Here is a 72089-nt window from a genome sequence, read left to right as displayed (position 1 = left end):
AACTAACTCACACACTTTTTTTCCTGGTTCTCCACTCTGACAACACTGTTCCCGCCCCTGCTTCTTTGCAACACAAACTAGGAAGAAAACACTATGGGGCCGATTTATTACGGCCCAAATGGGGCTGTATACCCCGGTTTCTGTTGCTCCTTAACTCGTCTGCCGCCTCTGAGGCTGCGGACAACAATCTGCCCGATCTCATACGATCATGTTGATTGACACTCCCTGCTAGCAGCCGTGGATCTGCAGGGGGCGGCATTGCACAAGCAGTTCACCAGAACTGCTTGCGCAATGATAAATGCCAACAGCGTATGCTACAGGGCATCATGTCCGCCAGACACTTGATAAATCGGTCCCTATATATTATAACATAAGAGCAAACACCAAAGTTGCAATACCTTGCTTCAAAATGCAAAGCAGCTCTTTCTAGCAGCTACTGGGTTTATCATAAACCTACCCTAACCTGGGCAATTTAGAGTGTCAATAAAATGACAGAGGCTGAAAATCTATAAGTGACATTTTAGATTGCAACGTTGCAGCTTTAACATCATGATGGTAGTGCATACCTCCCAACATTTCAAAATAAAATTCAAAAGAGGGACAGCAAGATGGGCAAGAGCAGGAATGGGGCTTAAAAAAAAAAAAACATAAGACCAAATTAATATAAATAAAATTCTAAATAAAATCATATCTTTTAATACTCTTAGGCAGCAAATCAAACACAAGCTCAAACAACTGGTATAGCTAGGTGAGCTCTGTATTTAATTAGCCTTTGCAGAGACAGTGCTAAATATTTTTATATTAATTGCACATTTAATAATAGATTTTTTAAAACTGCTCTCTGCATTCCCCATTAATATTCTTGATTTTGGCCTTTAAAGTCAGCAACATTGCACAGTAACACACTACATAGCATATACTTACACATGCAGATACACACACACACACACACACACACTACATATCATACACTTATAAATGCAGATATACACAAACACAGACTACATAGCATACACTTTACATGCAGATATACACACACACTACATAGCATATACGTATACATACAGATACACACTTATACATACAGATACACACACTACATAGCTTACATTTATACATGCAGACACACACATACACACACTACATAGCATACACTTATACATGCAGATACACATACACACTTATACATACAGACACACAAACACTACACAGCTTACACTTATACATGCAGATACACACACACACTACATAGCTTACACTTATACATGCAGATACACACACACACTACATAGCTTACACTTATACATGCAGATACACACACACACACACACTACATAGCATACACTTATACATGCAGATACACACACTACATAGCATACACTTATACATGCAGATATACACACACACACTACATAGCATTCACTTGTACATGCAGATACACACACACACTTATAGATACAGATAGACACACACACTACATCATATATGGGTATCTGTAATTCATTCTATGGGGTCCTGGAGTTGGCAAGCACATTAGCTGGCAGTCTGAGGCTGCCACTGTTCGTTACCCTGGTGTTAGCACTGCTCATTGTATAAAACTGAAGGCATGCTAGTATTATCACCAGGGGTTAGACGTCATCACTACCAGAGGTAGGTTAGAGGTCACCATTACCTGAGGTCAGAGGGTATACAGCCTTCTTACTCCTGCTTAACCCACACACCATTCCTTTTCCACAGGGAATCTAACAGGTATTTAACCTTGGGAGAGAAAAGCCAGCTGCTTCTGAGTATGGGCCCAATAGGATTAAAACATTTATTTATTTATTTTAATGCATGGGGCAATGTGGGAGAGATGACTCGCAACCTGGGACAGACCCCTAAAAAATCGGGACAGTTGTGGGGTTGAGCTATGTGTTCAGCATTATATGCTTAATTGATGAATCCTGGATCTGATTAGCAACACTTTTTTTTTTACAAAAAATATTTTTTTTTGTTCTGAAGGAATAAGAGATATAACATAAGCCATATTTAATGAATGAAAAGGGGCATGCAAGCCAGCGGCTACAATTGGAAAAATAACTTTTACTTTCAAATGAGTTGTTAGAGAACCATACAAGATGATATTCCCATGATATTCTTTGTTGAATATATACATTGCTAAATCTCTGGATGGATAACATTCTTGCAAAACTGCTGCCATATAGGGCTTCAGAAATAGTAAAATACAAACACTTATATATATGGCAGTCATCAATAGTTGTGCTTTATTTAGCAATACTTGTGTAAGTAGTTGGAGGATATACAAATTACACAACATATGGCATTAGAAATGTTTATTGCATTATTATATTGTATTAATGTATAATTATTCAATATTATTTTTTTTTAGCCACTCCATTCTATATCAATAGCTTCCTTTTTAAGGTCATTTCCAATCTTTGCAATTTTATTTTCCAGTATTAAAAAAACTGGAACGTAATTATTTTGTTATCAAAGTGATCACAATCTTTCCGAGTCAAACAAAGCCGAGATGGTTATCACACAAGATTTGAAATCAGCCTTAAAGGGATATAAACCCCAAACATTTTATTTTGTGATTCAGACAGATCATACAATTTAAAAAAAAAGATTCCACTTTACTTCTATTATCAAATTTGCTTTGTTCCCATGATATTCTTTGTTGGAGAGATACATTGGTAGGTGTCTGGAGCACTACATGGCAGGAAACAGTGCTGCATTCTAGTGCTTTTGCAAACGGATAACATTCTTGCAAAGCTCCTGCCACATAGCGCTCCAGAAGTCGGCAGACTCCTAAGCTTACGTCCCTAATATTCAACAAAAGATACGAAGAGAACAAAGAACAATTGATAATAGAAGTAAATTAGAAACTTGTTTAGAATGGCATGCTCTATTTGAATAGAAAAGAAACATTTGGGGTTTCCTTTCCCTTTAAGGCACTGTGGCTGAGCTCTGTAGCAACCCAAGGGTTGCAGGTTCGATCCCCAGCGAGGTCCATTCAGCCTTTCATCTTTCTGAGGTCGATAAAATGAGCAGCGCCTTGAGACCCTTACGGGTGATTAGCCGCGCTTTACAAGTACCCAATACATACATTTAAATTCTGCTGCCAGTATATATTGCAATATTTTATTATTATTTGACAGTAATTTTATGGTTGGAGTTGACTAAGACTATATTGCTGTGACAATATTTAGGGACAATATCACTAGACCTTGATGACCAACAATGTTGCTCATAACCCAGTTTGATACAGGTAAGTGGCAATATTGTTATTAGGTTTAGGGCTATATGGTTAAGATTAAAGGTAGGGTTAGTACTTGAGTTAGGGTTGCAGTTAGCAAAAGGTTTAAACTCCTGTATGCCAGAAAGGGTAACAACTCATTCACCTAAATTACAAATTATGCGCTAAACCTGGTGCGTAAATAACGCTAAAAATTTTGCGGTACCGCACTTTTCATAGTTACAAGTTACACAAAAACCTTCTTGCGTTGTGCGATATGGTGCGTTAAGCTCCATACTGCACAAAAAAAAAGTGCTGACTTGACGTGCTCCTGCACGTTTTCCCCTATAGACATCAATGAAGAAAAAGTGTTAGAAAAAAACTAACACCTGTGATATTGGAATGGTGATCACTATAACGCAATCCTCATTGATGTCTATGGGGACAAGAAGGGTTAATATAGGTAAGTTACTTTGTATTTAGATTTAAATAGGTATTATTAGTTAATAATTGTAACTTTTATTTAGTTATATTTTAATTATGTTAAAGTTAGGGGGTGTTAGGTTTAGGGTTAGGGGATTTTAGGTTTAGGGGTTAATAAAGGTAAGTTGCTTATTATTTAGATTTAAATAGGTATTATTAGTTAATAATTGTAACTTTAATTTAGTTATATTTTGATTATGTTAAAGTTAGGGGGTGTTAGGTTTAGGGTTAGGGTTAGGTTTAAAGTTAGGGGTGTTAGGGTAAGGTTTAGGGTTAGGGTTAGGTTTAAAGTTAGGAGGTGTTAGGTTTAGGGGTTAATATAGGTAAGTTACTTTGTATTTAGATTTAAATAGGTATTATTAGTTAATTATTGTAACTTTAATTTAGTTATATTTTAATTATGTTAAAGTTATGGGGTGTTAGGTTTAGGGTTAGGGGGTGTTAGGTTTAGGGGTTAAAATAGGTAAGTTACTTTGTATTTAGATTTAAATAGGTATTATTAGTTAATAATTGCAACTTTAATTTAGTTATATTTTAATTATGTTAAAGTTAGGGGGTGTTGGGTTTAGGGTTAGGTTTAAAGTTAGGGGTGTTAGGTTTAGAGTTAGGGTAAGGGTTAAGTTTAGAGTTAGGGTTAGGTTTAAACTTAGGGGGTATTAGGTTTAGGGGTTAATATAGGTTAGTTACTTTGTATTTAGATTGAAATAGGTATTATTAGTTAATAATTGTAACTTTAATTTAGTTATATTTTAATTATGTTAAAGTTAGGGGGTGTTAGATTTAGAGTTAGGTTTAGGGTTAGGGGGTGTTAGGTTCAGGGGTTAATATAGTTTAATTTAGGTTGTTGCGATGTGGGGGCTGGCGGTTTAGGGGTTAATAGGTTTAGTTAGTATTGGCAATGTTTGTGAACTGTGGTTTAGGGATTAATAGCTTTAGTTAGTGTCGGCGATGTTTTGGAATGGCGGTTTAGGGGTTAATAGGTTTAGTAAGTGTTGGTGATGTGGGGGGGGTGCGATTTAGTGGTTAATAGATTTAGTTCATGTCGGCAATGTTTCAGAACGGCAGTTTTGGGGTTAATATGTTTAGTTTGTGTCGGAGATTATTCAGAATGGCAGTTTAGGAGTTAATAGGTTTAGTTAGTGTCAGCGATGTGGGGGTGCGGTTTAGGGGTTAATAGGTTTAGTTTGTGTCGGCGATGTGGGGGCAGTTTAGGGGTTAATAGGTTTAGTTTGTGTTGGCGATGTTTCGGGACGGCGGTTTAGGGGTTAATAGGTTTAGTTAGTTTCAGCGCTGTCGGGGAACGTGGTTTAGGGGTTATACATTTAATATAGACTTAGAGTTAGTGTTGGGGATCTGTAGTTTAGGAAGGAACAATGAAAAATTCTGAGTATGAATATGAATCCAAAAATTCGGAAGCATCTCCTGAAAGCTACCGCCCCATATCACTGCTTCCACTAACATTAAAACTCCTTGAAAAACTAGTTTACAATCGCCTAACCCACTTCCTGTCCTCCAACTCCTTGCCACTCCTCTATACTCATCTTACTTGACCTCTCAGCTGCCTTCGACACAGTTGACCACCCCTTCCTCCTACAGACCCTTAGCTCTTTTTGCCTCTGTGACACTGCTCTTTCCTGGATTCACTGTTATCTTTCTCACAAGTCTTTTTCTGTGTCATTTGCCGGCGACTCCTCCTTTCCAATGCCTCTGTCTGTTGGAGTACCTCAAGGATCTGTTCTGGGTCCTCTACTCTTCTCCATTTATACTTCTTCGCTGGGTAAACTTATCAACAGTTATGGCTTCAAATATCACCTCTATGCTGATGACACCCAGATCTACCTCTCCACCCCTGCTCTCTCTCCCTCTGTCCTTTCTCATGTCAGCGACTGCTTATCTGGTATTTCTTCCTGGATGGCCTCTCACCACCTAAAGATTAACATGTCCAAGACTGAGCTCCTTCTTATCCCCCCCTCAAGCTCTATGCCGACTTGTGACTTCTCTATCCCTGTTGACGGCATCACCATTTCCCCATCACCCAAAGTCCGCTGCCTCAGAGTTACACTTGACTCAAATCTATCCTTCGCCCCCATATCCAAACACTTTCTACATCCTGCCGCAACCATCTACTCAATATTTCCTAGATTCGACATTTTCTGTGCCCTAACACCACAAAGCAAATAATCCACTCCCTTGTTATTTCCCGACTTGACTACTGTAATAACTTCTTACTGGCCTTCCTCTTTCCCGCCTCTCCCCCTTCAATCCATCCTAAATGCCTCTGCCAGGCTGATCCACCTTCCCCATTGCTCTGTATCTGCTGCACCTCTCTTCGAGTCCCTTCATTGGCTCCCCATTCACAGCAGAATTAAATTCGAAATTCTCACTCTTGCATACAAAGCACTCACCAACACCGCTCCCCTCTACCTATCCTCTCTAATCAACAAGTATACTCCAGCCCACTCACTAAGATCCAACAATGACCTGCTCCTTGCTTCTGCAACTATCACCTCCTCTCATGCTAGACTGCAGGACTTCTGTCGTGCAGCACCTACCCTCTGGAACACTCTCCCTCGTGCTGTCAGGCTTTGCCCTAATCTTTCATCCTTTAAATGCTCTCTGAAGACTTTTCTGTTCAGAGAAGCCTACCACCCAACTCAATATTAATTCTCTAACAACATTTCCCTCATCTAACTCTGCATTAACATCTTTCTCAATCTTGCAGTCCTCACCTCCTGTTTCTCAACCTCCTACCCTTCTAGATTGTAAGTTCCCATGGTAATAGGGCCCTCATTTCCTCCTGTATGTGTTTGTAAATTTTGTCCTGTCTCTTAGAAGTTTTATATTATTGTTTTATTTAAATTAACTGTATCCATGGACAGCGTTGTGGAATATGATGGCGCTTCATAAATAAAGTATAATACTAAAAATAAAATAATAAACATATTTATTAATTTTCTGAGTTTTTCAGGAATTTTTCGGGATGTGCCAATTCGGCAATTCGGATGCATCCGAATCGCCGAATCGGCCAAAGTTCGTCCGAATTCCGAATTTGTCCGAAACGAAACACACATGTCTAGTAATTATTTTGTTATCAAAGTGATAACAATCTTCCCTAGTCAAACATAGCCACAATTGTTAATACACAAGATTTGAAATCTATTTTCTCATAAAGGCCTTCGGAACTGCTGATACAAAGTGGAAACAGCTTATCTCATCTTCTAAAACAAAATTTTAACAGTTCTCACCCTGCAAATAGTAAAACTCTCTCTTACTGTTCAGTGTACAGAACTGCACTTTGCTGCATTTCTATAACTGTAAGGTGATATTTTTTTTAATAAACAAAACTGAATGATAATAATGTAATAATAAACCCTGTTCCTAAGGACAAGAATACTGGACTTTACAAAATGTGAGTATAAAATAAAAACAAAGATAATGAGAGAGTGATTGCTAAATAACATTTCTTAATGTTGCACACGGGATTCCAATTTTCTTGTTTTCCCTGCAGATTTCTTTAGCTCTACCTGATATCACAAATCTGTCTAATTAATTTAAATACATATGTAAATGTTTGTCCCGCGCACTACTGAGAGACCATACATCAGTGATAAATATAGGTTTAATGAATCTAGACCATATATTGTATATAAATCTAAAATGGTGTCTGAGACCGTTACAGTGGGTATTGGACATGTACAGGATAATATAATTATTTCAAATCATCTTGAAATACTATCAAACAAGTAGAATAGTCCAGTTTTGCATTTTATCATCACTCTTATGTCTTGAATTTTATGTTTTCAATTTTGCCAAAATAAATTGCTCAACCCGTAATTGGAATGGTTGTGATCTCTAAAGTCATTGCTCTTCATACATCATACGTGTTTGGAATGTGATGACACAGATCAGAAGCTGAAAAACTGAAGATATACAGTATCGGTAAAATTGGAATCAACTGCATAATTTGAAAATTAATCTATGTTGCACACACTATAAAATAAGGAAATGTGGTTAAACAGTATAAAAAATATAAAAATTAAATGTTTCGCTGATTTCTCAGGGTGTTGTTTTATGAGCTTCCCAGAAGCAAAGTATATGTCAAATTTATTCAGTTATGTTGATGACTACATAATGCATTTGAAAAGAGATTTGATTGGAGGTTTCTTGACAACCTTAAATATCAATTCCCTGGCATCTGCAATAAACAATTTAAAATAATTAACAGTTTTTGTGTTTGCCGAACAGCTAAGATTTTTATAATTTTTATTAAAAGAGAAAAAAACGCACATGCTTGACCTGCTATTAATATAGTGGCCTTTTCTATTGTTAAACAATGTTTACAAACTCTTATTTTTTTTAAATGGCAGGATATGCTATAAAACAGCATATGGGGCCGATTTATCATGGCCCAAATGGGGCCGTATACCCCTGTTTCCGCACAGGCCTTCAGGCTTGCCGGAAACTGCAGTTAGGAAGAAGCGGTCTTAAGACCGCTACTCCTTAACTCGTACACCTCCTCTGAGGCGGAGGACATCAATCCGCACAATCGAATACGATCGGGTTGATTGACACCCCCTGCTAGCAGCCAATCTGCAGAGCCACAAATTTTCCAACCAAGCATAAAAATAGGGTCACAAAGGTATGTGGTATCATTACGCTGGGTCTAGGGGGAAAAAACTTAACTATGGATTTGATCACAATCCTTTCGAAAAACTTGTCATTTATCTATAAAAATTCCCAGAGACTTTAATGGTGACTTTCTGTTCTCTAAAGAATTGTGATTGACCTCTATGGGGTAGATTTATTATACCCCGGGTGGACATGATTTACTATAGCAAATCATGTCCACCCTGCATCGCTGAATGCCAACATTTAACATTGCACAAGCAGTTCTGGTGAACTGCTTGAGCAATGCAGCCCCCTGCAGAATCGCAGCCAATCGGCCACTAGCAGGGGGTGTCAATAAATCCGTTCATATACAATCAGGCGTATTGCTGTCCGTTGCCTCAGAGCTGGCGAATGAGTTAAGGAGCAACAGTCTTAAGACTGCTGCTTCTTAACTCCTGTTTCCAGCGAGTCTGAAGGCTCACACAGAAACAGCTGCATTAGGAAGATTATGGGGCATAATAAATCGGCTCCTCTGTATTTAATCCTCATAAAGGCTTAAACACCTAGATAAAGTCAGCCTCAATACTGACCTGACTATGATCAGTGATTGGTTTTTACCCTCATATGGTGTCCCTAATTGGCTCAGAGGCCATGTTTTATCTCTAGACACTAGTTTATTGCTTTTCCAAAGCTGCCTTTAACTATCTGTTCAAAGGGACATGAAACATATTTTTTTCTTTCTTTCAGGATTCAAATAGAGCATACAATTTTAAATAACTTTCCAATGTACTTCTATAATCAAATCTGCTTTAATCCCTGAATGAATAGAAATGCACTGCTGAGAGCTAGCTGAGCACATCTTAGAAACATAGAAACATAGATATTGACGGCAGATAAGAGCCATAGGCCCAGTAAATCTTGTCAGCCGATCACAAAAGACAAATATATGCAGGCACCAATCACCAGCTAGCACCTACTAATGCAGGGTGTTTACATTTGTTTCAACAATGGATACCAAGAGAACAAGGAACATTTGAAAATAAAAGTGTCCTAAAATAAACTGCTCTATTTTAAACATGCAAGTTAAATATTGACTTTTCTATCCTTTTACCTCCTATGTGTGGGTTAAACACATAACTGTAAGCAAACTGTAGTGCAATAATAAAATGCTATGGCAGATTTACGTCCCTCTAAACAAGATAAAAAGAGGTTAAAAGCAAACTAATCCGGTAAACAATGTCCCAAAGAATACTGTGAGTGAGCACTGACTGTACAAAACCCATTTTATCTATTTTTTCCACATATCTATCAAAATAAATGTGTCTGGAAAATAATCATTTTATACATATATATATTATCCTTCACTGTGAATAATGTGAGAAAGAGCAAGAGGGAATTAAACGGCACAGTAGTTTTGCACTGTATATAATGCTCTATATAAACTCTTACATGGTAGAATATAGTTCTGTTTTATCTCAGCACTGTTTAAAGGTATCAGTGTCAATGAGTAAGAAATATCTGTCCTGGTCTGTCACCTGTAGCAAGATGAATCTGTAAAACTCTGTATTATTGGTCTACACAGTGTTGCTGATGAACAGCATGTTGTTTGCTGTCACGTACAAAAGCGCCTATTAGGGATAATAAATCTGTACAATAGAGGAAGATCTGCTGAATAAATTAGTGTCATGTTGTTTACAGAGAAAAACGTTTTATCTTTATATTTAAAGGGATATTCCGGTCAAAATTTAAATGCACATAGGTGAATTACATATTTGAATAGAAACATATTTGCAATATACATGTATTAGCAAAAATGCTTCTAGTAAAACTTATCACTGTTTTAGTGTCAACATTTTTTATTCTCAGTGCACCATCATTTTAAATACTGCAGCTTCTTAGAGAGCCAGTGGGGCTTGTATAATGTCAGGAATTAACAAACGGAGTCATTACCGGATAATACAAGCACCTTAGGCTCTCTGAGCAAGTGCTGTGTTTCAAATGCTGGTGCCCGGTGCATACTTAAAAGGTATACTAAACCCAATTTTTTTTCTTTAAAGGGACATGAAACCCAAAATGTTTCTTTCATGATTCAGATAGAGGATACAATTTTAAGCTACTTTCTAATTAATTCCTATTATCAATTTTTCTTAGTTTTTTTGCTATCTTTATTAAAAAAGTTGAATGTAAAGCTTAGGAGCCAGTCCATTTTTGGTTCAGACCTGGGTTATGCTGCTAGTTGGTGGCTTAAATGTAGCCACCAATAAGCAAGTGCTATCCAGTGTTCAGAACCTAAAATGGACCGGTTCCTAAGCTTTACATTCCTGTTTTTTAAATAAAGATAGCAAGAGAACGGAGAAAAATTGATAATAAGAGTAAATTAGAAGCTTGCTTAAAAATAAAATTGCATGCTCTATAAAAATTTTGGGGTTAGTATCCCTTTCAATACATTTTTAGAACAGCTATAGCTTTTTTTGGAAATAATTTTTGCTATTACATGTATATTACAAACATGCTTCTATTTAAGACTGAAATGCATTTATGTGGTTTCCAAATTTGGCTGGACAGTCCCTTTAATTATAAATATGTAGCAAGACAGATAATTAAATAGAAAGTTGCACACTTTTACAAAAGCAATTTCCTCATATTCAACATGATAACATATGAGTACGTACTGGTGGGTATATAACTTCATGTCACTTGGCATAGGGAGGGAACCTTCAAGGTGTTCTGGTTCATAAATAGCTGAGTAAAAACTTGGTTGGAGAGAAATAAAAAAAGAGAATGATGACTGGTTCAATTGGACATGAAACCCAAAATGTGATTCAGATAGAACATGTAATTTTAAACAACTTTCCAATTTACTTCTATTATCTAATTTTCTATTTTTGCCTTTTATCCTTTGTTGAAAAAGCATACATTGGTAGGCTCAAGAGCAGCAGTGAGCTACTCGGAGCAAACTACTGATTGATTGATTGATTGATTGATGCGCATTTGCCTCTTGTAATTGGTTAACCCATTTTTTTCAGCTAGCTCCTTGTAGTGCATTGCTGTTCCTTCAACAAAGGATAACAAGAGAATGAAATACATTTTTAGAAAAGAAGTAGACTGTAAAGTTGTTTACATTTTATGTTCTATCTAAATCTTGAAAGTAAAAAATATATAATTTATACTTGATACCTAATAAATAAATTTATTTTATGGTGGTGAGTACACAAGTCATTACTCCTGGGAATTCCACTCCTGACCACTAGGAGGAGGCAAAGTTTCCTGTAACTCCAAGAGCCCTTAAAACCCCATTCCACCATTATAGAAACTAGTCTGACAAATAGCCAAACAATAATAAGAAAAAAGATAGGAAAAGATAAGAGCAAGAAAAAAAGGAGCAGATAAAAAAAGAGGTGCATACTTGAACTGCCGTCAGAAAAAAAAGCAATTCAAAATAATCAAAAACCTATAAAAAAAATTGTGGGGGTCTCGTGGACTCTCACCAACATGAAAGAAATTAATTTATCAGGTAAGCATTTTCTTTCATAAAGGTAGTAAGAGGAAACAAGACATTACCCCTGGAAAAGTGTTACCCAATGTGGAGTCTAGGAGTATTGATGGCGGGACACGCAAAACATTGCACAATATCTTAACTTTATATGTATATATACAGTCATGGCCAAACATATTGGCACCGCTGTATTACTGTCAGATAATGCACCACTTCGCCCAGAATTATTTTGCAATTACAAATGTTTAGGCATTCTCATGTTTATTTATTTACACCTAGATTACGAGTTTTGCGTTAGAGGCTATGCGGTGCTAACAAGCAGTTTATACTCACCGCTCACTTACAGACAGCGCTGGTATTACGGGTTTTTACAAACTCGGCGTTAACAGACAAAAAGTGAGCGTTGAGCAAAATTTTGCTCCACATCTCACTCCAATACCAGCGCTGCTTACGTTAGTGGTGAGCTGGTTGTGCGTGCTCGTGCACGATTTCCCCATAGGAATCAACGGGGAGAGCCGGCTGAAAAAAAGTCTAACACCTACAAAAAAGCAGCGTTTGCTCCTAATGCAGACCCATTGATTCCTATGGGAAATAAAATGTATGTCTACACCTAACAACCTAACATGAACCCCAAGTCTAAACACCCCTAATCTTACACTTATTAACCCCTAATCTGCCGCCCCCGACATCGCTGACACCTACATTATACTTATTAACCCCTAATCTGCCGCCCCCGACATCACCGACACCTACATTATACTTATTGACCCCTAATCTGCCGCCCCCGACATCGCCGACACCAACATTATAACTATTAACCCCTAATCTGCTGCCCCCAACATCGCCAACACCTACATAATATTTATTAACCCATAATCTGCCGCCCCAACGTCGCCACCACTATTCTAAATGCATTAACCCCTAAACCTAAGTATAACCCTAACCCCCCCTAACTTAAATATAATTAAAAGAAATCTAAATAAAAATTACTATCATTAACTAAATTATTCCTATTTAAAACTAAATACTTACCTATAAAATAAACCCTAAGCTAGCTACAATATAACTAATAGTTACATTGTATCTAGCATAGGGTTTATTTTTATTTTACAGGCAAGTTTTTGTATTTATTTTAACTAGGTAGAATAGTTACTAAATAGTTATTAACTATTTAATAATTTACCTAGTTAAAATAAAGACACATTGACCTGTAAAATAAAACCTAACCAAGTTACACTAACACCTAACACTACACTATAATTAAATTATTTCCCTAAATTAAATACAATTAAATACAATTAAATTAAATTATCTAAAGTACAAACCCCCCCCCACTAAATTACAGAAAATAATAAACAAATTACAAGATTTTTAAACTAATTACACCTAATCTAATCCCCCTAAAAAATTAAAAAAAAAAACCCCAAAATAAAAAAAGTCCTACCCTACACTAAATTACAAATAGCCCTTAAAAGTGCCTTTTGCGGGGCATTGCCCCAAAGTAATCAGCTCTTTTACCTGTAAAAAAAATTACAAATCCCCCCCCCAACATTAAAACCCACCACCCACACAACCAACCCTACTCTAAAACCCACCCAATACCCCCTTAAAAAAACCTAACACTAACCCTTTGAAGATCACCTTAATGGGAGAAGTCTTCATCCAACCGAGTTGAAGTCCTCAACTAAGCCAGGAGAAGTCTTCATCCAAGCCAGGCGAACAGGTCCTCCAGATGGGCAGAAGTCTTCATCCAGACGGCATCTTCATCCATCCGGCACGGAGCGGGTCCATCTTCAAGACATCCGACGCGGAGCAACCTCTTCATCCGGAGTCTTCTTACTGAATGAAGGTTCCTTTAAATGACATCATCCAAGATGGCGTCCCTTCAATTCCAATTGGCTGATAGCATTCTATCAGCCAATCGGAATTACTGAATGAAGGTTCCTTTAAATGACATTATCCAAGATGGCGTCCCTTCAATTTCAATTGGCTGATAGAATGCAATCAGCCAATAGGATTGAGCTGGCATTCTATTGGCTGATTGGAACAGCCAATAAAATGCAAGCTCAATCCTATTGGCTGATTGGATCAGCCAATAGGATTTTTTCTACCTTAATTCCGATTGGCTGATAGAATTCTATCAGCCAATCGAAATTGAAGGGACGCCATCTTGGATGACGTCATTTAAAAGAACCTTCTTTCAGTGTTAGCCGTCGGATGAAGAGGATGCTCCGCATTGGATGTCTTGAAGATGGGCCCGCACCACGCCGGATGGATGAAGATAGAAGATGCCATCTGGATGAAGATTTCTGCCCGTCTGGAGGACCACTTCGCCCAGCTTGGATAAAGACTTCTCCCGGCTTCGTTGAGGACTTCGACCCGGTTGGATGAAGACTTCTCCTGGTAAGGTGATCTTCAAGGGGTTAGTGTTAGGTTTTTTTAAGGGGGTATTGGGTGGGTTTTAGAGTAGGGTTGGTTGTGTGGGTGGTGGGTTTTAATGTTGGGGGGGATTTGTAATTTTTTTACAGGTAAAAGAGCTGATTACTTAGGGGTAATGCCCCGCAAAAGGCCATTTTAAGGGCTATTTATAATTTCGTGTAGGGTAGGGCTTTTTTTATTTTGGGGGGGCTTTTTTATTTTGTTAGGGGGATTAGATTAGGTGTAATTAGTTTAAAATCTTGTAATTTGTTTATTATTTTCTGTAATTTAGTGGGGGTTTTTGTACTTTAGCTAATTTAATTGTATTTAATTGTATTTAATTTAGGGAAATAATTTAATTATAGTGTAGTGTTAGGTATTAATGTAACTTGGTTAGGTTTTATTTTACAGGTCAATTTGTCTTTATTTTAGCTAGGTAGTTTATTAAATAGTTAATAACTATTTAGTAACTATTCTACCTAGTTAAAATAAATACAAACTTGCCTGTAAAATAAAAATAAACCCTAAGCTAGATACAATGTAACTATTATTTATATTGTAGCTAGCTTAGGGTTTATTTTATAGGTAAGTATTTAGTTTTAAATAGGAATAATTTAGTTAATGATAGTAATTTTTATTTAGATTTCTTTTAATTATATTTAAGTTAGGGGGGGTTAGGGTTAAACTTAGATTTAGGGGTTAATAACTTTAGTATAGTGGCGGCGACGTTGGGGGCGGCTGATTAGGGGTTAATAAATGTAGGTAGGTGTCGGCGATGTTGGGGACGACAGATTGGGGTTAATATTTAACTAATGTTTGCGAGGCAGAAGTGCGGCGGATTAGGGGTTAATATATTTATTATAGTGGTGGCGATGTCTGGTTCGGCAGATTAGGGGTTAAAATGTTTCTTTCGGTGTTTGCGATGTGGGAGGGCCTCAGTTTAGGGGATAATAGGTCGTTTATGGGTGTTAGTGTACTTTTTAGCACTTTAGTTAAGAGTTTTATTCTACGGCTTTGTAGTGTAAAACTCTTAACTACTGACTTTAAAATGCGGTACCAGTCTTGATAGGAGAGGGTCTACCGCTCACTTTTTGGCAGACTCATAATACCTGCGCTATGCAAGTCCAATTGAAAAAAGAGGATATGCAATTTACGTAAGTGGATTTGCGGTATTGCCAAGTCTGGCCAAAAAAGTGAACGGTACACCTCGTAATACCAGCGGGCGTTAAAACACAGCGTTAGGACCGGCCAATGCTGCTTTTTAAGCCTAACGCAAAACTAGTAATCTAGGTGTTTGTTTGTATTGGTATGACACAAAAACGCAGAGAACAAAAAGCCAAATCTGACATATTCCATGCAAAACTCCAAAAATGGACTGGACAAAATTATTGTCACCTTCTCAAAATTGTAAGAAATTATTGCATTCCAAGCTTGTGATGCTCCTGTAATTTCTAATTAAACTCACCTGTATCAATTAACAGGTGCTGACAATATAGAAATCACACCGGTAACCTGTTAAAATGGTGAAAAATGTACTCAACCTTTCTGTTGTGTGTCTCTTTGCGCCACACTGATCATGGAGAAGAGAAAGAGCAGCAAAGAATTGTCTGAGGATTTGATAAAACAAAAATTGTGGAAAGCATGGTCAATGTCATGGTTACAAGTCCATCTCCAGGGATCTTTATGTCCCTGTGTTCACTGTGCGCAACATTGTCAAGAAGTTTACAGCCCATGGCACTGTAGCTAATGTCCCTGGATGTGGACGAAAGAGAAAAATTAATCAAAGATTGCAACGAAGGAAGGATTGTTTGAATGATGTATAAAGAAGCTTGATCAACTTCCAGACAAATTCAAGCTGACCTTCAGGCAGAGGGTACAAGTGTGTCAGCTCGCACTATACTTCACCATCTGAATAAAAAGGGACGCTATGGTAGGAGACCCAGGAGGACCCAGGAGGACCCAGGAGGACCCCACTGCTGACACAGAAACATAAAAAAGCCAGATTGGAGTTTGCCAAAATTTACCTGAGGAAGCCAAAATCCTTTTGGGAGAATCTGCTGTGAACAGACAAAACAAAATTACAGCTTTTTGTTAAAGCCCATCATTTTACTGTTTTCAGAAAAAGAAATGAGGCTTTTAAAGTAAAGAATACAGTCCCTATAGTCAAACATGGTGGAGGTTCACTGATGTTTTGGGGTTTCTTTGCTGCTTTAGGCACTGGATGTCTTGACTTTGTGCATGGCATTTTAAAATCTGAATACTACCAAATAATTCTGTGATGCAATGTAGGGCCCAGTGTCAGAAAGTTTGGTCTCCGTCAGAGGTGATGGGTCTTACAGCTGAACAATGACACAAGTTAAAAAGCACCCAGAAATTGTTTAAGACAAAGCACTGGAGAGTACTGAACTGGCCAACAATGAGCCCAGATCTCAATATTATAGAGCACCTGTGGAGAGATCTCAAAACAGAAGTTTGGAAAAGGAACCCTTGTAATCTGAGAAACCTGGAGCAGTTATCAAAAGATGAGTGGTCCAAATTTCCAGTAGAGAGATGTAAGAAATGCATTGGTGGTTACAGGAAGTGATTGATTTCAGTTATTTTTTCCAAGGAGTGTGCTACCAAATATTAAATTGAGGGTGCCATTTTTGAAAATTTGCATGGAATGTGTCAGATTTGGCTTTATTTTCTCCACTTTTTTGTGTCATACCAATACAAACAAAATAAATAAACATGAGAATGCCTAAACAGTAATTGCAACAATTTTCTGGGCAAAGTGGTGCATTATCTGACAGAAATGCAGCTGTGCCAATATTTTTGGTCATGACTATAAATAAATAAATATATATATATATATATATATATTATTTATTTTTCTCTCTATCTTTTTCATACTTTTTGTAATATATGCTGCAAAAACATGATAAATACACAACAATATTTAATGTCCAGAAACAACTGCCTGAAGGACTTTCCAACTAAAAGCTGCTTCAGAAGAACTAAAAACATAAAAATTGTAGACTTTAGTAAAGATATTTAAGGAAAACCTGGTAGCTGCTTTTCAAATTTAATCAAGAGATGCCTCATTCTTAAAAGCCCAGGAAGTAGCAGCTGACCTAGTAGAATGGACAGTAATATGTTTAAAAGGAGACTATCCCACCTCCATGTAAGCCTTATGAATCAAAAGGTTCAACCAGGAGGATAACAAAATGGCTGTATCCTTCTGACCCTTCCTGGAACTGTAAAAATTAACAAAAAACTAGAGGATTGCATAAAATCCTTAGTAGCCTGCAAATAGAACTTTAAAGCTCTGACAGCATCCAAATTATGGAGAAGAAAGAACAACAATCTCACAGTTAGGCCTCTATTTATCAAGCTGTCAACCACAAATACGCTGGAATTCCGCAGCGTATTTGTGGTGAGCCTGATTCGCCATAGTTATCAAGCCCTACAGACCGGCAAAAGTAGAATATAGTGACGTAACATACGATCCGGCAGACTCAGTCCGGCACAGATCGATGCTTACGTCACTCCAGATGTGCCGAATGCAAGTTTTGGTAGTTATCAAAAAACTAGCAGGTACGCTCGCCACTATTCTGGCCCAGCGTACCTGGTTTTCAATCCGCCGCCTGCCATAGGAATCAATGGGATTCTGACAGCAGCGAAAGCTCATGTTCGCTGCTGCCCGATATCCCATTGATTTCTATGGGAAATGTCTACACCTAACTCCCTAACATGTACCCCGAGTCTAAACACCCCTAATCTGCCACCCCTACACCGCCGCCACACACATTATACTTAGTAACCCCTAAACTGGCGCTCCTGGACCCCACCGCAACTAAATAAAATGTTTAACCCCTAAACCGCCACTCCCAGACCCCGCCGCCACCTACATTATAATTATTAACCCCTAAACCGCCGCTCCTGGACCCCACCGCAACTAAATAAAATGTTTAACCCCTAAACCGCCGCTCCCGGACCCCACCGCCACCTACATTATATTTATTAATCCCTAATCTGCCCCCCCTACACCGCCGCCACTATAATAAACATATTAACCCCTAAACCTAAGTCTAAACCTAACCCTAACACCCCCTAACTTAAATATAATTTAAATAAATATAAATAAATATTCCTATCATTAACTAAATTATTCCTATTTAAAACTAAATACTTACCTGTAAAATAAACCCTAAGATAGCTACAATATAACTAATAGTTACATTGTAGCTATTTTAGGATTTATTTTTATTTTACAGGCAACTTTGTATTTATTTTAACTAGGTAGAATAGTTAATAAATAGTTATTAACTATTTAATAACTACCTAGCTAAAATAAATACAAAATTACCTGTAAAATAAAACCTAACCTAAGTTACACTAACACCTAACACTACACTATAATTAAATAAATTAAATTAATTAACTACAATTACCTACAATTAAATACAATTAAATAAAATTAACTAAAGTACAAAAAAACACACTAAATTACAGAAAATAAAAAAAATTACAAGAATTTTAAACTAATTACACCTACTCTAATCCCCCTAATAAAATAAAAAAGCCCCCCAAAATAATACAATTCCCTACCCTATACTAAATTACATATTGCCCTTAAAAGGGCATTTTTTCGGGGCATTGCCCCAAAGTAATCAGCTCTTTTACCTGTAAAAAGAGAAATACAACTCCGCCAACATTAAAACCCACCAACCACACACTTAACCCTACTCTAAAACCCACCCAAACCCTCCTTAAAAAAACCTAACTCTAACCCCTTGAAGATCACCCTACCTTGAGCTGTCTTCACCCAGCCGGGCACAAGTGGTACTCCAGAGGGGCAGAAGTCTTCATCCAATCCGGGCAGAAGAGGACCTCCAGACGGGCAGAAGACTTTATCCAGACTGCATCTTCTATCTTCATCCATCCGGAGCGGAGCGGGTCCATCGTCAAGCCATCCGACGCAGAGCATCGATCTCGGCCGATGACTAACGATGAATGAAGGTTCCTTTAAATTACATCATCCAAGATGGCGTCCCTTGAATTCCGATTGGCTGATAGGATTCTATCAGCCAATCGGAATTAAGGTAGGAAAAATCCTATTTGCTGGGGATCAGCCAATAGAATGCAAGTTCAATCCTATTGGCTGATTGGATCAGCCAATAGGATTGATCTTCAATCCTATTGGCTGATTGCATCAGCCAATAGGATTTTTTCTACCTTAATTCCGATTGGCTGATAGAATCCTATCAGCCAATTGGAATTCAAGGGACGCCATCTTGGATGACGTCATTTAAAGGAACCTTCATTCGTCGTTAGTCATCGGCCGAGATGGATGCTCCGCATCGGATGGCTTGAAGATGGACCCGCTCCGCTCCGGGTGGATGAAGATAGAAGATGCCGCCTGGATGAAGACTTCTGCCCATCTGGAGGACCTCTTCTGCCCGGATCGGATGAAGACTTCTGCCCCTCTGGAGGTCCACTTGTGCCTGACTGGGTGAAGATGGCTCAAGGTAGGGTGATCTTCAAGGGGTTAGTGTTAGTTTTTTTTAAGGGGATTTGGGTGGGTTTTAGAGTAGAGTTGGGTGTGGGTGGTGGGTTTTAATGTTGGGAGGGGGGTTGTATTTCTTTTTTTACAGGTAATGATTACTTTGGGGCAATGCCCTGCAAAAGCCCTTTTAAGGGCTATTTGTAATTTAGTATAGGGTAGGGAATTTTATTATTTTGGGGGGCTTTTTTATTTTATTAGGGGGATTAGATTAGGTGTAATTAGTTTAAAATTATTGTAATCATTTTTTTATTTTCTATAATTTAGTGTTTGTTTGTTTGTTTTTTGTACTTTAGTTAATTTTATGTAATTGTAATTAGTTTTATTTAATTGTAGTTAATTTATTTAATTATTTTAATTATAGTGTAGTGTTAGGTGTAATTGTAATTTAGGTTAGGTTTTATTTTACAGGTAACTTTGTATTTATTTTAGCTAGGTAGTTATTAAATAGTTAATAGCTATTTAGTAACTATTCTACCTAGTTAAAATAAATACAAACTTGCATGTAAATTAAAAAATAAACCCTAAGCTAGATACAATGTAACTATTAGTTATATTGTAGCTAGCTTAGGGTTTATTTTATAGGTAAGTATTTAGTTTTAAATATGAATTATTTAGTTAATGATAGGAATATTTATTTAGATTTATTTAAATTATATTTAAGTTAGGGGGTGTTAGGGTTAGGGTTAGACTTAGGTTTAGGGGTTAATATGTTGATTATAGTGGCGGCGGTGTAGGGGGGCAGATTAGGGGTTAATAAATATAATGTAGGTGACGGTGGGCTCCGGGAGTGGCGGTTTAGGGGTTAAACAATTTATTTAGTTGTGGCGGGGTCCGGGATCGGCCGGATAGGGATTAATAACTTTATGTAGGTGGCGGCGGTATAGGGGGCGGCAGATAAGGGGTTAATAGGTATAATGTAGGTGGTGGCAGGGGGTCCGGGAGTGGCGGTTTAGGGGTTAATACATTTATTAGAGTTGCGGCGGGGTCCAGGAGTGGCGGTTTAGGGGTTAATAACTTTATCTAGTTGCGGAGGGCTCCGGGAGTGGTGGTTTAGGGGTTTATAATTTTATCTAGTTGCGGGGGGCTCCGGGAGCGGCGGTTTAGGGGTTAATAACTTTATTTAGGTGCGGTGGGCTCCGGGAGTGGCGGTATAGGGGGTAAAACAGTTTAGTATAGTGTGGGTGCTTAGTGACAGGGTAGCTGAAAGCTGCGAATAAGCCGATGAGCAGCGAGATCGATGACTGTTAGTTAACAACAGTCCGCTGCTCATCGCACCGTACTTGGTGAGCGGCTTTTTGACAGCTTTCTTGATAATTTTGGTGAATGTATTCAGGTCCACGGCAGTGATGTTAGGCGATCTTAGGCGAGCGTAGTGATGCCGGCGAATGCAGGTAAGTAGACAGCTTGATAAATAGAGGCCTTAATATTGTCAGAATAAACCACTTTAGTCAAAAAAACTGCCTTATCCTGATGAAAAACAAAATATGGAGGTTCACAGGAAAGAGCAGACGACTTAGAAACTATTCTAGCAGAGTAAATGGCCAAGAGAAACAAAAACTTCAAGGACAGAAACTGAAAATCCAAACTATGTATAAGTTCAAAGAAGGAGCCTGCAAAACTCTTAAAATCAAATGGAGGAGAAACTGATGTAATTACTGGCTCTAATCCTGATTAGCACCTGAGCAGAACTCTGAATGTCTGGAAGCTTAGCAATCATCTTGTGAAACAAGATTGAAAGAGTGGAAATTTTGCTATTTAAAGGGACAGGAAACCCTACATTTTTGTATCATGATTTGGATAGAAAATACAATTTTAAACAACTTTCCAATTAACTTCTATAATCAAATGTACTTCATTCTCTTGTTATCATTTGCTGAATGAGCAGCATTGTACTACTGGCAGCCAGCTGAACACATCTAGTTAGCCAATCACAAGAGACAAATGTGTGCAGGAACCAATCAGCAGCTAGCTCCTACTAGTGTAGGATATGTGCATATTCTTTTTCAACAAGGGACACCAAGAGAATGAAGCACATTTGCACATAAAAGTTAATTTAAAAGTGTCTTAAAATTACATGCTCTATCTAAATCATTAAAGTTTAATTTTGACTTTCCTATCCCTTTAAATAACTGGTGGAATAAACCCTTATCCAAACCAGCCTAAAGAAACTGAAGCAAAAAAAGAGTGGCGACAAAACCATGTTCCACACACCAATAAATAAAGGCCTTCTAAACCTTGTGATAAATCTTCCTTGTCACAGGTTTATGGGCCTGAATCAAAGTCTCAATGACAGAATCAGAAAAACCTCTCTGTCTTGAAACTAAGCGTTCAATCTTAAACCCATCAAGCTTAGAGATTTGAGATCCTGATGCAAAAACAAACCTTGATACAGAAGGTTGTGGTGCAGAGGTAGAGGCCACGGAAGACAACTTAACACCTATACCAGATCCAGTAGGAGAAAATGTAATCCAGATGAACTGTAAGCCAGAAAAAAGATCCAAGGAGCTACTAAACCATCCACAAACTCAGCCTGAGGATCCCAGGACCTTGAAAAGTATCTGGGAAGCTTGATGTTCAATAAGCCATCAGATCTGTTCTGGAAGAACCCATAGTTCCACAATCTGACTGAAAACATCCACTCCCTGGATGAAGAGATTGGCGACTGAAAAAATCTACTTCCCAATTGCTCAATTCTGGAATATGTACTGAAAAGTTTGTACAAAAACTGTTCTCTGCCCAAGATTAAATTAAGGATACTTCCCTCATCACCCAGGAACTGCGTGTTCCCCCTTGATGATTGATGTAGGCCACTGCTGTGACATTGTCTGACTGGAAAAGCAGTTAAGTATCCTTTTCCAAGAGAGGCCAATTCTGAAGGGCCCTGAAAGCTCTAGAACATTTATTAATAACCTCCCAAGGAGACCAAACTCCCTGTGCTCTCTAGGACTCCCAGACTGTACCCCAACCTGAAAGACTTGTATCTGTTGTAATCACAGTCCAATTTGTGTATTTATCCACCAGAAAGGGATTGTCTTGCTCTGAAATCCAAAAGAATCTTTTGAGACATCTAAGTGTAATCCCTGTACCACTGACAATATATCTAAATGATGCCTGTCACAATAGTCCCCTGGCTATGATGTACAATCCCAAGTGTACCTACTAATAGCCTAGAAGCTAAGTGAGTGTCAACATAAATAAACCCCATACTTACCAAATATGTACCCACACTACTCGACTTATCATTTTCACAGCAATACTGCTCCCAGTAGACAGCCAATCCAGTGCTGTATGCATGTCAGCAGAGGATCTTTATATATGGAGTCTAAAGACGATCCACATGGTGAATGCTAGGGACCAGTCCCTGCTACAGAAGAGAGGTAGGTTTTGGTGTTCCAGTTTTTTATTCCTCAATTTAATTGTAAGTGGTTTATCAAATACCATCCAAAGGCTATTTGGAGTGTCCTTAGATAGAGACTAGGCCAAAGCCTAAGTCTATAGTTTTACATATGTTTTAATAAGAATTAACTATTTGAATATTCCATTTTAAAACCAGCTATGTAAATTGCCAGGGATAAAATCTGTGGGCTATATTTTAATAATGTCTAGATAAATATTCCAGTGATAAAATGTCCCCACATTCCATCACTTTTTCTTCTCCTATGTTGCCCTGTTTTCTAGTTATACCAACTAGTACAGAAAAACACAGTGGGAGCGAAAACCTTACAGAAAAGATTATCCCACTATCCTTTAGGAATATCATTCCCTCAGCAATATGAGCTCTTCTGTACTTTCCTAGGACTGTCAATTCCTAGTCTAACTTTATATAATTCATTAAAAAAAACACAAAAGTCTATGCTAAACCCCATTTGCAACATTTATACAATGGTCTTAAAATTGGAAGAAATTCAAAAGTTCATGTATGAGTGCTTGAGTGTGGGTACACTAGATATGTATGTGTGTTGTAAAATCTTTATTAATAAAGTGTGAATTGTGCCTGTAAAACAAAAGTAGAAATGGTTCACTGAAGTTCTTTGTTGTCATCTTTTGGCATCTGGTCCTTGCTTTTGGCATTTGGTTCTTGCTTTTGGCATCTGGTCCTTGCTCTTGCTTTACCAATCACCTCTCTTTGAACCTCTTAGTTTGTTCAGGACCCTCAAAGAAATGAAAATAGATTAAAACCAGGCATATATTTACTTCACACTACAACACTCCATCTGCAGTAGAAACCACATTCACAGTTATTACCTTTAAGTTGGGATGTGCCTCTATCATTGCATCATCCCACTCGGGCCCTTACTTAAACTTATGTTGCTTGCCCTATATGATTATTTACCCCTTTATGTCGTATATTATTTTGACCTAATGCCCCATTTTACATCTCCGTTGTGATACATTTTAAACTTATTTAATTTGTCAAACTCCACCATCATATATTCTTGGTTAGATCAGTCCTGAAGACATCTAAAAAACAACAATGTATAATATGTGTTATTTGGGAAGCTGGAAGGAAAGGTGAGAAGCGTTCTGTTTTCATTGGTTTTCTTCCTGCAAGATAAGCCTTCAGACAGTTTACATGGAAATTTTCTTGCATGTGGCCTCCCAAAAGTAATCACAATGGAGGTATCTGTTATTTGTTTTTAGAAAGATAATGCATCAATTAACTATGCATTCTAAATATTAGCATATTTAAAACTTAATTATAAAAACACTTAAAATTATTAATTGAACTTAAAACTAAAGTACACATTACATGATACAAATGCACTGCAAACAAATATGCTTATAAACAAAAATTAATGATTTAATTTGAGCACTCCAGCTCTGTCGACTGTTTCTTTAGAAAACAGGAAGGAATTTACATTAGCATATGTATAGGGCAAGCTACAGAAATGAATCAGACAATCCTTTGTAAAAAAAAATTGTGCAAGAAAATTGCAATCTTTATAAAATGGACATTATATGCAAAATGTGACTGTTATATTTATAAAGGAGCAGAAGTCAATCACTTTAAACTGACTAGGACAACTTCAAAGAAAGCTGGTCCCCTCAGCAAACGACCATCTTCTTTGTAAGGAAACAAAGTACTGTAAAGCTTTTTTTTGTAAAAAAACAAACAAAAATAAAATATTTAGATGGGACTAAGACAAAAAAAAAAAATATCATGTCTCTTAAATTCATAAGATTTTTACAGAAAACAAAATCGAAAATATTTTACTCTAAAAATTTAGGCCCAAAATGTAGACCTACCCATGTAGTGACCTGTAAAAACATTCACCTAGATTTAGAGTTTTGCGTTAGAAGGGGAGCGTTAGCTACACATGTTTTTTTTCCCCTGCACCTTCTAAACAACGCTAGTATTTAGAGTTCTCTGAAGGGCTGCATTAGGCTCCAAAAAGGGAGCGTACAGGCATATTTACTGCCACTTCAACTCTCAATATCAGCATTGCTTACAGACGCGGCCAGCTTCAAAAACGTGCTCATGCACGATATCCCCATAGGAAACAATGGGGCAGTTTGAGCTGGGAAAAAAACTAACACCTGCAAAAAAGCAGCGTTCAGCTCCTAAATCAGCCCCATTGTTTCCTATGGAGAAACACTTCCTAAGTCTGCACCTAACACCCTAACATGTACCCCGAGTCTAAACACCTCTAACCTTACACTTATTAACCCCTAATCTGCCGCCCCCGCTATCGCTGACCCCTGCATATTATTATTAACACCTAATCTGCCGCTCCGTACACCGCCGCGACCTACATTATAGCTATGTACCCCTAATCTGCTGCCCCTAACATCGCCGACCCTTATATTATATTTATTACCCCCTAATCTGCCCCCCCAACGTTGCCGCTACCTACCTACACTTCTTAACCCCTAATCTGCCGACCGGACCTCGCCGCCACTATAATAAATGTATTAACCCCTAAACCGCCTCACTCCCGCCTCAAAAACCCTATAATACATAGTATTAACCCCTAATCTGCCCTCCCTAACATCGCCGACACCTAACTTCAAGTATTAACCCCTAATCTTAACCCCTAATCATAGGGTGAGTCTGTTCAGTATCTTCTCCCTATTTAAAGGGGAAGTACACCTGTTGGTAATCAAAATGCAACAACATACTGACATATAAAAATAAACATATATACATCAAAACAGTATTATTCCTCAATACATGCACAATGGGAATATAATAATAATAATGATAACAATTCATTGCATGTACACCAATCACAAAAAACAAACAGTGCATATTCAAAAGCAACAAATGGAAACCTCTGTATTATTCTATCACTGTTATAAAGGTGGTTATAATATACCTAACAAAATCAATCTGAATATACAAGAAATGAAAAACAAAAACTGTTTTTTTAAAACAAGAAAAATAAATAAATAATTAACTAATAAATAAAAAAATAAAAAAATAATTAATTGATAAATCCTGCATTTCAGTCAACAAAATAACTCATGTCCCATTTTCTGTTCAAACCCAAGGGGGTGATAGTTCTAAGCTTGTATATCTAGTATAACTCTTGTTTTGATAATAGCTTATTTCTATCTCCCCCTCTTGGTGGGAACATGATGCGATCTATGATCTGAACTTTCATATTGAAAATATTAGTCATATGTGTCAAATTAAAGTGTCTGGCCACCGCAGAATCTTTTGCATATTCCTTGGTGTCTCTTATGTGCTCCCTGATCCTAGATCTTAATTCTCTGGTCGTTTGACCTGTATATTGTAAATTACAATGTTTGCACTCCAAGAGATACACTACAAATGTTGTTCTGCAGTTGGCATAAAATTTATGCAAAAATTCTTCTCCAGTTACTGAACTTCTAAAACCATTGCCCACACTTACAAAACTGCAAGTTACACAAGGTCCATAACCACATTTATAGGTTCCTTTCTTCCTAATCCAATCACTCCCTTCATTGTGACCCAAACTAATCATACTTGGTGATAACCTGGAGGACAATGTGGGGGTGGTCTTTTCTTCACAAACTTACATATCCCAATATAGGATCTTAAAGTATCATCCTCCTCAAGTAAATGAAGATTTTTCTTCAAAATGGTGCATACTTGTTTAAATTGGCTGGAATATTCGGTCGAAAAGACCACCGTTTCTTGAGTAACTGTATTTGATTTCTTAATCCCCTGAATTAGCTCTTGCTGTGGTATTGACCTCACTTCATTAAAGTTCTGCTGTAAAAGTTGTTCATCATAGCCTCTCACCTTGAGACGTTCAATTAATTCTTTTGCTTGTGTGTCAAATAACTCATCCGAATTTGTATTTCTGCGTAACCGCATAAGTTAACTTCTGGGAATAAAGCGCACCAAATGTGGTGGATGGCAAGACTTCGCATGCAAAATAGTATTCCCAGCTGTCGGCTTACGAAATGTATCACTTATTATCACACCAGTATCAACATCTCCCTTCAAGGTAAGATCCAATAAATTTGCTATATTACCATAAGTCTCACCTACAAACTTAAGGTTAAACTCATTCTGGCTAAGATAAGTGAGAAAATTGTCATATTCAAAAGGTTCTTTAACCACAAAAATCAGATCGTCTATAAAATGCATATAAAAAACAATCTGATTCTTAAAGGGGTTTGGTTCGGTATATAAATACTGGTTCTCCCACCATCCCACATACAGATTTGCTAACGAGGGGGCAAACCTGGACCCCATCGCCGTCCCACAAATTTGTATGGTGAATTCTGTATTAAACATAAAAAAATTATGTTTAAGCAAGAAATCTATGATCTCACATAAGACCAATTTAATTTCTTTTGAGAACCTAGTGTGATTGTCAAAAAAATATCTCATGGCTTGTACACCCATGTGGTGTGGTATACTGGAGTATAAAGCAGTGGCATCCACCACTACCCATCTATACTCCTTTTCCCATTTAAGATTACTCAACAGTTGTAAAAGATGTGTCGAGTCTCTTAAATAGCTTTTCAGACTCCTCACCAGGGGCTGCAAAATAGAGTCTATCCACTCTGAGGTGGGTTCAAACAAAGACCCAATCCCCAAGACTATAGGACGTCCCGGGGGTTGGGTCATACTTTTATGTGTTTTTGGTAAATAATGAAAAATTGGAATCCGTGGATTTTCCGGAACCAATAACACAACCTGCTCCCTGGTGAGGAGTCCAATTGCAATAGTTTGTTCTAGTAATTCCGTTAATTTTGATTTGAATAACAACATAGGATTAGAATTGATCTTTCTATGTTTGGGGATCATTAAGTTGTCTGTTGCTCTCTGAAACGTAGTCATTCTTTTTTTTTTTTTTTTTTAATAGATTTTTATTGATAAATATATTGCAGAAACCATATAACAACACAATTAACTTTTGACATAGATAGAAGCGGAAGTACACACAATTAGGTATAAGGGGAATGACATTCAAGGAAGATCAATGCACTTAGTATAGAGGTCATAAGGAATATTTAAGCATTCTCAGGTGCGTATCTGCACGTCTCGGTTGTTATGTACTGGTTATTCTAAGGAAACATTTAAGTTTTTAAGTTTTAAGCGACGTATAGCAATAAATGCCATACCTAGTAGGCCTGACAGTCATGAGGGGAGGATAATGGGCATACGTAGTATGTATGTATGGAGATTAGGATGTAAGGTTTGTTCACCCATACCCCCATGGGGAGGGGGGGATGTAAGAGAAGGGAGGGAAGGCATCTGGGTGGGGGGGGAGGGGGAGGGGATATTTTGTGGGTGGGCACCTCAGTTCAAACACAGCGAGGTGCTTCCTCTAAGGCTGGTTAGGGTCACAAACAAAGGCAGGTCATCAGCGTTCAGGGGGAGCAGCGGTTATGGAGTCAGTTTAAGGTGAGTCTCCCAGGGCTCCCAGATTTGGCTGAAGATATCTGGTTGGCTTTTCATCCAAAAGACATAGTCTTCCATAGATTTTATGTAGTGCAGGTAGTCAACCACAGCCTGCCATCTTGGGGGCTGCTGTTTCTTCCAGTTCCTGGCTATTAACATTTTGACAGATGTCAACAGGTAAACTAACAAGTATCTCTTGTGTTTCGGTATCTTTTTTACCCCAAAATGCAGGAGGGCTAGGCCCGGGGTATCTGGCGTCGGGAGTTCTAGGGCCGCACAGGTCGCAGAAGTCTTAGACCACAGTGGTCGGAGTCTGTCACATGACCACCACACATGGAGTGGGGTGCCAATCTCGCGACACTCTCTCCAACATAGGGGTGAGTGTCCAGGATACAGAGTCCGAAGCTTGGTCGGCACTAAGTGCCATCTGGTAATGATCTTAAAGTAAAGTTCGTACATTGTGACACAGTGGAGTGCAGATTTAGTCAACTGTATCGCCCTGGACCAGTCTAGGGACGTGTAGGTCAGTCTTAAATCAGTTTCCCAGGAGGTCATATGTCTTGTCTTTATAAGGGTGGGTGGCCCTAAAAGGGATTTGTAGTGAGCGGTAAGGGGCTTGTATAGTTGCAGGTTTGCTTTCCATCTGATCTCCCAGATGGTGGGGGCCCTGATCTTATCGGTCAGGAATCCCCAGGCTGTCATGAGGGATCTTAGTCTCATAAGATCAAATTCCAAGTGACGAGGGATGCCAAACCTGGCTATCATATTTTGGCTTGGGAGAAGATTCTCATTTAAGTAGAAGTCACTTAAAGAAATAATCTCAAGAGTCTTCCAGGGAGTAAGCCGGACATTAGGCAGCCCCTGTAAGAGTGACGTGACCGGGTGAATGGGGGATGGGTGCGGGACTATCAATTGGTTGTGCCTCAGTTGGAACCAGGCTGTTTGACAACTTTTGATGAGTTGGTTAGAGACAGGTATTCGCAAAGCTAAGTGCTGGGGAGCCCATAGCAGGTCTGAGAGATCAGTGTATGCTGGTAGGGAGGCCTGTTCTAGCTCCCACCATCTGGTGGGGGGTAGGGCTGGTCCCCATGCTGAAACATGTGAGATTATAGCCACCTGGTAGTATAGTTGGATGCTGGGTAGGCCCAGTCCACCTCGGGCTACCGGTGCCCGAAGTGTGACCGCCGCCACTCTCGGCCGCTTATTATCCCAAACATAGGAATTGAATGATGCTTGGAAGTCGCGCAGGATCCGCTCCGGCACTGGGATGGGGATACACCACATGATGTAGGTTAACTTGGGGAGGATAATCATTTTTAGTGCAGCAATTCTGCCCATCCATGATATTTCCTCGTATTTCTTAGATTTCAACCTGGTCTCAACCTCCTTCAGCAGAGTAGCATAATTTTCCTGTATCACTATGTCTTTTACATGGGACAGGAAGACCCCCAAGTGTCTGATCCCGACTGTTGACCACTTGAACGAATAAGATCGTCTAAGACATCTCTGTTCTGCCTGCCCGACGTGTATCATGTAGGCCTCTATTTTAGAAACGTTAATCTTGTAATTCGATACTCTGCTAAAGGTGTCAATAGTCTCCAGGAGGGGAGGCAGCGACTCGTTAGGAAAAGAGTGAGGTCGTCAGCGAAGAGCGCTAACTTCTGGAGGGTATCATGAATCTGAAGACCCTGAACCCTGGGGTCTTCTCTGATTGCCTCCGCTAGCGGTTCCATCACCAATGCAAAAAGGAGTGGGGACAGTGGACACCCCTGCCTGGTCCCGTTACTGATGGTAATTTTAGGGGAACAAAAGCCCAGACCTCTGACCACTGCCGTCGGAGAGGTGTAAAGGGCCGCGACAGCCGTACGGAAAATCCGAGGGATCCCAAAACGCTCCAGGGTGCAGAACATATATTCCCACCCCACCCTGTCAAATGCTTTTTCCGCGTCCATAGACAAGGTGAGGAGGGGCAGCCCCATATCCGCCGCTTCCATAAATATATTTAGTAGTCTGCGGGTATTGTCTGTACCTTGCCTACCATGGATAAACCCCACTTGGTCCAAATGGACCAGTGAGGGCAGGTGTTTCCCGAGTCTGGTTGCCAGGACCTTAGCATAGACTTTCAGGTCCACATTAATTAGTGAGATAGGCCAGTAGCTCCAGTTTCCATAACCTCCTGATAAAGGCGAAGTAAAACAGGAGATAGTAGGTGAGCAAAAGTACGATAGAATAGACCTGTGAAACCGTCAGGACCCGGCGCCTTGTGAGGTTTTAAGGCAAGGATGGCTGTCTTGATTTCCTCTAGGGTAAGCAGGGCAGTCAGGTCGTCGACCGAATCTGCGTCTAAGGAGGGAAGGTCTAACTGCGCCAGAAACTGCTGGGTCGTCGTTCTATGGGCGTCAGCTCCCAAAGATTAATTTTTTAGGTTGTATAGGGAGGTGTAAAAGTCAGCAAATGCCCTCCCTATTTCCCTTGGTGAGTGGACTGCGCCCGTTGCTGTAGAGATCAAAGGGATTCTAGCCTGGACCGCACGGTCCCTGAGCTTACGGGCGAGCAATCTATCAGCTTTGTTTCCTTTATAGAAGTATAACTGCTTGAGTCTCAATAGATTTGCTTGGGCACGAAGCTGCTCTCTCTTATTGATCTGATCTCTAATAGCGCCTACCCGATCGGCAAGGGTGGGCGTAGGGGTGTTTTTGTTGCTCATTTCAATTTGCCTCAATTCAGCATATAATTTCGTGAGGGGGATTTTGCTCTTAGCTTTCACCAGTGCACTTTTTTTAATAAAGTGCCCCCTAAGGTAGGCTTTAATTGAGGCCCACAAAATTTCCTGGCTCGTGTCTCCCGTATCATTATGTCTCAGAAAATCTGAGATAGTCTCAACAAGTTGGGGGATTTCCCCTTCTGAGAGGAACTGGTCTGGTAGTTTCCAGGAGGGTCTGCTGTTGGGGGGGCGCAACATCAAGCACCTAGCACTAACCAGATCATGGTTAGACCAGGGGCATGGTCCTATACGTGGGGCACAGAATTGGTCCAAAGTCCAGGAATCTTAGAGCAAATAATCAATCCTAGAGTAGGAGTTATGTGGTTTAGAGTGATGGGTGTAGTCTCTGTCATTTGGGGCAAGGCAGCGCCAGATGTCATAGAGGCCATGCTGGTACATGAGCTTGCGCAGCGCGTTGGATTGGGTATTGAGGTTTCGGTCAGTGAGGCATGCTTTAGGGGTCTTTTTGTCTAGAGTGGGGTCCCAAACCAAATTCAGATCCCCTCCTATCAGTAAGTGGCCCCTCCTAACTTCGCCCAGTCTCCTTAAAATTTTTCTCAGGAATGGTATCTGTTTGGCGTTTGGGGTGTAGATGGAGGCCAAGGTATAGAGTATTCCATTTAGGGTGCAGATCAAAATCAAGTATCTACCCTCAGGATCACGATCAACATATTCTATAGCACAACAGACATCCCTGTGAATCAGGATTGCTACTCCTCTCTTTTTCTCAGTGAAAGAAGCCATTTCACAAATGGGGTAGTGAGTCGGGTTGCGGAATGGTCTAACCTTTTTGTCCCAATGTGTCTCTTGGAGGAACACAATATGTAGTTTGTGGGAGTTCAAATAATTAGATAGGAGGCTTCGCTTAGTAGGGGAATTTAATCCCTGAGTATTAAGGGTGGCCACAGTAATGGGTGCCATGGGGCCAATAGGGTCTAAGTCTCCTATGGGCCAAATAAGGGGGGGGGGCAGGAGGGGAATGACTAGTTATGGAACAAGGAAAAGAGAGGGAGGGGAAGGGATGAGAAAAGTAAGAGGGCGGGTGAGCTTTACTTGTTCTCTACAGTCTGTATGTGGTGCTGTGGGAACTGTCAGGGTGTGTAACAATGTGTATATTACACTATCTCAATGAGTGCTGTTACTAGCAATAGTAAGAGATCACAACTATTAGGGTGGGGGGGAGGCCGGCGTGCGAGGCCTAACCCCAGTCAGCCATTTTGGCTCATGCTTCAAGTCTTAACTAATGTCATGTTTCTTCTATCTGTGTCTTATACGTCACACTACCTATATTGTGTGATGAACCTCGTGCAGCAAGAACATAACTCAGCAAGAATAAAACATTATCAAATTTCAATATACTTGAACATATAATTAAAACAGTTAACAAACAACATTCAATGGTAATAATGCTGTCTTGGCGAATCAACACATGTATTACACTCTAATGTAGTAAGGGAAGTATGGAGAGGAAACCAGATACCAGTAAACCAGTAAAAAGTACTGAAATTATCCATGCTCGGTCATTTAACTAGTAATAAGGGAAGGGAGATAGCTCCAGAAGGAATCTAAACCTTCAAAGGGGAGTATGGCAGCTCCCTACACAGTGTGTGGAATGAAGTGCTGAACAAGGAGGGACTCATGTTGTGTGAGACTCAGCAGTAATACTGTATGTAGACGGGGTCTTGCCTGCTTGCTGTGGAGGTTTTTTCTGGGTGCTACCCATTCTTTGGGGGAGAGGTCGCCACTCAGGGGCCGAGGCTCTCAATCCTCTGGTTTTATCTTTGTGATGCTGGGTATCAGGTGGATCCGGCGGCAACAAATCCCACCTTTGCATGAGTTCTCTGGCTTGTTGCGGGGAGGATGCTGTGAACTGGTGGCCATCTTTGGTTATATGAAGCTTTACAGGAAAGCCCCACCTGTACTTTATGGCTTTATCTCTCATTAATTTAGTATAGGGTTGATAGTGGCGCCGTAACTGGAGGGTGTGTGGAGAGAGATCTTGGTAGACTTGTATGTCTGAATATTGGCCTGGGAGGTTTCTGTCGCCTGCAAGGGCCCGGAGCAATTTGTCTCTGAAGGTGTAGTAGTGTAGCCGAGCTAGGACATCTCTTGGTTTATCACCTTCCACTGATCTGGGTCTCAGCGCCCTATGCGCCCGATCGATCAGCATTTCCTGACCTTCCTCAGGGCCAATGATTGTGGTGAACAACTCCCGAAGGTACTTGTCCAGATCCTGAGGGGTGACAGTCTCTGGGATGCCCTTCACCCAGATATTGTTACGCCGGGTACGGTCCTCCAGGTCAGCCAATTTGATCTCTAGGTCCGCAATTTGTTCAGCTAGGCACTGGGAGTAACCGAGCAGGTTGGTGTGGTCAATCATCAAATCTTCTTGCTTACGCTCTATAATGTCAGTGCGCTCACCTATGGTAGCTATGTCACGTTTCAAATCTGCGTGGCTCTTCTCAAATTTCTTTGAAAGTGAATCATGGTGGGAAGCCAGGAGCGCAGTGATAGAGTCCATAAGGTTGTTGTTAACCTCCTGTTCAGCACGTAAGGAGCGCCCCACTGTCTGGATCAGGGCAGTCTCACTAGGGGTCTCAGTTGAACTACTAGCATCAGTGAGTTCCTCATCTGAACCAGCTTGAGATCTAGAGAGGGGCTTGCTAAAATGGTCCACCACTGTGCGTTTAGGGGTGTTAAGGGGCTTTTGTTTTCCTTTGAAGGTTTGAGGCATTTTGTGCTTCTGCATGGATATTCAGTAAGGTTATAGGTACAAGATAGCACTATAATGATCTGCTTTCATCAGGCTGACTGGGGTCTTGGCATCAAAGGGTAACCTACATATTTGAAAAATACATTACATCAAAACAGAATTGTTAGGGTCTGCACTGCTATGGGGGATATATGTCACACACTGCCCTATGGGTAGCGTTGCTGGGCAGACTTCACCCAAGAAACCAATGTTCCCTCTCGACTCAGGGAAGGGGGATACGACCTGAAGGAAGGGGAAAGGGGGAGTGGAGGTGACCAGCCTAGACAAGCTAGGCCGGAAAGGGCGAGTCTTGAGGGGTAATACCTTTTAGGCTACACTTATCTAATTACAATACACAGTTACTGTGAAGAAGGCAACCTATAGAGAATAGAAGTGGTTAGGTAAACAGTAAAATAATGCAGAACTCAGCTTTGGGTCAGTAGGCCTGACACATTTATGCCAGCCAAAAACCTGTAATGAATAAATATTGTTAGGCAGGCAATAAAATAACACAACACTCCACCTTGAGCTAATGCTCAAGGACACCTGAGCTGACGCAGCAGCGATAAATTAACACTAAAGGCCCACTGAAGTTAAGAAGTCATGCTGTGCAGGACAGGGCCCCAGGTACAAATAGTGGCACCACTGCAATTTTTCATGTAACAAACACTGACTGTTTGGTTGGCACAGGGCCAGTAATGTAGAAAAAGTAGAAGTAGCTGATAAATTCTGCGCTAAAGAATCCAGTAGGGCAGATTAGACAAGACGTCCTGCTTGTATATAGCGTCCACCTAGTAGCCAGTAACAAGTTTGGACCTGGGTCCCGCAAAATTGTGCTTTATAAGCACTTTTTATGTCTATAAGGTTTAGGAGCTCGGCACACGCACGTCTGATCAGTTCAACGGCTAGCTCCGCCCCTCAACGTAGTCCTTCTTATTAAGAATAACCACATTTCCACCCTTGTCCGAATTACGGACAACAATATTAGTGTTCCTTTCAAGTGATATTAATGCATCCCTTTCCTGTTTAGTCAAATTAAATTCTCTCATTTTTTTCTGTTTTACAGTATTCTCCAAAGCTAGTACCTCCCTTTCTACTCTTTTCTGATAAAGATTCAGTGCATTACCTCTAAATTGAATGGGATAAAACTTAGAGGAATGTTTCATGGGGATGGGAATATCACCATCCTCCAAACCACAGTCCTCTTCTAGAGCTCTGAGGTTTTCTAACACAATGTTATCCTCAAAGTCCAATAACTGATCCCTAGCTATATCATGTGTAGCACCATTATTACCATCACCAACAATTTCATCACAAACAATATTTGTATTAGAAATATCAACATCAATTTCAACATCACTTGTAGAACTGGTATTTTGCACTGAAAAAAACCTCTTCAATGTCAACTTCCTTATAAATTTGTTAACATCTAACAGCGTTTTGAATGCCGAAAACGTATTGGTCGGTGCAAAGCCCAGCCCCCTAGACAATAATGAAATTTGTTCTTGAGTTAGAGTAGTATTGGAGAGATTTAAAACAGTTAGGTTTATTATAACCACCTTTATAACAGTGATAGAATAATACAGAGGTTTCCATTTGTTGCTTTTGAATATGCACTGTTTGTTTTTTGTGATTGGTGTACATGCAATGAATTGTTATCATTATTATTTCTGTGCTTTTTTCCATTTCATTTGTTTTTCTTTGTTTCTTTTTTGAGGGTTGTTCTTTTTGTATCTTATTTGTACTTTTTATATTCCCATTGTGCATGTATTGAGGAATAATACTGTTTTGATGTATATATGTTTATTTTTATATGTCAGTATGTTGTTGCATTTTAATTACCAACAGGTGTACTTCCCCTTTAAATAGGGAGAAGATACTGAACAGACTCACCCTATGATTAAGTACTCAATGGAGCACGAAACTAGTCAGGGAGTCTGCATGTCTGTGTACTTAACTTTTTAGTATGTTTAAATAAAGGTTCATATTTTTTATATTCCCTTTTTTTAGCCCTTTTTTTCACCTGTGCTCCTTATCTTAGTGCTGCTGTACCTGTGTACAAATGTTAAATCCCAATACACTCTTCTCCTTTTTAGATCTCGACCACCATATGGGTCTGACATGAGCTTACATACGGGTACATATCTTACCTTTTGACCACCTCATAGCTTCAATGTATCCTTCACCTAAGACCTACCGGTACAAATTTAGGTCTCTTACCTTTATTTTTACCCCTCTGTTTACATGGTATAACACCTCAGTTTTACCTAACTTTGGTCTTGTGCCTGTAACCACACTTACTTGGTCCATTATTAACCCGCTGTTTACTTAAGGCTAGATTACAAGTTTTGCGGTATGAGGGGCGCGGTGCTAACTTGCACGTTATTGTCACTGCTCACTTCTCTACAGCGCTGGTATTACAGGCAAGAAGTGAGTGTAGAACAAAATTGTGCTCCATACTGCACTCCAATACCAGTGCTGCTTAAGTCAGCGGTGAGCTGGTTTTATGTTCTCATGCACGATTTCCCCATAGACATCAATAGGGAGAGCCGGCTGAAAAAAAAGTACACCTGCAAAAAAGGAGCGTAAAGCTCCGTAATGCAGCCCCATTGATTCCTATGGGGAAAGAAAATTTATGTTTACACCTAACACCCTAACATGAACCCTGAGTCTAAACACCCCTAATCTTACACTTATTAACCCCTAATCTGCTGCCCCGACATTGCCGACACCTACATTATACTTATTAACCCCTAATCTGCCGCTCCGGACATCGCCGTCACTATAATAAACATATTAACCCCTAAACCGCCGCACTCCTGCATCGCAAACACTAGTTAAATATTATTAACCCCTAATCTGCCACCCCTAACATCGCTGCCACCTACCTACATTTATTAACCCCTAATCTGCTGCCCCAATGTCGCTGCCACTATACTAAATTTATTAACCCCTAAACCTAAGTCTAACCCTAACACTAACACCAATCTCCTAGATCTCCTTAGAGATCATATTATTACAACTCCTCCTCCCTCTTAACCATTCCCCCAATCTAAAGTGGCTCTCGACCGCTGATTTACCTCAATTATAATATTTCATTAGCATTACAGTTATATTCACTCACCACCATTGCTCTCAACACATCTTGGTATACTCATTACTCAACCCCCTGACTCCCACTCAATAAGAAGTTTGAGCCCCTCCCCTTGCCTTTCCCCTTCTAATCTTTCACTCCCCTTCCTCCCCTCCTTTGTTTTTTTGTTTTTTTTCTCTCCAGAATTGAAGGCTTTCGTCTGGTTACACTAAACACCCAAGGGCTTAACTCACCCACAAAATGTAGCCGTCTACTGTATCACATACAGAAGACTAAAACTGACATTACATTTATCCAAGAGACCCACTAGATCTTAACTCCAGGTACAATACACACACATACAAAAAATATCCGATAGTACTTGAAATTCCTTTCAATCAAAATCCAGAGGAGTTGCTATATTTATTAGCAATAACATCAAATATGACCCCATATATGTAGAGTGTGACCCCCAAGCCCGCTTTATCATATCGATATGCAAAATAAACGACAACTTAGTCACTCTAGTGAATGCTTATGCTCCCAATTCTAGACAAATTTAATTCCTTGGGAAACTCCTCAGGTCGGTGTCAGCCGTGAAGCAAGGTGAATTAATTCTAAGTAGAGACTTTAACCTCATCTGGGACCATACATTAGACAGGTCAGGCCCAAAGATTTCTACCTTGAACAGATCGACCCATTCCCTCTCTAGGGCTTTCAGAAACTTATTAGCCAATACGACCTATATGACAATTGGAGATCGTTTTATCCACAAGATAAGAATTATATCTTTCACTCCTCCCCTCATAAATCATACACTCGTATCGATTATTTCTTTACAAGCTCTCAAATGCTTGACCATATCTCATACACTAGAATCTCCCCCATTTCTTGGTCAGATCATGATCCCCTGACCTTATCACTTGGCCCACATATAATGAACACTTCCCCTCCTTAATGGCTTCTCAAAGATTGGTTGGTTACAGATCCCATCTATAAACTTGAACTCCAAGAAAAGATCTCTGAATTCCTTAACATTAACGATAACCTCCTAATTTTGACAGAGACTCTGGGCTACGCTTAAAGCATATCTCAGAGGACATCTTCTTAAGACTGACGCAGACATACGCAAAAAGCAGGGAGCCCTGTTATCTGTACTCACCACACAACTAAGGTCTTTAAGACACCAGCTCAATATATCTTACTCCAGTTCCATGACAACATTTTATCTATATCCAAACAAATTCAAACCCTAAAACTCCAAAGAGTCCACACCATCCTAGAAAATTTCAAACAAAATTTCTATTATCAAGGGAACAAAGCCTCTTCCTTGTTAGTGGCAAAACTCAGACATCGCATCGCCCAATCTAAAATAACCACCATCAAAAACATAATAATAAACTAGTATACTCTCCCAAAGAAATAGGCAAAACTTTTAAATCTTTCTATCACTCACTCTATAATATTGAGGCCAACCTCGACCACCCCCCACTTTTATTAAACATTTCAATCTTTAACCACTCCCCTCTTATGTAGAATGTTCCAAGAAGTAATGTGCAAAGGTGCCTTTAGTGGAGAGTTTTTGGAGGCCACAATAGTTATGATATTAAAGCCAAGAAAGCCCCCAGAGCAATGTATTAGTTACCACCCCATTTCCCTGCTTAATCTGGACACAAAATTATATACTAAAATGATGGCAAACAGATTATCTAAAGTTATTGCCTCCTTTGTCCACCCAGATCAGGTAGGCTTTATACCAAATAGAGAGGGTCCAGATGCCACTAGGCTTATTCTAGACATACTTTCAGTAGCGTTCAGTAGCGGAGTCCCCTTTCTTGCCCTGTCTCTTGACGCCAAAAACAAACAAAAACTTTTGACAGGGTGAGATGGGAATACCATTGGGAGACTATGAGTGCCTTTCAACTCCCAAATGACTTTATCCTTGCAGTACAAGATCTATACACCTCCCTAACTGAAAAGATTAAGGGTGTAGGCTTCCAATCCAACACATTCTGTATAGCCAATGGCACTAGTCAGGGCTGTACCCTCTCACCCCTCCTATTTGCATTGGCTATTGAACCCATTGCTCAAGCTATTAGGTTAGATCCTCGTATTCTTGGCATATCCTCAGGGAATTCCCAGCACAAAATCTCTCTTTATGCCGACTATATCACACTTTTCTTAATAACCCCAGACACTTCAATACCTGCAGTTTCTAGACGTCTTAACAACTTTGGCCTGATGAGTTATTATAAACTCAACATCTCCAAAACTGAAGCCCTACCCATCAATATCCCTCCCCAAGATTTAACTTATTTGCAGTGATCTCATAAGTTCCCATGGAATTCTCAGTCTATTAAAATTTAGGAACCTTCTTAAGCGCATATCCTTTTGTCACCATTTCTAAAAACTACTCGGAAAGACTCTCAGAATTCAGAAACCTATTGAATTCATGGGAGTTTAAAGAGATATCATGGACAGGGAGAATAGCAGCAATTAAGATGTCTTTTCTACCCAAAATAACTTATTTATTCAGGTGCATCCCATATAATATTCCTGGGCCCAAACTTAATAAGCTACAGAGCCTCCTTACTACCTACATCTGGAAAGGCAAAAGACCTAGAACTTATTATTATTATAAGATATTTATAAAGTGCCAGCAGATTACGTAGCGCTATACAAAAAATAATGGAACATTACAGGGATGCATTAAATACACAGACAAGTACAATATTGGGGTACATTACAGTTGTAGGTGCAATAATTGAGTTATACAAAAGGAGAGGAATGCCCTGCCCTTGAGCACAATCAGTAGTAGTTCACTTTAAATACAAAGTGGCCTACAGGTAGAGAGGCTCTCAAGCTTACAATCTAAAGGACAGGGAATGGACACAAAAGGTGAGGGAGAATGGAAATTTGTCTGATATAAGGCAGTGTTACCTGAGAGTGAGTGAAATATGTGGTGAGTAAATGAGGGTTGGAAAAGTGTAACAGAATATGATAACATGTCAGTACAAAGGCTGTGAGTGTGAAGTAGTGTCTCTATCCTGGATCATTAGTGACAGGGTTCCAGACAAATCCTACAGAGACCACTTTCACATGGGGGATTAGCCCTCCTCATCTTATACTACAATGCCACCCAACTTTCACGCATGCTTAGCTGCAACATCTCAGAACAACCTCCTTGATGGCATGACATAGAGACTTTGTTAGTACCATCGGGTCTAGAACTCCCTGATCACCTGTAGATATCCCAACACCACAGAAAAGACATAAGTAACACACATCCTATATTACATGATGCCTTCCAGTTTTGGGACCAAGTGAGACATAACCCAGAAATTGCTCCCCATCCCTCCCCAGCTCTTACACTAGCCAGCGCCCCCTACTGCCTACCTGACTCCCACATTGAAGCCTGGTGGAACCTCCAAATCACATCATTTACAGACTTTTATGACCATGATAATTGGATATTACATCCTCAATTATGCCTAAAATACCAAATACCCTCCCGCATACAATTACCAGCAACCCAGCATCAGTAAAGAGATGGTTTGTTAAGTACTTTTTATTGTTTTGCTCACCTTTTGCATATAGCCAACAACCATTGAACATTAACTATTCTGCTGTTCAATGTATGTTGAATTCATTTTGGGTGGTTGCCAATTACAGGCCAGATTACAAGTGGAGCACTAAATATCGCCTTCACGAAAGTGATATTTGTGCTTCACTGGGTAATACCAGTGTTCATATTGCTCGGAAGCATTGTGCTCACAAGAGCACACTTCCATAGGCTCCAATGGGAGCCTTGTTCTCATGTTGTCAGACACAACATGAGAACCTAATGCAGCAGCAAAGGGGGTAAGTCAATTAGCAATGACAGATAATTGTATATATATACTGTATGTATATGCTATATATATACATATATATTTATGTGTTATATGTGTATATACACATATTAACACATAAATATATTCTAGAATATAAAAGGCCAAATGTGTTTGTCCAACGCTGCCATGCACAGTAGAGACTGCACGAGGACAAACACACCTGGCTTTCAATAAACTGACCTGGGCTGGCTGCTGACACCTAATCCGTGAAGGGTCGGAGCCGACCAGCAATGAAGGGTTGGGGCCACATTGTGAAGGGGGTGGTGCTGGGCATGAAGGGGTGGAGTCTGAGCGTGATGGGGCTGGGCCAGGTGGGAGCTGCCATGGCTGTCTGAGTGTCTGCATGAGAGAGAGAGCAGCACAAGATGGGAGATATACAGCAAAAGAGAGGGGTGAGAGAGCAAAAGAGAGGGGTGAGAGAGAACAAAAGAGAAGGGTGAGAGAGAGAAAAAAAGAGGGGTGAGAGAGAGCAAAATACAGTGGAGGGAGAGAGCAAAAGAGAGGGGGACAGAGAGCAAAAGAGGGGGAGAGAGAGAGAGCAAAAGAGGGGGAGAGAGAGTTCAAAAGAGGGGGAGACAGAAAAAGCAAAAGAGAGGGGGGGAGAGAGAGAGAGCAAAAGAGAGGGGGTGAGAGATAGATCAAAAGAGAGGGGGGAGAGAGATCAAAAGAGAGGGGGAGAGATAGAGCAAAAAAGAGGAGGAGAGAGGGCAAAAGAGAGAAGGAGTAAGAGAGAAAAAGATAGGGGGGGGGAGAGAGAACAAAAGAGAGGGGGGAGAGAGCAAAAAAGAGGGGGGGAGAGCAAAAGAGAGAGGAGAGAGTGCAAAAGAGAGGGGGAGAGAGAGAGAGCAAAAGAGAGGGGGAGAGTGACCAAAAAAGAGGGGGGAGAGAGAGCAGAAGAGAGGGGGAGAGAGAGTGGGCAAAAGAGAAGGTGAGAGAGTGCAAAAGAGAGGGGGAGAGAGAGAGCAAAAGAGAGGAGAGAGCGCAAAAGAGAGGGGGAGAGAGAGTAAAAGAGAGGGGCAGAGACCAAGCAAAAGAGAGGGTGAGAGAGAGAGTGTACAAAAGAGATGGTGAGAGAGAGAGTGTAAAGAGAGGGGGAGAGAGAGAGAGCAAAAGAGAGGAGAGAGAGCAAAAGAGAGGGGGAGAGGGGTCAGAGAGACCAAAAGAGAGGGGAGAGACCAAGCAAAAGAGAGGGTGAGAGAGAGCGGACAAAAGAGATGGTGAGAGAGAGAGTGCAAAAGAGAGGGGGAGAGCGAGAGAGAGCAAAAGAGAGGAGAGAGGGCACAAAAGAAAGGGGGAGAGAGAGCAAAAGAGAGGGGGAGAAAGAGCAAAAGAGAGGGGGAAAGAAAGCAAAAGAGAAGGGGAGAGAGAGCAAAAGAGAGGGAGAGAAAGAGCATAAGAGAAGGGGAGAGAGATAGCAAAATAGAGGAGGAGAGAGAGCAAAAGAGAAGGGGGGAAAGAGAGCAAAAAAATGGGAGAGAGCAAAAGAGAGGGGGAGAGCGCAAAATAGAAGGGGGGAGAGAGAGAGCAAAAGAGAGGGGGGGAGAGAGAGAGCAAAAGAGAGGGGGGAGAGAGAGCAAAAGAGAGGGGAAAGAGTGCAAAAGAGAGGGGTAGAGAGGGAGAGCAAAAGAGAGGAGGGAGAGAGACCAAAAGAGAGGGGGGAGAGAGACCAAAAGAGAGGGGAGAGAGCAAGCGGGTGAAAGAGAAGGTGAGAGAGAGAGTGCAAAAGGGAGGTGGAGAGAGAGAGAGCAAAGAGAGGAGAGAGAGCACAAAAGAGAGGGGAGAGAGCAAAAGAGAGGGGGACAAAGAGCAAAAGAGAGTTGAGAAAGAGAAAAAGAGAGGGGGGAGAAAGAGCAAAAGAGAGAGGGAGAGAGAGCAAAAGAGAGGGGGGAGAGAGACCAAAAGAGAGAAGAGAGAGTGCAAAAGAGATGGGGGGAGAGAGAGAAAAAGAGAGGGGGAGAGAGCAAAAAAGAGGGGAGAGAGAGCAAAAGAGAGGGGAGAAAGAGCAAAAGAAAGGGGAGAGAAAGAGCAAAAGAGAGGGGTGAGAGAGAGAGTAAAAGAGAGGGGGAGAGAGCAAAAGAGAGAGGGAGAGAGAGCAAAAGAAAGGAGGGAGAGAGAACAAAGAGAAGGGGAGAAAGCAAAAAAGAGGGGGAGAGAGAGCAAAAGAGAGGGGGAGAAAGAGCAAAAGAGAGTTGAGAAAGAGCAAAAGAGAGGGGGGAGAAAGAGCAAAAGAGAGAGTTGAGAAAGAGCAAAAGAGAGGGGGGAGAAAGAGCAAAAGAGAGAGGGAGAGAGAGCAAAAGAGAGGGGGGAGAGAGACCAAAAGAGAGAAGAGAGAGCGCAAAAGAGATGGGGGGAGAGAGAGCAAAATTGAGGGTGGAGAGCGCAAAACAAAAGGGGGAGAGAGAGAGCAAAAGAGAGGGGGAGAGAGAGAGCAAGAGAGGGTTGAGAGAGAAAGCAAAAGAGAGGGGGGAGAGAGAGAGAGGGAGAGAGAGCGAGAGAGAGCGAGAGCAAGAGAGGGGGGAGAGAGAGAGAGCAAAAGAGAAGGGGAGAGAGAGAGCAAAAGAGAGTGGGGAGAAAGAGTGCAAAAGAGAGGGGGAGAGAGCACAAAATAGAGCGGGAAGAGAGAGAGCAAGAGAGGGTTGAGAGAGAGAGAAAAAGAGAGGGGGGAGAGAGAGTTTACAAGAGGGGGGGAGAGAGAGAGCAAAAGAGAGGGGGAGAGAGAGAGATTAAAAGATGGGGAGAAAGAGAGCAAAAAAGAGGGGGGAGAGAGAGAGAGCAAAAGAGAGGGGGAGAGAGAGGACAAAAGAGAGGGGGAGAGAGCAAGAGCAAAAGAGAGGGGGGAGAAAGAGCAAAAGAGAGAGTTGAGAAAGAGCAAAAGAGAGGGGGGAGAAAGAACAAAAGAGAGAGGGAGAGAGAACAAAAGAGAGGGGAGAGAGAGACCAAAAGAGAGAAGAGAGAGCGCAAAAGAGATGGGGGGAGAGAGAGCAAAATAGAGGGGGGAGAGCGCAAAACAAAAGGGGGAGAGAGAGAGCAAAAGAGAGGGGGAGAGAGAGAGCAAGAGAGGGTTGAGAGAGAGAGCAAAAGAGAGGGGGAGAGAGAGCGAGAGAGAGTGAGAGCAAGAGAGGGGGGAGAGAGAGAGAGAGCAAAAGAGAAGGGGAGAGAGAGAGAGCAAAAGAGAGTGGGGAGAAAGAGTGCAAAAGAGAGGGGGAGAGAGCACAAAATAGAGCGGGAAGAGAGAGAGCAAGAGAGGGTTGAGAGAGAGAGCAAAAGAGAGGGGGGAGAGAGAGAGCACAAGAGGGGGGGAGAGAGCAAAAGAGAGGGGGAGAGAAAGAGTGCAAAAGAGAGGGGGAGAGAGCACAAAATAGAGCGGGAAGAGAGAGAGCAAGAGAGGGTTGAGAGAGAGAGAAAAAGAGAGGGGGGAGAGAGAGTTTACAAGAGGGGGGGAGAGAGAGAGCAAAAGAGAGGGGGAGAGAGAGAGATTAAAAGATGGGGAGAAAGAGAGCAAAAAAGAGGGGGGAGAGAGAGAGAGCAAAAGAGAGGGGGAGAGAGAGGACAAAAGAGAGGGGGAGAGAGCAAGAGCAAAAGAGAGGGGGGAGAAAGAGCAAAAGAGAGAGTTGAGAAAGAGCAAAAGAGAGGGGGGAGAAAGAACAAAAGAGAGAGGGAGAGAGAGCAAAAGAGAGGGGGGAGAGAGACCAAAAGAGAGAAGAGAGAGCGCAAAAGAGATGGGGGGAGAGAGAGCAAAATAGAGGGGGGAGAGCGCAAAACAAAAGGGGGAGAGAGAGAGCAAAAGAGAGGGGGAGAGAGAGAGCAAGAGAGGGTTGAGAGAGAGAGCAAAAGAGAGGGGGAGAGAGAGCGAGAGAGAGTGAGAGCAAGAGAGGGGGGAGAGAGAGAGAGAGCAAAAGAGAAGGGGAGAGAGAGAGAGCAAAAGAGAGTGGGGAGAAAGAGTGCAAAAGAGAGGGGGAGAGAGCACAAAATAGAGCGGGAAGAGAGAGAGCAAGAGAGGGTTGAGAGAGAGAGCAAAAGAGAGGGGGGGAGAGAGAGAGCACAAGAGAAGGGGAGAGAGAGAGCAAAAGAGAGTGGGGAGAAAGAGTGCAAAAGAGAGGGGGAGAGAGCACAAAATAGAGCGGGAAGAGAGAGAGCAAGAGAGGGTTGAGAGAGAGAGAAAAAGAGAGGGGGAGAGAGAGTTTACAAGAGGGGGGGAGAGAGAGAGCAAAAGAGAGGGGGAGAGAGAGAGATTAAAAGATGGGGAGAAAGAGAGCAAAAAAGAGGGGGGAGAGAGAGAGAGCAAAAGAGAGGGGGAGAGAGAGGACAAAAGAGAGGGGGAGAGAGCAAGAGCAAAAGAGAGGGGGGAGAAAGAGCAAAAGAGAGAGTTGAGAAAGAGCAAAAGAGAGGGGGGAGAAAGAACAAAAGAGAGAGGGAGAGAGAGCAAAAGAGAGGGGAGAGAGAGACCAAAAGAGAGAAGAGAGAGCGCAAAAGAGATGGGGGGAGAGAGAGCAAAATAGAGGGGGGAGAGCGCAAAACAAAAGGGGAAGAGAGAGAGCAAAAGAGAGGGGGAGAGAGAGAGCAAGAGAGGGTTGAGAGAGAGAGCAAAAGAGAGGGGGAGAGAGAGCGAGAGAGAGTGAGAGCAAGAGAGGGGGGAGAGAGAGAGAGAGCAAAAGAGAAGGGGAGAGAGAGAGAGCAAAAGAGAGTGGGGAGAAAGAGTGCAAAAGAGAGGGGGAGAGAGCACAAAATAGAGCGGGAAGAGAGAGAGCAAGAGAGGGTTGAGAGAGAGAGCAAAAGAGAGGGGGGAGAGAGAGAGCACAAGAGGGGGGGAGAGAGCAAAAGAGAGGGGGAGAGAAAGAGTGCAAAAGAGAGGGGGAGAGAGCACAAAATAGAGCGGGAAGAGAGAGAGCAAGAGAGGGTTGAGAGAGAGAGAAAAAGAGAGGGGGGAGAGAGAGTTTACAAGAGGGGGGGAGAGAGAGAGCAAAAGAGAGGGGGAGAGAGAGAGATTAAAAGATGGGGAGAAAGAGAGCAAAAAAGAGGGGGGAGAGAGAGAGAGCAAAAGAGAGGGGGAGAGAGAGGACAAAAGAGAGGGGGAGAGAGCAAGAGCAAAAGAGAGGGGGGAGAAAGAGCAAAAGAGAGAGTTGAGAAAGAGCAAAAGAGAGGGGGGAGAAAGAACAAAAGAGAGAGGGAGAGAGAGCAAAAGAGAGGGGGGAGAGAGACCAAAAGAGAGAAGAGAGAGCGCAAAAGAGATGGGGGGAGAGAGAGCAAAATAGAGGGGGGAGAGCGCAAAACAAAAGGGGGAGAGAGAGAGCAAAAGAGAGGGGGAGAGAGAGAGCAAGAGAGGGTTGAGAGAGAGAGCAAAAGAGAGGGGGAGAGAGAGAGCGAGAGAGAGTGAGAGCAAGAGAGGGGGGGAGAGAGAGAGAGAGCAAAAGAGAAGGGGAGAGAGAGAGAGCAAAAGAGAGTGGGGAGAAAGAGTGCAAAATAGAGGGGGAGAGAGCACAAAATAGAGCGGGAAGAGAGAGAGCAAGAGAGGGTTGAGAGAGAGAGAAAAAGAGAGGGGGGAGAGAGAGAGAGCACAAGAGGGGGGGAGAGAGCAAAAGAGAGGGGGAGAGAGAGAGATTAAAAGAGGGGGAGAAAGAGAGCAAAAAAGAGGGGGGAGAGAGAGAGAGCAAAAGAGAGGGGGGAGAGAGAGGACAAAAGAGAGGGGGAGAGAGCAAGTGCAAAAGAGAGGGAGAGAGCTCAAAAGAGGGGGGTGAGAGCAAAATAGAGGGGAGAGAGAGAGAGAGAAAAAGAGATGGGGAAGAGAGAGAGCAAAATAGAGGGGGGGGGAGAGAGCAAGGGGTGGGACCACTGTACTGCAAAAAATGGCCTGTGTACACGGGCTTTAGGACTAGTATGTATATAAGCAAATAAAGCTGCTACTATCTTTATTTTTTAATAAAATATATGAAATCTAAGTTTGGGGGCATTTGGGGTACATTTAAAAAATCAACCAGAGATCTGATCTCTAGTTAATTTTATAAGTGCTAATTGCTACTGCAAGCTTGCGGTAGCAATAACCAGCCAGATAATGGCTGGTTATTTATTGTGTGCCCTGCAAACTTGCAAATTTTCACATTTACGGGTGCACAATAAATTAGTGCTCCACTTGTAATCTAACCCTATGTGTTCAGTGAATAATTGAGATTACTGTGGATAACAAAAAATACAGACTGCACCAAAACAGGGATATAAAATATATTATAATGCTTTATTTTCAAAGTAAAGTGTCACAAAATATGTGTATTCATATAGAAAATAAGATAAAAAACTAAAAACAGTTTGTCTCTATAATAAATCTGCAAAATAATGTAAAAAACAGACAATATTAGAAAGACAGTTAAACTGTCTGCCTGGCCAGGAAAGTTTAATCCTCACTACGCATTTCAGGTCTCAACCCGTTCCTCAAGTGTGTCCGGATTAGCTATGAACTGTCTGTCTGCAGTTTTGCCTTATTGTATGTTGTGACCAATCAAATTGTTTGTAAAAAAAAAAGTCAGCAACTATTGTTTCTATTTTTTGCTATTATTGGTTACTATCGAGGCATATTCAATCCAATAGACAAACTATTTTTATATATCCCTATATATATAAGGAAGACAAAATAAGCTAATATTGTATACAGAGCTTAATTAAAAATAATTATCAGATTTTCAATAATTATTATTACAATATAAGGCAAGACTGCAGACAGACAGTTCACAGCTAATCCAGACACACCTGAGGAAGGGGGTGGAGCCCTAAAAAGCATTGTGAGAATTACATTTACCTGGCCAGGCAACCAGTTTAACTGTCTTTGTACTATTGTCAGTTGTTTACATTATTTTTCAGATTTGTTATTGAGACAAACTGTTTTTAGTTTTTTATCTTGTTTTCCTATATTAACACATATTTTGTGATGTTTTACTTCAAATGATCAAATGAAAGGCTTCAAATGATCAAATTTAAACTATTTAGGTGTGAAAGGTTTAATAGTTAAAACATTCAATTTTTCAATTACCTTTTCAGCTGATTGATTGTGTCAACTAGTAGGTATGTAAGCTTTAGTTTTGTTCTTGGCCAGTCTTGATATCATTAGAAATGCATAAATAAACTAAATAGAAATGTAAAATAAACATGTTTTTGTACAGCTGCTGCTGACACATAGCATTATCACTTTTCTGGGCTGTTTTTTTAGTAAGGCATAATGAAGCAACCCACAATTATCCAGTGACAAAATGATACATAATATACTGATATATTGTTTAACAGTATTCCTGTTTGTATTTTAAAGTGTGTTGATATTAATATATTTATGTATATATCATGCATATTTCAAATTGAGATTGTTTAAATTATTCACTAAGAAAACAAGCATAATCATTTGTAAAACATCAAAGTTCAAAATAATTACAATAACTCTTAAAATTCTATAATATATTTTATATTTTTTAAGAAATTTGGAAACAAATTACAATTTTGGATGTCTAAAACTTTCCAGAAACTGACTTTGTCTGCTTAAACTTGAAATAAAAATATGGCTTTAAATACCAGGGGGGGGGCACACTATCTGATAATGGGGGAATGATTTTCAGGAGTCTAGATAATGAGAGAAGGATTTATGTTCCTTTAAAACCTACTGTTAATGCAAGTTTTGGCTGTATTAGAACATAGGTCATGTAACAGACCAGTTAAGTGTCTGCCATGTCATTACAGGTCTTCAATAAGTGATGACAATTATACTTAATGTAATGATTATGATAGCTCAAAACTTGAAGGGGCCTTCTTGTGCCACAAAAATATGTTTTAGAAAAAAAAAAAGCAGCATTGGAAACTAAGCTAATTGAACCAAAATATGTTGTGTTTTTACTATTATTTAATTTTTTTTTTTATCCAACAAAATGTAGATGTTCATATGCAAAGTACAGGCTAATTAGAAAATATACACTATAGATCTTTAAACAAACTCTTTTTAAGAGAGATGAACTCACATTCAGGCTCTGATATTCAAAATCTTTTAAAGACCATCAAGAAACTGCCTGTGTGTGTTTGCCAGGCTCACAGTTCATCAGTCTTTCACTATATTCTAAAAAAGTGGGCTGAACCTCGCTGTGCTTACTAGTGGCGATCTGTCTCCCATAGGAAATAATAGGGATCACGGCTTCAGCAGAAGTCCGCTTACATTGCCAATCATCTGTGATATCAGCAGATGGGGGGGTTGTAATTTCAAGTGTTTCTACTCAGCACAGCGCGTTCACTGAAACAAAAAGACGTTTCTGTGTAGGAATACTTCAAATAATCCTTGTGTAACCTTACTTTTAGTGTACCTAAACTACATGCCTCACACTGAAAAATCTCGCCACTGAAAAGTAAAATATGGCTGAAAACCTTTACCTAACCTGAAGGGCATATGGCAGAATATAGCGCAATGTTTCCCAATTAAAATGCAGGTTACTCCCATGGAACGCTCAGCAAACTCCCTCCAAATGCCTACATCTACGTCATGTCTGCGATGTCTATATATGTATATACAATGTTTCACATACATGTATCCTATTGTACAATGCATTACTATGTAATTTTGGGTGTTTATTTTTTTTTAAAATATTTATTTTTCCTAATATAAATGTTGTAAGAGCAAGTAGCAGTAACTTTATAGTTTTAAATAACTGCATAATGTTATCATTACAAAGTTAAACAAATGCAGTTATCTATAACTATATAGTTGCTGCTACTGACTTTTATAAAAAATAAAAATAAATCTAAATCCCAAAATTGGTAACTTATATAAGGGTGGCCTTGCAGTTCTATTGGCTGATTTTTGAATTCCAATTCATATCAGCCAAGAGAAAAAGCTTTAATTCTATTGTCAGATTTTAATTAGAATACAAAAATCATCAAATAGAAATGCAAGGACACCTCTATATAAGGGGGGGACTTTGCATTCAATCTTCAGTGTGCTGCGGCGACACCATGAAGACTGATTGGGTGAAAGAAAAGAGGATTGAGTTGCACCGCCAAGGGACCACTGCAAGAGGAACGATTATGCCATGGACCCGAAGCTGCTTCCTAAAAGAGCTGGATTCAAGATGCTGAGTGCAAAATGTAGTCTTGTTTTTTTTGGGAGGTATCTAGGTTTAGTATAGGGTTTTATTTTAGCAAAAGAGCTCAAATCATTTATGTCCTTTTTAGAGCATTGTTTTGCTTAGGTTTTTTTGTTGTTTTAGGATAGCGTTTATTTTTAGCACAAGAGCTTTAGAGGCCTATCTATAAAGCCGTCAATTTTGTTGCATTCAACGGCACCAATACGCTCGCCTAACATCACCTAACATTGCAGTCGTGGACCTGAATACAATCTCCATATTTATAAAAAAAAGCCATAAAAAAGCCATGCACCAAGTACGGGGCAATGCGCAGCGGACTGTTGTTAACTAACAGTCATCAATCTCGATGCTATTCGGCTTTTTACCAACTTTATTTATACCCTGTCACTAAACACCGCCACTATACTAAAATGTTTAACCGCTATCCCACCGCTCCCGGACTCCGCCGCAACTAAATAAAGTCATTAACCCCTATCCCGCCGCTCCCGGACCCCACCGCAAATAAATAAATGTATTAACCCCTAAACCCCTGGCCTCCCACATCACTACCACTAACTAAACCTATTAACCCCTAAACCCCTGGCCTCCCACATCACTACCACTAACTAAAACTATTAACCCCTAAACCACCAGCCCCCCACATCGCCATAAACTAAATTAAGCTATTAACCCCTAAACCTAACAACCCGCTAACTTTACATTAAAATTACAACATCCCTATCTCATAATAAATTAAAACTTACCTGTAGAATTAAATTTAACTATTAATTAACCTACCCTAACTATTATCCTACAATTAAATTAAACTATATTAAACTATTAATTATTAATTAACCTACCCTAACTATTATACTAAAATTACATTAAACTACCAATTAAATTAACTATATTACATATTAAAAAAAAACCTAACCCTACTCAAATTATTTAAATCTACAATAAAAAATTAGTAAGTTACAAAAAAACACTAAGTTACAAAAAAAAAAAACCAGTATCATAAATAAAAACAAATTACACCTAATCTAATAACCCTATCAAAATAAAAAAGCCCCCCAAAAATAAAAAACCCTAGCCTACAATAAACTTCCAATAGCCCTATAGCCATTAAAAGGGCCTTTTGCGGGGCATACTATCAGGTGACTTTAATTTGATTCCTAATTCTTATCTGTATAGAAAGAAAATGGGTTCTGACAGTATTAAGGGTAAATATAAATCTTCTCAGATTAAATTTGAGAAAAAGATTTTCAAATTATTGTTTGAGGCTTTAAATGTGGTGGATATATGGAGACTCTTGAATCCTAGTAATTTGGAATATACTTGTTGTTCAAAATCACATAAGACCCTTTCAAGACTAGACTTGTTCCTCATTTCTGAATCTCTAGTTATTAAAGTCAAGAAATGCAATATATACGATTTTGTGTTATCAGATTATGCCCCGGTAATTTTATCTCTTAAAACAAAGCTAAACTTCACCTATAATTGCTTCTTCTTCCCTACGTATCTAAGAGATTCGGTTAAATTCAAAAATTTTCTTTCAATTACATGGGAAGAATTTAAGACATTCAATAGTCATTGCAGAGAAAATATCCAATTATTTTGGGAGACTGCTAAAGCCTACATAAAAGCGGAAATTAATACTTATGTAGCGAGGTTAAAGAAGGAGAAGGTAAGGAAAGAGAAGGAGTTATCTGAGAAGGTAAGGGAGGCATATACTTTGTATTTAAAAAATCCTAACAAAGTCAACACAGAAACTTATTTCTCCATTAGGAAAGATAGAGAGACTTTTCTGATGGGAGAGGCACAGGAGCTTCTTTATAAAAGCGCTGCTAGATTTTCAAAATTTGGTAATAAAGCCGGTAAATTGTTGGCCGCAACTTTTAAGAGACAAACTAGGAGGAAACCAGTTGCAGCCCTGAAAGTAAAGGGTATAACTTATACTGGGCAAGAGAAAATTGCACAATTATTTCAGAGTTTCTATAAAGAGCTTTATATGTCACAGGGCCCTGTTTTAGGAAAAATTATGGAATTTCTAAGCAAAACCGATATCCCTCAAATCTCAGAAGCAGATCGCGAGTGTCTGAACCAACCGATATCTGAAAATGAGATTCAGAAAACAATTAGTTTGATGGCCAGGGGGAAAACCCCAGGGCCAGATAATCTACCTCTTGAGTTCTGTAAGATGTTACGGCTGAGATTGGCCCAGTTTAGGTGGATCTTTATAATGCTTATTTTGGATCAAATCTTAAAACATCAGAAAATTTCAAAAGAGCGAATATTATTTTAATTCCTAAAAGTAACAAGGACCCTTCAGACATTGCTTCGTATAGACCCATCTCCTTGCTTGGCTTGGATTATAAAATTTTAATGAAAATTCTGGCCGATAGGTTGAAGTTAATACTCCCTAAGGTAATCCATCAGGATCAGGCGGGTTTTATTATGGGTAGGGCTTCGGAGTTTAATATAAGGAACATTTTACATGTAATCTGCCATTATGAGGGGGGCTGCTCGGCTCTGCCGGAGGCCTTCCTGCTATCTTTTGATGCAGAGAAGGCCTTTGACAGAGTGGAGTGGCCCTTCCTTTTACAGGTTTTGGGCAGGTTTGGGAGTGTGGGGCAGTTCAGGGATTTTGTGACTAATATCTATTCAGATATTAAAGCCTCCATTTTGATTAACTTTGGGATTTCAGATGTTTTCTCCTTGACAAGAGGCACTAGACAGGGGTGTCCTATGTCGCCTCTTCTGTTTGATCTTATAATTGAGCCCTTAGCTATTAGACTAAGGAATCTGCTGACTGGAATTAACATAGGAAAAGAGATATTTAAGACTGCATTATTTGCGGATGATCTTTTATTGTACGTAGTCAACCCAAAAAAGCAGACTGAGGAGATTGTGAATCTATTGGATCAGTATAGTAAAGAGTCGGGTTATAAGATCAACCTTGCAAAATCTAAAATCCTATGGTTAAAACAGAATATAGAAGATCCCCAACTCTATCAATTTATGGAAACTAAAACTCTGAGTTATTTAGGGTTGAAGATTTCTGCCAATTCGGCGAACTGGTATAGGGAGAATATTTGTACGGCTTTGAGAGATACTGAAGAGAAGATGAAATCTTGGGCAACACTTCCAGTCTCCTTGACTGGTAAAGTGGCCTTGTTTAAAATGTTTATTATTCCTAAAATTCTCTATACACTGAGGATGCTCCCTTTCTTGATTAAGAAGATTGATCTTTGGCGCTTTAATCAAGCATTAAGATATTATCTTTGGAGTGGAAGGAAACCAAGACTCAAGTTAGTTAAGTTATATCAAACTTACTGTAAAGGAGGATTAGCGTTATCAAACCTAGAAGGGTACAACCAGGCTGCTATTTTGCGTTTTCCGGTAGATTGGCTAAAACGGTCTTTTATATATTCAGAAGAGTCTTTAGAAAGACAGGTCTGTTCTTCTCTTTCCCTGAATTTTGTTCTATTTGCTACTAATAAGGAATTGAGTAGGGTTATTTTTGATCATCCTTTATTTAGGGATATACTGTTGTGCTGGAGGAAGCTATCTAAACATTTGGGATTAGCACAGAATACTTCTAAACAGCTACCGATAAAAGGTAATGCTCGATTTCCGTTGGGTAATATGACAGCTATTTATGAAAAATGGTCACCAGCTAACCCTTTGATTGTTAGTGATTTTTATGATTATAATCATCACAAATTATATACATTTGAAAATCTCCAAAAAAAGTTTCCAGGAATCCAGAGAAACCACATTTTTTACTTCTTACAAATCAAAAGCTATATTCTTGGTCTTGTTAAGATCTTTCCCCAAATATGGGAGGACCATCCTCTTATTAATGTTAAATTACCAGAGAAAAGGTTACTGTCAGCTATATATAGATTTATTCTATCCTTAGAAGAAAAGGGTGCGACACAGGAGCTAGTTAAACAGTGGAATAGAATAACTGACTCAGTAGACTTAGATAGATCACGTATGAACAGTCTTAAATTTACTGAAAGACTTTTTTCGGCTTCTTATTATAGAGAATCACAATTTAGGCTAATTCAGAGGGATTATCTAACCCCACGCAGGGTGGCTAAATGGAATAAAGAAGTGACCAATGTCTGTCCTAAATGTTCTTTCCATGATCCCAATTTGGGTCATTTGTTATGGGATTGTCCCAAGCTTAAACAATTTTGGGCGAAGTTAGAGTATTATCTCTCTTCAATAGGGAAATTGAGGATTTACTTTGAAAAGGACTCTATCCTCTTTTTAGTAGGCCATAACTCTTGGGGGAAATTAGCAAACTTTATACGTACAGTAATAATAATTGTGAGGACACTTATTTTTAAACACTGGATCACTTCTAAAATTCCCTCTATGAGTGAAAAATCTTTTGCTTGACTCAATGATCAAGGCAGCTTTTGAGTCTAAGTTAAGCGGGGTAAGAGGAAATTGCTTTCTCAGGATCTGGAGAGAGTTTGCTTGTTGTCAAAGTGAGGGTACTGTACTCTACATAGAACAAATTTTTAATTTAAAGATAACCTGAGATGGGATAGGAGATACTGGGGTGCCGGGGGGGGGGGGGGGGAGTGGAGTGCGGGAGAGTTGCGGGAGGCCTTTCTTTTTTCCTTTCCTTTTTTTTTTTTTTTTTTTGTTGTTGTTCTGGAACCACATGGATAGTTAGTATTTGTGAAAGTAGACAAGGCAGAATAGGGGGACAGGGAGAGGGAAAAGGATCAATTCGGAAATTTGTTATTTGTTTGATCTAGAATTGTTGCTATTTTGGGGAAATTTGTTTTATATGTTGATTATTGTTTTGTTTTTTTCTTTTTCTGGATATTAATAAAGATTATAAAAAAAAAAGGGCCTTTTGCGGGGCATTGCCTCAAAGAAATCAGCTCTTTTACCTGTAAATAAAAATACAAACACCCCCCAACAGTAAAACCCACCACCCACACAACCAACCCCCCCCCCCCCAAATAAAAACCCTATCTAAAAAACCTAAGCTCCCCATTGCCCTGAAAAGGGCATTTGTATGGGCATTGCCCTTAATAGGGCATTTAGCTATTTTACTGCCCAGACCCTACTCTAAAAATAAAACCCACCCAAAAAACCCTTAAATAAACCTAACACTAACCCCCAACGATCCCCTTACAGTTCTTGAAGTTCTGCTTGAAGGATCCATCCAGTCGGTAAGAAGACTTCATCTGGGCGATAAGAAGTCTTCATCCGGGCGGCCTCTTCCATCTTCATCCAGCCAGCGAAGTCTTCATCCATTCGGCCTCTTCTATCTTCATCAATCTGGCGCGGAACGGGTCCATCCTGAAGACATCCGATGAGGAGCTCCTCTTCAATACGGTCTCCAAGATGGCGTCCCTTGCATTCCTATTGGCTGAAAGGTTCCAATCAGCCAATAGGATTATAGCTGCTAAAATCATATTGGCTGATCCAATCAACCAATAGGATTAGAGCAGCTCTCATCCTATTAGCTGTTCCAACCAGCCAATAGGATTTGAACAGCTCTCAACCTATTGGCTGATTGGAACCTTTCAGCCAATAGGAATGCAAGGGACACCATCTTGGCTGACGTCACTTGCATTCAAGATCCAGTTTACAGTGGAGACCGTATTGAAGAGGAGCTCCTCGTCTGATGTTTTCAGGATGGACCCGCTCCACGCCGGATGGATGAAGATAGAAGAAGCCGCATGGATGAAGACTTCACCGGATGGATGAAGATGGAAGAGACCGCACGGATGAAGACTTCTTGCTGGCTGGATGGATCCTTCAAGCGGAACTTCAAGAACTGTAAGTGGATCGTCGGGGTTAGTGTTAGGTTTATTTAAGGGTTTTTTGTGTGGGTTTTATTTTTAGAGTATGGTCTGTGCAGTAAAAGAGCTAAATGCTCTTTTAAGTTCAATGCCCTTATCAGGGCAATGGGGAGCTTAGGTTTTTTAGATAGTTTTTTTTTGGTGGAGTTGGTTGTGTGGGTGGTGGGTTTTACTGTTGGGGGTGTTTGTATTTTTCTTTACAGGTAAAAGAGCTGATTTCTTTGGGGCAATGCCCGCAAAAGGCCCTTTTAAGGGCCATTGGTAGTTTATTGTAGGCTAGGGTTTTTTTTATTTTAGGGGGGCTTTTTTATTTTGATTGGGCTATTAGATTAGGAGTAATTCGTTTTTATTTTTAATAATGTGGCTTGTTTGTTTTTGTAACTTAGTGTTTGTTTTTTTTGTAACTTATTTTTTTTTGTAACTTAGTAATTTTTTATTTATTTGAGTAGGGTTAGGTTTTTTTAATATGTAATATAGTTAATTTCATTGGTAGTTTAATGTTATTTTAGTAAAATAGGGTAGGTTAATTAATAGTTTGATATAGTTTAATTTAATTGTAGGATAATAGTTAAGGTAAGTTAATTAATACTTTAATATAGTTTATTTTAATTCTACAGGTAAGTTTTAATTTATTATAAGATAGTGAAGTTATAATTTTAATGTAAAGTTAGCGGGTTGTTAGGTTTAGGGGTTAATAGCTTAATTTAGTTTATGGCGATGTGGGGGACTGGCGGTTTAGGGGTTAATAGGTTTAGTTAGTGGTAGTGATGTGGGGGGCCAGGGGTTTAGGGGTTAATACATTTATTTAGTTGTGGCGGGGTCCGGAAGCGGCGGAATAGGGGTTAATACTTATATTTAGCTGCAGTGGGGTCCGGGAGCGGTGGAATAGGGGTTAATACTTTTATTTAGTTGCGGTGGGGTCCAGGAGTGGCGGAATAGGGGTTAATACTTTTATTTAGTTGCGGTGGTGTCTGGGAGCGGCGGAATAGGGGTTAATACTTTTATTTAGTTGCGGTGGGGTCCGGGAGTGGCGGAATAGGGGTTAATAACATTATGTAGGTTGCGGCGATGTCGGGGTGGCAGGTTAGTGGTGTTTAGACTCGGGGATTATGTTAGGGTGTTGATGTAAATTTGACAGGTTTTCTACCATAGAAATCAATGGGATATCTGGCAGCATCGAACATAAGCTTTCGCTGCTTTCAGACTCCCATTGATTCCTATGGCGTCCGTGGCCTCCAGGGTGGCGGATTGAAAACCAGGTACGCTGGTCCGGAATAGTTGCGAGCGTACCGGTTAACTATTTGATAACTTTGAAAAAGTGTCAAATAGTGCCGAATGTGTATTCGGAACATCTGTAATGACGTAAGCATCGATCTGTGTTGGATTAAGTCCGGCGGATCGTATGTTACGTCACAGATTTCAACATTTGCCGGTCTTGAGGCTTTGATAACTAGGTCGAATCAAGCTCGCCACAATTACGCTGCGGAATTCCAGCATATTTGTGGTTGACGGCTTGATAAATATCCCCCATAATCACTTCAATGATAAATGCCCTTTTCAGGTCTATTTTTAGATTAGTGCCTTTTAAAGATAGTTTTTTTTGTGGGGGTAATTTAGTTTTAGTGTAGTTTTTCTTAGGGGGGTTAGGATAGGGCTTTTACTGTTTTTTTTTGTTAAAAAAAAATAATTCTGATGGTATACTTTTATTTTTCGTAACTTAGCGGATCTTAGAATAGGGCTCTTGCGGTAATTAGCTGGTGGATGTAATGGCAGTTTAGGAGTTAATTATTCTAGGGGTTATTGCAGTGGGGGTAATGGCGGTTTAGTGGTTAAATAGTGTAGGGGTTATTGTGGGAGGAAAGCCTCTGAGGAAGCTGGGAGAAGCCCTGTGAAATGTGTCAGATCACGGCCACTGTGTTACGCTATCATCAGCATCAACGTGTAAAACCGGCGTGCCTGGAAGCCGACTTTGCTAGACACGCTAGGCAGTATTGGTGCAGCATTGTTCTGATCAAGTCAAGTGTTCTTCCCGGGCACATCTGGCATATTAGGAACCATCTAGGCCGGGTCCAAATTGAGGAAGATTTTTAGTTTGTGATTTTAATGGACACTGCACCTGTGCCTGAATAAGGAGCCGCATACACCATGAGGAATTGTACAAATCAATACAAACAAAAAGGGAAACAGCCAATATAAGATAAGACATTGAATTATTTGTTTTATTGCTGACATATTTATTTGTATATGTTTATTGCACGCTTATACGTGCTAATCAGTCATATAGAGGAAACAAGTGGCACTCTGCTCATTTATATAGGTTCTGTGTTATTGTGGTTGGGGTTATGCTAGTTTAGTGGTTAATAATGTATGAGGTTAATAGTGATGGGGTTATTGTGGATTAGGGGCTATTCTTTTAGGCTACTGTACATTTTCTTGGCTGAGTGATATATGTAAAAGGAATCCTTTACTTTACATCATCATTGTAAGTGGCTTGGAATATTTTGCCAGCATCACCACCCATTTTGATGTATAGTAAAATGTTTCTCGCCGATGATGCCTTTAAACACAGATGTCAGCTGCATGGAATGTTTTGCTGGCTTTCTCTACATGGCGGCAGATCCCTTTTGAATATCTCGCCGCCTCATGGAACTTTCGATCATTAGGGCCTCAGTGAGACTAATACCCAGTGAGTGAGGAAATTATTAAAAAAACAGTTCAGACTTTCTTGATGAAAAAGGTATTCCTGATACTTTGTATAACTGTCAGTTTGATAAATTAAATGTTAATCTTAAAATACTTTATCACTAATTTAATCACATCAGCACTAATGGTAATTAGAAAATAAACATTGGTGTAAATGTTGGTGTACGCTATTCATTTCTTATGTGAATGTGTTGATCCTATTTAAAAATGTGGATGAAGTCTAAATCTAAGAACAGGGTGCATAGAATGAACCACACTAGTGAGATCTCTCCATCATTTGTAAATTAAAGATTTAATAACTAGAAATGTGCGATTCGTTTCGGATCGTCCGAATTCGGGATTCGGATCGATTTGAATTTCCAAATTAAAATAGTGCCGAATCTACCGAATAAATCCGAATTAGTTCGGATTTATTCGGATTTATTCGGTAGATTCGGATGGCCATGGATTACACTAGTATTGTACAGTATATTAGGTTATATCACTCTGCTATGGGTTACATCTAATATACAGTACATAATACTAGTCTAAAACACAGCACATCCCACCTAACACTTACCGAAATTCTGAATTTCCAAACCGAATACAGCCGAATTTATTCGAATCCGAATAAATCCGAAACGAATCCGAACCGAATTGATTCAAATTTTTTCGAATTAGAATCGTTCCGAACCGAAATTCGAAAAAATCGGAATCGATCCGAACCGAACCGATTTTTTTCGTCATGCACATGTCTATTAATAACATGATTATAAATTTCATAACACCATAAATAATATTACTGGCTTGTTCATTATTTGGTATTTCTCACAGTCACACCATAAATATTTTGGGATTTGTGTCTTTATTATAAATTCTAGATATTTTCTATTAATTTTATGTGAAAAGCAATCACTAAAATATAGAATGCTCCAGAAAATATAATTGGAATTTATGAGTTTTTTCCTTGGAGGACTTTACATACTTTTAGCCAAAGATAGCAAGTAGTAATAAAATTCTTCCTAAATTATTCTATAGTTAATCTTCTATGTTGCATACTTTATATAATGCTTTATTTATCGTAATATTTATCTTTATAGAGTGTTTGAAGTGAATGTTGCACTTTTGCAATATATATTTCTCATGTAAAATGTAAACTAACAGAGGATCTGAAAATAAAAGGTTAAATTACAAACGGAGCATAATTTATAGTGAAGGGTGCAATTGACCCCACTCTAAAAATAACACACAATTTGTTATTACAAGTGGATGGTAAAAAGGTTAATTTTAAAGGAAAAGAAAGGGCAGGGAGCACTATTAGAGCTCATAGCACGAGTGGTGAGTTAAGTGTTGAGCTCAAGCTCAAGACAAAATACCTCTGAAAATAGTAAAAAAAAAAAAATTATATAGAAATAAAGTAACATAATTATACTTATTACATTTCAATCAAAGGTTTATTATTGACAAACATATTTTAAAATTGATAGGGGAAATGGTGGATGACAATTTAAAGGTCTGGGAAGGGCTAAAAGGTGTGTTTGCATGTGTATTTGTAGTTATGGGTATAGCAGAAAAAAGATACATATGTATGTGTGTATACATATACACTGACGTTCAAAAGTTTGGAGTCATATACATTTCCTAATTTTCCATGAAAACACACATGAAATTAGTTTTAATAGGAGTTATAGTCATTGACAATGCTAGAAATAATGAGGTTTAAGGGAAATAATAATTGTGTCCTTCAAATTTTGCATTCGCCAAAGAATCCTCCATGTGCAGCAATTACAGCCTTGCAGACCGTTGGAATTTTAGTTTTAAATTTGTTGAGGTAATCTGAAGAGATTTCACCCCATGCTTACTGAAGTACCTCCCACAAGTTGGATTCACTTGATGGGCAATTCTTATGTATCTTACGGTCAAGCTGCTCCCACAACAGCTCAATAGTGTTGATTAGTGATGTTGCGAACCTAAAATTGAATTCAATTCAATAGGCAGGCGAACTTTAAAACCTACAAGGACTCTTTCTGGCCACAATAGTGATGGAAAAGTTGTTTCAAGGGTACTAACACCCGGACTGTTGCATGCTGGAAGGGGATCCCTGGCAAAACTCCCATGGAAAATTACATAGTTTATGCAGAGTCTGCTTTTAAGCCATAATGGGCCTAAATCAACTAACATTCCCAAAGTGGCTGTCTCAAAACATCCCGGACAGAAGATAGATTGATAGATAGGATAGATAGATAGATAGATAGATATACATAGATTGATAGTTAGATAGTATCGATAGAAGAGAAATAGATAGATTTGTTAGATATATAATTACCCTAATAAAGTCTAATAATTAAACATGCGTTCTTGGACCCAACTAGGTTGTGTTAAGTAGTACTGTTCTTCGCACTTTCAGCCCTGTAACTCCCCCTTTTGGTGGAGGTCTATATGCCGGTTATGATTACCCTGACAAAGTATAACAACAAGACACGTGGTCTGGGACCCATGGTAATTTTGTTGTGTTAAGTAAAACTTTTCTTATCACTTGAATCCCTCTTACCCCCCCCCCCCTTTTGTTGGAGCTCTATATGGCCTGCATGATTAGCCTGACAAAGTATAATAATAAAACATCTGGTCTTGGACCCATGGTAATTAGGTTGTGTTTAAGTAGTACTATTCTTATAACTGTAATCCCTGTTACACCCCCTATCAAGGGAGGTCTATATGGCCTGCATGATTACCCTGACAAAGTATAACATCAAGACACACGGTGTTGGACCCATGATAACTAGCTTGTGTTAATTAGTACTTTTCTTAGCACTTTCATCCCTGTCCCCCCCCCCCTATCGGGGGTGTTCTATATGGCCTGCCTGATTACCCTGAAAAAATATAATAATAAGACATGCGGTCTGGTACCCATTTTAACTAGGTTGTGTTTTAAGTACTACCATTCTTAGCACTTTAATCTCTGTAACTCCCCCTATTTGGTGAGGTCTATACAGCCTGGATGATTACCCATACAAAATATAATAATAAGACATCTGCTCTTGGTCTGCGACCCATGGTAACTATGTTGTGTTAATTAGTAATGTCCTTCGCATTTTAATAGCTGTTACTCATACTCACCCTATCGGTGGAGGTCTATATGGCCTGCATGATTACCCTTACAAAATATAATAACCAAACATATGCTCTGGGACCCATGGTAAGTAGGTTGTGTTAAGTAGTACTGTTCTTTGCAGTTTAATACCTGTTACAACACCAAATGGTGGCAGGTCTATCTGGCCTTCCTGATTAGCTGCACCCAAACCCAAAAAAAAGGCGAGTGGTCTTAGACTAATACCCATGGCTAACTCGGTTGTTTCAATTAGTACTATTCCTAGCACTTTCATCCCTGTTATGGGCGGTCTACATGGCCATCATGATTAGCCGAACAAAATACTACAATCCAACCTTTGCTCAGTCTTCATAGGCCCTTCATTGTCTGTATTTTGATAGTACAGTTCTTATTATTTTTATAGCTGATACAACACCGAATGGTGGCAGCTCTATATGGCCTGCATGATTAGCCGCACCCAATACAAAAATAAATCCAAGCGGTCTTGGATTAACACCCATGGCTAACTCTGTAGTACTATTCTTAGCACTTTCATCTCATCATCCCTGTTACTTCCAGAACTCTCTGTGGTGGTCTACATGGCCATCATGATTAGCCTAACCAAATACTACAATCCAACCTTGGCTCATTCTTCCTAAGGCCCTTCATTGGCTGTATTTTGGTAGTAGTGTTCTTATTAGTTTAATACCTGATACAACACCGAATGGTGGCAGCTCTATATGGCTTGCACTAACACCCATGGCTAACTCTGTTGTTTCAAGTTCTACTATTCTTAGCTCTTTCATCTCATCCCTGTTACTTCCAGGACTCTCAGTGGTGGTGGTCTACATGGCCATCATAATTACCCTGACCAAAATATAACAACAATACGTGCATGCAGGGAACCATGGTAAGCTTACTTCCTTTCGCAAAATCGAGTATAACAGTTGCAGGCAGAGGTTCTGACCCTGCATTATGGCTGCACCTCTCCCTTAAAGAGGCATGCGTTACAGAGTCTTTGGGCATGTATGCAAAGAGCTGGCCTGCCTAAAAAGAGGAGCAAGGCTGTACAGGTTGTTCTCCTTCAGCCGTTTTATACGCTGTCCCACGGCCACGACCCTCAACAACCACAACAGAATTAAACACCACATATGCCATCCTTTTGAACAACAGAGTACAGGTATGGCATTGATTTTAAAAATCTGTTAAAATCTGACAGCGCTCAACCTTGTGTCTGTAGCTCCTAGTATTGTGGGTACCAGCGCCCCCAAAAAGGTGAATGTAGTGCTAAAAATAAATACACAGAGCGCCTCCTAAAAGGCTAAGACACTAGTAGTGACAAGATTATTTAAATAAAAAATATATTGAAATTCTATAGGGGTATATAAAATATTTTATAAGCTACTTATAGCTAAAATATACAAACAAGATACAAAAGTGGATCAACTTAAAATTTACAATAAAATATGCATACATCTATATAAAAAACAATATAATTGTGGTTAAAAACCACAACAATATACAATCTTAATCACAAAATAAATTACAATAAAACAGCTGTTGATGGTTGGATAAAAAATAAATATAAAAACATCAATTTACTGAGTAGGTTTCCATAAATATGTAGGTCCCAAACTTTAAATTCTTTCCAGAGAGTGAATGTCCAATATGAAGATTCTATTTTAAAACAGTTATCCTTATATATCCCTCGATAAACGGTGAAATGATGAAGTGTGTAAAAAAGAAAAACATAGTGGTTTTCAAATCAAATTTCAAAAATTATTGTGAATATCAAAAAAATCCTGAAAAGATGATGTGATGAAGTGGGCGTGAATAATCAAAAATGTGTGTACACAAAAATGAAAAAAGAAAAAGGAAAAAATGTAAAAAAATAATCCAAATGATAAAGGCCCAGTTCTTAGGGCCGAAACGCGTTGACATATATGGTAAGCTTCTTTTCAATTACTAAGTTTGAATAGCAGTTTTGCACTATGTTATATTTGTTTTATTACAGGTATATCTTTGAATGAATTGATCCCTGAGACATAGGATCCATTTCTGTATTTTTTCATCGTTTACACACAGGAATAACTTTTTAGGAGCATCTCTTCACATCTTGTATTCACATAAGGGTCACTTTATAAGTGTGTTATTCACTTTAACACATCCTAAATATTCATTTGGATTATTTTTTTACATTTTTTCCTTTTTCTTTTTTCATTTTTGTGTACACACATTTTTGATTATTCACGCCCACTTCATCACATCATCTTTTCAGGATTTTTTGGATATTCACAATAATTTTTTAAATTTGATTTGAAAACCACTACGTTTTTCTTTTTTACACACTTCATCATTTCACTGTTTATCGAGGGATATATAAGGATAACTGTTTTAAAATAGAATCTTCATATTGGACATTCACTCTCTGGAAAGAATTTAAAGTTTGGGACCTACATATTTATGGACACCTACTCAGTAAATTGATGTTTTTATATTTATTTTTTATCCAACCATCAACAGCTGTTTTATTGCAATTTATTTTGTGATTAAGATTGTATATTGTTGTGGTTTTTAACCACAATTGTATTTTTTTATATAGATATATGCATATTTTATTGTTAATTTTAAGTGGATCCACTTTTGTATCTTGTTTGTATATTTTAGCTATAAGTAGCTTATAAAATATTTTATATACCCCTATAGAATTTCAAAATATTTTTTATTTAAATAATCTTGTCACTACTAGTGTCTTAGCCTTTTAGGAGGCGCTCTGTGTATTTATTTTTAGCATGGCATTGATTTTAGTTACACAGCGATATTTATTATGAACCGTGAAATTGAAAACAAAAACATGATTGGACACCCAGTACAGTACAGGTCGTTCTCCTTCGGCCTTTTTAGAATAGTGTTCCAGACCCCCAACAAAAACAACAGCAGGAAAGAGGACATATGGCATCCTTTTGAAAAATAGATGACAGGTAAGGCATAGATTTTAGAAAGCCATAGATAATTTTTTTGCAACTGTGAAATAAAAAAAAACATTGATTGGACACCCAGCACACTTCTTTATCCTTAGGCCTTTTTATAAGAGGCTCCCGGAGCCTCAACTGAAACAACAGCATGAAAGAGGACATATGTCATCCTTGTGAACAATTGATTACAGTTAAGGCATTGATTTTAGAATCCCAGAGATCATTTATATGACCCGGGAAATAGAAAAAAACATTGATTGGACACCCAGTACACTTCTTTATCCTTAGGCCTTTTTATAAGAGGGTCCCGGAGCCTCAACCGAAACAACAGCATGAAAGAGGACATATGTCATCCTTTTGAATAATAGATTACAGGAAAGGCATTGATTTTAGAAACCCACAGATCATCATTTGCAACCGGGAAATAGAATAAAAAATTGTTTAGACACCCAGTACACTTATTTATCCTTAGGCCTTTTTAATAAGAGGGTCCCGGAGCCTCAACCGAAACAACAGCATGAAAGAGGACATATGTCATCCTTTTGAATAATAGATTACAGGAAAGGCATTGATTTTAGAAACCCACAGTTCATTATTTGCAACCGGGAAATAGAAAAAAACATTGATTAGACACCCAGTACACTTATTTATCCTCAGTCCTTTTTAAGAAGAGGGTCCCGGAGCCTCAACCAAAACAACAGCATGAAAGAGGACATATGTCATCCTTTTGAATAATAGATTACAGGAAAGGCATTGATTTTAGAAACCCACAGATCATTATTTGCAACCGGGAAATCTAAAAAAAACATTGATTAGACACCCAGTACACATATTTATCCTTAGGCCTTTTTAGCAGAGGCTCCAGGACCCTCCACAAAACCAGCAGCATGAAAGAGGACATATGGCATCCTTTTGAAAATTAGATTACAGGAAAGGCATTGATTTTAGAAACACAGAGATCATTAGTTGCAACCGTGAAATCTAAAAAAACATAGATTATACACCCAGTACACTTCTTTATCCTTAGGCCTTTTTATAAGAGGCTCCCGGAGCCTCAACAGAAACAACAGCATGAAAGAGGACATATGGCATCCTTGTGACTAATAGATTACAGGAAAGGCATTGATTTTAGAAACCCGGGGATAATTTGTTGCAACCGTGAAATCTAAAAAAAGATTGATTAGACACCCAGTACACTTATTTATCCTTAGGCCTTTTTAGCAGAGGCTCCAGGACCCTCCACAAAACCAGCAGCATGAAAGAGGGCATATGGCATCCTTTTGAAAATTTGATTACAGGAAAGGCATTGATTTTAGAAACACAGAGATCATTAGTTGCAACCGTGAAATCTAAAAAAACATAGATTATACACCCAGTACACTTCTTTATCCTTAGGCCTTTTTATAAGAGGCTCCCGGAGCCTCAACAGAAACAACAGCATGAAAGAGGACATATGGCATCCTTGTGACTAATATATTACAGGAAAGGCATTGATTTTAGAAACCCGGGGATAATTTGTTGCAACCGTGAAATCTAAAAAAAGATTGATTAGACACCCAGTACACTTATTTATCCTTAGGCCTTTTTAGCAGAGGCTCCAGGACCCTCCACAAAACCAGCAGCATGAAAGAGGACATATGGCATCCTTTTGAAAATTAGATTACAGGAAAGGCATTGATTTTAGAAACACAGAGATCATTAGTTGCAACCGTGAAATCTAAAAAAACATAGATTATACACCCAGTACACTTCTTTATCCTTAGGCCTTTTTATAAGAGGCTCCCGGTCGGAGCCTCAACAGAAACAACAGCATGAAAGAGGACATATGGCATCCTTGTGACTAATAGATTACAGGAAAGGCATTGATTTTAGAAACCCAGGGATAATTTGTTGCAACCGTGAAATCTAATAAAACATTGATTAGACACCCAGTACACTTATTTATCCTTAGGCCTTTTTTTAGCAGAGGCTCCAGGACCCTCAACAAAACCAGCAGCAGGAAAGAGGACATATGGCATCCTTTTGAAACTTAGATTACAGGAAAGGCATTGATTTTAGAAACCCACAGATCATTATTTGCAACCAGGAATTTGAACCAAACAAATGATTCGATGGACACCCAGTACACTTCTTTCTCCTTCGGCCTTTTTATAAGAGGGTCCAGGACCCTAAAAAAAAACACCAGCAGGAAAGAGGACATATGGCATCCTTTTGAACAATAGAGTACAGGTACAGCAATGATTTTACAAACCCAGAGATAATTTTGGTCAAATGTGATATAGAAAAAAAAATTGAGTGGACACCCAGTGCACCTCTTTCTCCTTAGGCCTTTTTATAAGAGGGTCCAGGACCCTCAAACAAAATACCAGCAGGAAAAAGAACATATGGCATCCTTTTGAACAATAGAGTACTGGTACGGCATTGATTTTAGAAACCCACAGATAATTGTTTGGAAAAGTGAAATAGCCCCAAAAACCATGCTTGGACTCCCACTCCAGGTCGTTCTCCTTCAGCTTTTTTATAAGAGGGTCCAGCACCCTCAACATAAACAACTGCAGGAAACACCACCACATATGCCATCCTTTTGCACAAGCGAGTACAGGTATGGCATCCATTTTAGAAACCCAGAGATAATTGAGAGGAACCAGGAAAATTTTTATAAAAATTTGATGGGGCACCCATTATAGGTCGTTCTCCTTCAGCCTTTTTATACCATGGGCCACGACCCGCAACAGGCACAACAGCATGAAACACCACATATGCCACCCTTTTGCACAATAGAGTACAGGTATGGCATAGATGGAACACAGAGATAATTTAGAGCAACCAAGAGATGGATAAAGATGCTTGGTCGGTCCTCCTCCTTCAAATTTGTGGCATTTTGCATTCAATTTAATGGTCCACCAGATATGAGTGGTTTGCTAAGTTGTACAATTCGTAACAGTTTAATCACTAGTGTTATGTGCCTTATTTTTTTTATTTGAGTTTTGTACCCACAGAGCTGCAGCAGAGGCCAGAAAAATTAGGAATGTACAAATGACTGAAAAAATTGGGTATTGTTGTAGCAACTGCTGTAGCAGCGGCCAGAAAAATTGATGTTTGTAAAACATTTATAAAGTGCCCTAAAAGCTTGTGGCTTGAACACTAGTTATTGACGGATAAGTCAAGCAAGTCCTCCGGCTTTATAACAAAAAAAAAAAGGCCAGCCTGTGTACCAGTTGTAGCCCAAGCCAGCTCATCTCATCATCAGGCCTTTTTTATTCAAATGTATCGCCCAATGTCAGTCCCTTCAGGATCCAGCCCTCATTCATTTTTATAAAAGTGAGATAGTCAAGGTTTTTTTGACCTAGGCGACTTCTCTTCTCAGTGACAAAACCTCCTGCTGCACTGAAAGTCCTTTCGGACAGGACACTTGAAGCGGGGCAGGCCAGAAGTTCCATTGCAAATTAGGATAGCTCAGGCCACAAGTCCAGCCTGCACACCCAGTAGTCAAGGGGTCCATCGCTCCTGAGAGTGTCGAGATCCGCAGTTAAAGCTAGGTAGTCTGCTACCTGTCGGTTGAGTCTTTCTCTAAGGCTGGATCCCGAAAGGCTCTGATGGTGCATGGGAGTTAAAAAGGTACGCATGTCCTCCATCAACAAGACATCAGGAAAATGTCCGGTCCTTGCCACCGTGGTCGTGGGAGGAGGAGGATTAATTTAATCTCTTCCCCTGTTACATTCCCGTGGTGCTGTGACATCACCCTTATACGCTGTGTAAAGCATACTTTTTAATTTATTATGAAAATGCTCCATCCTTTCCGACTTGCGGGAATTTGGTAACATTTCAGGCACTTTATGCTTATACCGGGGGTCGAGGAGCGTGGACACCCAGTACAGGTCGTTCTCCTTCAGCTTTTTTATACAAGGGTCCCTCAACAGGCACGACAGCATGAAAGAACCCATTTGAACAAGGTTGGATGCCGAGCTAATCATGTCCCGTTCCTCCACCTCACTGATCTCACTGATGGTATCTTCTTCCCCCCAGCCAAGTACAACACCACGGGTACCAGAGAGGTGACAACAACGAGCACCCTGGGATGCCTGTTGTGCTCGGTATTCCTCCTCCTCCTCCTCAAAGCCACATTCCTCTTCTGACTCCTCTTCCTCACAATCCTCTTCCTGCATTGCCGCAGGTCCAGCAAGCGATGCTGATTCGGCTGTTTGTGGGGGTGATGGACACCACAACTCACCGCTTCCTCTTCACGCTCATCTACTGCCTGATCCAGCACTCTTCGCAGGGCACGCTCCAGGAAGAAAACAAATGGTATGATGTCGCTGATGGTGCCCTGGGTGCAACTGACAAGGTTTGTCACCTCCTCAAAAGGACGCATGAGCCTACAGGCATTGTGCATGAGCGTCCAGTAATTTGGAAAAAATATCCCCAGCTCCCCAGAGGCTGGCCTAGCACCCCGGTCATACAAATACTCATTAACAGCTTTTTCTTGTTGGAGCAGGCAGTCAAACATTAGGAGTGTTGAATTGCACCTTGTCGGGCTGTCGCAAATCAAGCGCCTCACTGGCAGGTTGTTTCGACGCTGGATATCGGACAAGTGGGCCATGGCCGTGTAGGAACGCCTGAAATGGCCACACACCTTCCTGGACTGCTTCAGGATGTCCTGTAAACCTGGGTACTTATGGACAAATTGTTGTACAATTAGATTACACACATGTGCCATGCACGGCACATGTGTCAACTTGCCCAATTTCAATGCCGCCACCAAATTACTTCCATTGTCAGAAACAACCTTGCCAATCTCCAGTTGGTGCAGGGTCAGCCACTGATCCACCTGTGCATTCAGGGCGGTCAGGAGTACTGGTGCGGTGTGACTCTACGCTTTCAGGCAAGTCAACCCCAAGACGGCGTGACACTGTCGTACCCGGGATGTAGCATAGTACCTGGGGAGCTGGGGGGTGCCATAGATGTGGAGCAAGACGCAGAAGTTGAAGAGGACGATGTTATGGAAGAGGATGGAGTAGGAGGAGTAGGGGAGGTAGCAGCAGGCCTGCCTGCAAGTCGTGGCGGTGTCACCAACTCTTCTGCAGAGCCACGCATTCCATGCTTGTCAGAAGTCAGCAGGTTTGCCCAATGCGCAGTGTAGGTGATATACATGCCCTGACCATGCTTTGCAGACCAGCTATCTGTGGTCATATGGACCCTTGCCTCAACGCTGTGTGCCAGACATGCCATAACTTCCTTTCTCACAACAGAGTACAGGTTTGGGATTGCCTTTTGTGAAAAGAAATTTCTGCCAGGTACCTTCCACTGCGGTGTCCCAATAGATACAAATTTTTTGAAAGCATCAGACTCCACCAGCTTGTATGGTAAAAGCTGGCGGGCTAAGAGTTCAGACAAGCCAGCTGTCAGACGCCGGGCAAGGGGGTGACTTTGAGAAATTGGCTTCTTACGCTCAAACATGTCCTTGACAGACACCTGACTGTGGGCAGATGACCAGGAACTGCTACGTAAGAGAGACTGAGTGGAGGATGGTTGAGAGGGGGCAAGGAGGACAGCACTGGTTGACGTGGCTGAAGATGCTGGAGCAGGAGGAGGAGGGCGGCTTTCACTTTGTGTGCTGCTTCTACTCATGTGTTCTTCCCATCGGCCTTTGTGATGGGAGACCATGTGCCTTCGCAAAGCAGTTGTACCTAGGTGGCTGTTGGACTTCCCACGACTCAGTTTCTTTTGGCACAGGTTGCAAATGGCATCGCTGTTGTCAGAGGCAGACACACAAAAAAAATGCCACACTGCTGAGCTCTGCGATGACGGCATTCTGGTGGTGGCAACAGCATGCGTTGATGGGCGTCGGCGTGCTGTCTGGCTGACCCCTGGTGACGATGCATGCTGTCTGACTGTGCCACTAGCTCCTTGAGACGACCTCCCCATGCTTCCAAATCGTCTCCTCCTCCTCCTCTCTTTCTCCCCATCTGAACTTTCCCCCTCTTCTTCTTCTCTTCTAGCAGGCACCCACGTGACATCCACCGACACATCATCATCAACCGCTTCACTTGTATCTGAAACATCAAGAAAGGAAGCAGCAGCGGGTACAACATCATCATCATCAGACCGTACCTCCATGTCGGTAATGCTGCCTGACTGAGACTGATCACTATTATCTACATCCTCTGTCAATGATGGTTGCGCATCACTCATTTCTTCCAAATGATGTGTCAATAACTTCTGTGACAGATCAAGTGAAGCGGCTGTGGTGCTAGTGTTGGTGGTGGCGACAGGCGGGGGAGTGTCACTGGTCACTTGAGATCTGCCCAAAGCACAGCTGGACGTAGATGGTGCGTCAAGGTTAGGAGGACTAGCAGCGGAAGCTGAAGAAGATTGGGTGTCCTGTGTTAGCCATTCAACTAGGTCCTCCTCAGAAGTTTTTGCGTCCCCCCTGGCACCCGGCATCTGAACAATGTGCATATTTGTAGGGTCTAAAGGAATCACAGCACCACGACCACGGAACCTGCGGGGTGGCCTGCCTCTGCCTGTCATTTTTTTTAAAATGGACACTAACAATACTATTACACCAATTGAGTGGTGGCACTGTGAAAGTGGGCACAGTATACGCTGTGAGACTGACAACAACAAAAAAGACAGATGTTTTAAAAATCACAAATTGTTAATTTTTTAAAATATTACAAGTACTGTGACAACAAATATGATTGTTTGGCACTAGTTGGCAAATGGGTCTGTCTGGCACACACACTGGGAGAAAGGAAACTGATTGGCTAGTTGGGACTGGCACACAGGCAGGCAGGCAGGAGGAAAATGCAATTCAAGGAGGGCACTAGTAGACTGCAGATTGACAGTCAAAATAGTGATGATTGACAAATTTTGCAATACTGTTAAAAGAAATATGATTGCTGGCACTAATTGAATAGTTGGGCCTGGCACACAGGCTGGCAGGCAGTAGAAAAGTGCAATTCAATGGCACGAGCAAACTGAGGATTAAAATCAACAATCAAGATTTTTTTAATTTTAATTAGTAACTATACTGTGACAACAATTATGATTGGTGTAAATAGTTGGCAAGAAGGCCTGGCACAAAAGGCTGGCAGGCAGGAGGTAGATGCAATTCAAGGACACTAGGAGACTGATTACTGACAGTAAAAACAGTGATGATTGACAATTTTTGCAATACTGTTAAAAGAAATATGATTGCTGGCAATAATTGGCTAGGTGGGCCTGGCACACAGCAGGCTGCAAGGCAGGAGGAAAGTGCAATTCAATGGCACCAGCAAACTGAGGATTCACAACAACTATTACC

The sequence above is a fragment of the Bombina bombina genome, chromosome 4 (assembly GCF_027579735.1).
Source record: "Bombina bombina isolate aBomBom1 chromosome 4, aBomBom1.pri, whole genome shotgun sequence".
Classification (NCBI taxonomy): Eukaryota; Metazoa; Chordata; class Amphibia; order Anura; family Bombinatoridae; genus Bombina; species Bombina bombina.
The sequence above is the reverse complement of the archived record's forward strand: the minus strand, read 5'-3'. Positions refer to the sequence as shown.